This window comes from Crinia signifera, chromosome 4, assembly GCF_055691185.1.
Source record: "Crinia signifera chromosome 4, ASM5569118v1, whole genome shotgun sequence".
In the NCBI taxonomy this organism is placed as follows: Eukaryota; Metazoa; Chordata; class Amphibia; order Anura; family Myobatrachidae; genus Crinia; species Crinia signifera.
Window position 1 is genome coordinate 297,740,430 of NC_139220.1, and position 72,089 is coordinate 297,812,518.

The 72,089-nt window shown below is 47.6% G+C and overlaps 1 protein-coding gene across 2 annotated transcripts; it reads right to left on the bottom strand.

Annotated features, from left to right (window-relative positions):
- Positions 1 to 10,532: 10,532 nt before the first annotated feature.
- Positions 10,533 to 53,045, bottom strand: LOC146075670 (beta-1,3-galactosyltransferase 2-like). 2 transcript variants are annotated; one of them, XM_083185133.1, is made up of 3 exons: positions 52,158 to 53,045; positions 16,744 to 16,851; positions 10,533 to 12,451 (listed from the first exon to the last, which is right to left on the bottom strand). In XM_083185133.1, exons 2-3 carry the CDS (start codon positions 16,745 to 16,747, stop codon positions 11,445 to 11,447), a joined length of 1,011 nt encoding a protein of 336 aa, XP_083041259.1. In that variant the 5' UTR covers positions 16,748 to 16,851; positions 52,158 to 53,045; the 3' UTR covers positions 10,533 to 11,444. The 2 variants fall into 2 exon arrangements, with proteins under 2 accessions (XP_083041259.1, XP_083041260.1); XM_083185134.1 differs by lacking the exon at positions 52,158 to 53,045 and adding an exon at positions 29,690 to 29,731.
- Positions 53,046 to 72,089: the final 19,044 nt, after the last annotated feature.

Genomic DNA, 72,089 nt, shown 5'->3' on the forward strand with positions numbered 1-72,089 from the left:
GGAAATAAAAATCCGTCTCAGGGAGTTGGAATTGAAATATTCGATGCTCTATCCGTCAAAGCTGAGAGTGGTGGCGGATGGGGAAACAAAATTTTTTTTCACTCCCGGGGAGGCGGCAAGGTGGCTTGATGGCACATATCCCGGAAGGAAACAAGTTCTGGCAAAATAATAATGTGATTCTTGTACTGATAGATGTTTTGTGATCCCACTCGCAGTTTGTTGTGGGGTTTCATGCCAGACTGTTTAAAGCCTTGAGTATAGGTAGTAATTTTTTTTTTTTTTGTATTGCATGACAACTTGCTTCTATCAGTTACAGTATGGGAGACCCTGGGGTTTTCCTAATGGGAAACTGGCGGGGGGAAGTGAGCTATTTATTTGTTTTTTGTATTCTACCTTTTTTTTTTCTTCTTTTTTTTTTTCTCCTTTTCTTTTGGGGCTCTCTTTCTCCACTGGTAGTGGATCCTGAAAAGCGTGGTGTATAATGTGCTATAGTACAGATAGATGATTCGTGATTCTACTCGCAGTCTGTGGTTGGGTCACATGTTAGAATGTATAAGGCCTTGAGTATAGGCAGTCTTTTTGTTTTTTCTTTGTTTTTCCCTTATCTCTGCAAGATAATTTGCTTATATCAGTTACCGTGGGGGAGCCTTGGGGGTTTAATGAAAGGGAATTTGGTGGGGGGAAGCGAGCTATCCATTTGTTCTTGGAGTTTCTTTTTCGTTTGTTTATCTTGGGGCGATACAGATCCTGAGAAGGGTGGTGTGGTGGTGCAGGAGGGAGGGATGGGGGCAGGCTTCTTTGGTGGTCATTAGTAAATTGCCCCAGGGGTGTATGAGTTAGCGTAAGGGGAGGGATTTTATGTGAATGGGTGGAAGGGATATAGGTATACCATGGGGTTTGGTTATACAGGGTGGGGGCGGGGGGAGGGGGTGTATGTGTATATCCGTATGTATGTTTTTGTGTGTGTTTTTGTACTATCACAGCTACAATGAGTTAAAATCTATCTCCAGTCTATCCCCAAGGGGTCAGGAATACCTGTTTGGGCCAAGAGGGCGATTGTGTACTAGTCAAAGAGGATGGGATAATTGTAAAAATTCGATTTGTTTTCCATTTGGTATCCTGTAGTATAAATGGTTAGATTCTTGACCTGGAACGTTAGAGGCCTGAATTGTAGGGTTAAAAGAGCTTTGGTCTTGAAACAGTGCAGGTGTCTGGACTCAGACATTATCTGTCTACAAGAGACCCACTTGACGAAGGAACGAGAGGGCTCATTAAGACGCCCCTGGATTGGTCATAGTTTCCAAGCGCCCTTTTCTTCCTCTTCTCGTGGGGTTGCAATCCTTATAAAGAAAACGGTGGTGTTTGAGGTGGGAACTGTAAAGATAGATCAAGGCAGAAGATATATATTCTTGGAATGTGCTATTGACCATGTTCGGTTTTGTATACTTTCAGTGTACATTCCACCCCCGTTCTCCTATGATGTGGTAAGAATGGCCGTGGAATTTGCAGCTTCTTTCCCGGATAATTTGGTAATATGTCTGGGGGATTTTAATAAGGTCCTCCAGCCGCGTCTTGATAGATGGAACAGGTCAGAAAAGGAAATCCGAAGTGAAGGCAATAGGTTCTCCGAGCTCATAGAAGGGATAGGGTGGAAGGATCCCTGGCGAATGAGAAATCCCGATGTACAGCAGTTCTCCTGCTACTCATCCTCCCATAAAGCATTTTCCAGGATCGACTTGATTCTTGTCTCTGACAATGCCCTTACAATAATTAAACATGTAGACTATAAAGCCCGAGGGATCTCGGACCATTCTCCGGTTGTAATGGAGGTGGATCTTGGGACCCCGATGGGGTATAGGTACTGGAAACTACAGGCCTATTGGCTGGCGCAAATGGGAGAACAGGAGGGGATGGAGGTTATGATTGAGGAGTTCTTCGAGGGAAATATAGGGTCCTCCCCCAATATATTCGTATGGGACGCCTTCAAGGCATATTTGAGAGGGGTCTTTATCAAAAGGATAGCCTATTTAAAGATCTCGAATCGTAAAAGGGCTATGGAACTGAAGACAAGATCGGTTTATCTGGAGAATGCTTTTTTATTAAACAAGACTGACCAAGCTAGGTCTCTTTGGCAGTCTGCCCAAAAAGAGTGGGTGGAGCACCTTCAGGAGGTGACTTGCCGGAGGTTGGGAGCAGGGTCTAATAAGTGGTATGCCAACTCGGACCAAACAGGGAAGTTTTTGGCCCACCTAATGAAACAGGAGAGCCCCCCTAACATTATTCCTATGATCCAGTTAGAAACAGGGGAAGTGGTGATAAAGACCCCCGAGATCACGGAGCTTTTCTCTACGCATCTGGCAGAAGTTTATAAATCCAAACTAGATCGTAGTAATGATGAGATTGACGACTACCTGGCACAGTTAGATCTCCCAAAATTGCGGCCTTCCTCAAGAGAATTATTGGAGGCCCCCCTGTCAATTGAGGAAGTGAATGTGGCAGTCAACTCCTTTCCAGGGGGTAAAGCCCCTGGTTTGGATGGTCTGCCCGGGGAGGTTTATCAGAAATATTTAAACAAACTCGGCCCGTGGTTGTTGAAGGTCTTTCAGCACATGGAGGCTGAGGAGTGTATTCCTCAGTCAATGACCGAGGCTGCAATAATAATGATCCCCAAAAGTGGGAAAAATCCGACCCGAGTCGACTCTTATAGGCCTATATCACTCATAACGGCCGATGCAAAGATATATGCCAAAATATTAGCAACTAGGCTTCAGACAGTAATACATCAAGTTGTTCATCCAGATCAAACTGGATTTATGGTTGGGAAATCCACCATAATCAATCTTAGAAGAGCGTATACCTATCTTCAGGGCGTTGAGCTGGGGGGGTCGGATGCATTGTTTGCATCTTTCGATGCGAACAAGGCATTCGACTCGGTTGAATGGCCATTCTTGTGGAGGGTCCTGCGGGCATTCGGGTTTGGGGAAGGTTATATTAATCGGATTTCTATGCTCTACCAAAACCCCAAGGCTAGAGTGACTATAAATGGGTTTACGTCTCCCCCCTTCTCTCTCTCCAGAGGAACGCGCCAGGGATGTCCTTTATCCCCCCTGCTGTTTGCGGTGGTGGTGGAGCCACTGGCGTGCGTCCTGAGGGCGGCTCTGGGGGGAGTGAACGGGGGAGGCGGGTCCAGTAGAAACTTAGTCTCATTGTATGCGGACGATCTTCTGGTTGGACTGGCAGTGCCCGGAGATTTACCCAGGGTGATAAATTATATTCAGGAGTATGGGGGGTATTCTGGGCTAACAATGAACTGGGGCAAATCCAATTATATGCAGATAGGAAAAAAAGGGGGGACAAGTTTAGCGATAGATGTGCAGCTAAAAAAGGTGGAAAAGTTTCGGTATTTGGGAATTGTGGTAGCTAGGAACTCAGTCGATTACATCTCTGATAATCTCATTCCGTTTATTAATGACCTCAAGTCGAAGTGTAGAACCTGGGCAAGGTTTCAGATATCACAAATTGGCCGGGTTAACCTGGTCAAGATGGCAATATTGCCCAAGTTCTTGTACATTGCCCAACACTCCCCTGTTTTTTTTAAGGATGAACACTTCAGGAAGATAAAGAGCTTAGTCTCATCATTTATATGGAGGAACAAAATGTCCAGAGTTAGAATGGATATTATCTGCCGGGATAGGGAAAAAGGGGGCTTGGCCCTTCCAGATTTTAAACTATATTATATGGCCGCACAGATGGTACAAATCTGTGCGTGGGTTAAGCCAGAGGAGAGCTCTGATGAATTACGCAGCCTTGTCGAGTGTGTGGATCCAGACCTCTCACCGCTCCAAAGACTCTTTGTGAGGGGGCTCGCTCGAGATATCCCTCCCCTGATTAGTCAAGCTGTGAGGGTTTGGAGATGGTCCTGTAAATTAACAAAAGCAGAGGGTCTGGACCCAGACACCCCCATCTTCTCACTTCCAGGAATGCTGGAACTTAAAAAACAACAGGGAGGGTTAATCTGGAGTTCTTATGGTATCACGAATATTGGACAATGGTGCCAAGATGGGATGGTGAAATCCTTCACCCAGCTACAAGCAGAATTTAGCTTACCTAAGGAAGTATTCTTTAGATACCTGCAAGTAAGAAGTGCCATGACCCAAGGGGGCACGGCAGTACTATGGGAGGTGGTGGAGGCCCCATGTAAAACTTTTATAAAGCAACTAGCTAAAGGGAAGCGTATGTCTAAAATGTATCAGTTCCTTCATTCGTTCTCTCAAGCCGACGAGCTGGGGGCCCTACGGGTCAAATGGACCGATGATATCCCCCAGATTGATGAGAACGGATGGAGGGGGGCTCTGGCAAGTCCTCGGCAGTCAACTAATTTAATGCGGACACAACAGGTCCAATTTAATATTCTCCATAGGATATACATCACTCCGGTCAAATTGAAGAAATTTTCGGGGTCAGCGTCAGACGGTTGCCCTAAGTGTGGGGCGGGGCCGGCCACATTTGACCACTTATTGTGGAGCTGTCGGGAGGTTGCCAGGTTCTGGGGTGAGATAATGGAAATCTTAGTTCAGATAGGGGTTCAGAGAGCAGCTTTAACTAAAATGAACCTGGTCTTAGGTATATGGAAGGAAGCAGCTATTAGCTGTGAGATGAGGCAGCTGGTAAGAAGTATTGTGGCTCTAGCTAAGGTGATAATAGCTCGACGGTGGATGTCCCCCCTGGCTCCGCATCATGGAGAATGGGTCAACTTGGTAAACCAGACTAGTGAGCATGAAAAATATGTATATGCTTCTAGAGGATCGTATATTAAGTACCAGGCAATTTGGAGCCCCTGGAACAGGTCAGGCTACTTTAAAGTTCGCAGCAGTGAGAGGGATAATATGTAAGTAAGAGGGGAAAAGTAACTATTTTAATTTTTTTTTTTTTTTTTTTTTTCTTCACTCAAAGCGACACATTAGCTTAAAAGAGCACAGAAGGACACGATAGAGTACATGACCATTTGGTAATCAGGTCATGGACACTTATGTAGGCTCAGCATTGAGCCATCGATAAGGAAGGCACTGGTACACTTAGGGTTTGAAGGGTAACCAGGAGGATAAATTCCGATGGATAGGGTAGAGGGGTTCCCTTTCGGATCGTATGGAAAGGGGTAGGATGTCACGTATTTTAATTTAAATTTGAACTGCACGCCATCCCATACTAGAAGGAGTGGGAATAGGTATGGCTACACAAGCGACACTTTGTTTAAAGAGAGCTCAGATGGTTTAGAATAGATTGCTCTCGGTGAGGATATTGAATACACGACCACACAGGGTTTGGTAGTACAGGCCGACTCAAATTTGCGTCTGGCTTAGACACACACAATTATTATTGAGCTTTTTTTTTTTTTTTTTTTTTGTTGTTGTCCCCTTCTCTCTTCTGTTTTTTCGGGGGAGATTAATCATCTTGTCTGCTGGGAAATTAAAAAACAGGGTTCCATAGGGCATATGGTATTAAAAGGAGTGATTGGGGCGTCACATGGAACTAGAAGAACAAGGTGGTCCTATGACAGGGGGTTATAATGGAAGAAGGAGGAAACTAGCAAAGAGTCGGGAAGGTAAAGAGTAAGGGGCAGGAGAGTAAATGAGGAGTAAGAGGGGGTAAGGCGGACTCCATCCGGGCAGAGGGGCAATGAATAGAGAACCGGACACTAGAACAAGGCCAAGCAAATGGGGCGAGGGTGAAAGGGGGGTAGTCATGTCAGTTCAATTAGTGCTGTGATTGTATAAACAGCCGGTGTGAATATTTTATGCTGTGATGTGTTGTATATGTATGTATTGGGATGTATGCACTGTACTCGTTTTTTGTTGGAAAAAAAAGTAAATAAAAACGTAATTTAAAAAAAAAAAAAGTTCTTCAATGTAATACTTGTCTCATGTAAATGGGTCAGTTGGTACCAGAGATATAGCCGGTTAAATGAGATAACTGGTTAAAGGGGGGGAAGGGGTGGTTTTCTCTCCCCCTCACACCAGAAAATGCAGGGACTAGGCTGGTGTAAAAGGGGCCAACCTGGGAATGCATTTTCTGGTGTGAAAGGGGTAATTTTTCAAATAGCCGGGACCTGTAGTGTTCTGAATACAGCCAGGCTCTGCCACTGTCAGTGGCTATCACTTCTGCCTGGCGGCAGCTGTCCCCGTTTACCGCGAGCATGTATTCCCCCTTGGCAATGAGCATGTAATCCCACATGGCAACAAGCATGGAACCTCTGGCAATGAGCATGGAACCCTTGGCAATGAGCATGTAGATTAGCAGCACTTATGTAGCATAATTTTTAATAGGCATTATGGTGTTTGGCATAATACATAATGGACATAATGGTGTGTAACTTAACGTGTAATGGACATTATGTTGTAAATGTTTAATGCGCGCCTTTGGCGCACAATGTCCCTGTTTATGAAGCGTATTGTGAATTTTGGCTTAATCTGCGTGGCATTATGTGAATTTTGTCTCAATCCATTTGGCATTATGTGAATTTTGTCTCAATCCATGTGGCATTATGTAAATTCTGGCACAGTCCGTGTGGCATTATGTAAATTTTGGCTCATTCCATTTGGCATCATGTGTAAGGGGCAAGTATAATGGGGTGTAGTATTTTGTTGCATAATGTGTAGAAGTTGTATATGGTGTTGTACACTACACTCAAGGACACGCCCCCTGTTGAGTGGCCACACCCCCTTTTATGGAGCACGCCTTCGGCGCGCGCACAATTACATCCTTCACATTTGTCGCCATGGTGGGCCTGCATACTTTAACTGCCAGGGCCTATTTTTAGTCCCATTCCCACCCTCTCTCTGCCGCTCTCTTAGCATGTACACTGGCACCACTAACACTGCCCCTCCCCCACCTAAACCCTCTTTTATCATGGTGCCCCCCCTGTTATTTTATCCTGGATCCGCCCCTGTAGCCATGTGCTGTCCTGTGGTCAGGGGGGCACAGCAGTGGTGTAACTTGCGGCCCCTGTCCAAAAAATTTGTGGCGCCCCCTCCCCTCCTATATGTCAGCAGGCACCGGGGATCGAGCGGGGTAGGCTGGACGCTGATACGTGTGACACACACGGTAGCTTGTCGGGGGATAATAGCCAGCGGAGGTGAGCGCTGGGGCTTGGAGATCTCTCTCCTCCACTCTTCTCCTCTCCCCCGTCTCCCTGCTTACTGCTTACCGCGTCCGTGCTGACAGCTCAGTTTTCCACCAGCCGCGCTGTTCCTGGCCACAGTGATCAGACAGCCTATCTGATCACTGTGGCCAGGAGCGGCGAGGCAGGCAGAAAACTGTCTCAGCTGTACCGCGAACTGCCATCCCCGTCCGCCTAGTACATTCTCCGGGGGGGGCGGCGGGGGGGGTAAGCGGTGCGAGGTGCCTGTTTGTGTGTAGGAAGGGGGCACCACCATCAATACTGTGTCTGTTCCCTGTTCTGAGTATGTGCTGAAGGGCAACTCTCTCCTAGTACAGGGCATTGTAAGGGGAAGGTGTCCCATCCCCAGCCCAGCACATGCACAGCTTTCTCTGCAGACACATAATGACAGGCAATCGTCACACTCTGCCTTGAAACGTGTTCTGGATGAAACGTTTCAACTGCTATGTGTGAATGACACTTAACCGGTATTTAAAACGGTAATCTGGGTCACTATTAAGGCTCTGACCCGTTTTAATTACCGTTTTAAAATACCGGTTTTTAAAACGTGTCTGCGATGTGAAAGTGGTATAAGAAATGTACAAAAGAGTTTTGCTCTAAACGGGGGTTTGTTTACCTTGAGGGGGGTGGGGGGAGTTTGTTTACCCTATGGGGGTGTGTGTGCAGAATTAATAGTTACGCCACTGCCATGAAGACATACTGAATGTCATCATGGTCACTGTCGACAAATCATACCACACCCATATGCTATGCAAAAATTTGACACCTCAACTTTAAAGCCAGAATTCTAAAAGCATTCTAAAGAATTCTAAAAGCAGATGTATTGTGTGTATTGAAAATAAGAACAAAGTCTACTGGATATGCTATTGAGAGTTATTCATTCTATCAGTGGTGTCCAGCAGTACATACAGTATACACCAATCACTGTGTTAATTACCAGGCAGTAAAAATACTTTATTTACTTTTTATGTGCTTACTGACCCAATTTAACAGTCTAATAATAGTGGACATCAGTCACAAGTGGTTTGTATAAAACTGAACTCAAAACACAACATAAAAAAACAATAAAGGTGCCCATACACAGTGCTTTTAGTACTAGATTACATAGTATCTACTACAAAAAACATACAGGGGGAAATTTACCAATATGAAAAACCTAGTTTTTCGTATTGGTATTTCCCCTACGACTGCATACGACTGTTTCAGTCGTATGCAAAGTCGTGTTCCGGAGGGGAATGTACAAAGCAGTCATATACGACTGCTTTGTAACCCTCCGATGGTGTAATGATTCGTATTAGCTGGCCGTATATACGGCCGCTAATACGAATTCGTACAGGCAGTCTGCACGGATCAGTCAGATCCGTGCAGGCTGCAAGGTGTAAAAAAAAATAGAAAAATTAAATAAAAAAAAAAAAAACCAGCGTGGGGTCCCCCCCACAGCTGTAACCAGCACCAGGCTGAAAGAGTCGGGGCCGGTAATTAAAAATCAGGGAACCCGACAAATAGGGGTTCCCCGATTTTTAACAACCAGCTCCAGGTCCGGGGCTGGTTCCCAAAATACGGGGGACAAAATGACTAGGGGTCCCCCGTATTTTAAGAACCAGCCCCAGGCCAAACCAGCCAGCAGGGTAATGTCACAGTCGGGGGACACTTATGATATAAGGTCCCGCGGCCAAAACATTAACCCTACCGACCAGTCAGCCTGGCCAGGGGCCCTGGGGGAGTGGGAACCCCCCCAATGAAGGGGTCCCCCCCCCTCCAGGACTTACCTGACCAGGCTAAAGCCTGGTGCTGTCCCCGGTGACCCTGGGCTGTGGTCACCGTGCTGATTAAAGTGTAAAAAAAGGAATAAACTATTGTTTAATACTGGTGAACTATGAGTCCCAGCAAGCCTCCCCCGCAAGCTGGGACTTGGAGAACCACAAGTCCCAGCCTGCGGGGTATTAAAGGGCTGACACACAATTAAAATAAAACTTTAATACATCCAAAGCCCTTACATACTAATACTTACCTATCTTCATCCCGTAGGTAGTCCTGATCCTGTGTCGTCTTCTGGCTCCATGTCGACGTCGCTGTCCATGTCGTCGTCGCTGTCGGTGTACGGGTCCGACGAAATCCATGGAGGAAGCTGTGGAAGGAAACTATACTCACCTGTCCCAGGGCGACGTAGTCCAGGTAAGGGGTCTTTGCAAAAAAACAAACCGAGAACGTGAACCAGACCAAACAGCTGAGCCGCACGGTGTTTGTGTACATCGTGCGGCTCCGCCCCCGAATGCCGCTATTGGCTGCCTTGCGGCCTAGCGGCCAATCAGGAGCCGCTAGGCCGCAAGGCGGCCAATAGCGGAATTCGGGGGCGGAGCCGCACGATGTACACAGAATACGGTGCGGCTCAGCTGTTCGGTCTGGTTCGCATTCTCAGTTTGTTTTTTTGCAAAGACCCCCTTACCTGGACTACGTCCCATGGATTTCGTCGGACCCGGACACCGACAGCGACGACGACATGGACAGCGACGTCGACATGGAGCCAGAAGACGACACAGGACCAGGACATCAGGACCAGGGCTACCTACGAGATGAAGATAGGTAAGTATTAGTATGTAAGGGCTTTGGATGTATTAAAGTTTTATTTTAAGTGTGTGTCAGTGTGTTTTATTTTACTATTTTTTTTACTGTGGAACTACAAGACCCAGCGGGCCCTTTAATGCCCCACAGGCTGGGACTTGTGGTTCTCCAAGTCCCAGCTTGCGGGGGAGGCTTGCTGGGACTCATAGTTTACCAGTATTAAACAATAGTTAAATCTTTTTTTTACACTTTAATCAGCCCAGTGACCACAGCCCAGGGTCACCGGGGACAGCACCAGGCTTCAGCCTGGTCAGGTAAGTCCTGGAGGGGGGGGGGACCCCTTCATTGGGGGGTCCCCACTCCCCCAGGGCCCCTGGCCAGGCTGACTGGTTGGTAGGGTTAATGTTTTAGCCGCGGGACCTTATATCATGTGTCCCCCGGCTGTGACATTACCCTGCTGGCTGGTTTGGCCTGGGGCTAGTTCTTAAAATACGGGGGACCCCTAGTCATTTTGTCCCCCGTATTTTAAGAACCAGCCCCGGACCTGGAGCCTGGGGCTGGTTGTTAAAAATCGGGGAACCCCTATTTGTCGGGTTCCCTGATTTTTAATTACCGGCCCCGGCTCCTTCAGCCTGGTGCTGGTTACAGCTGTGGGGGGGACCCCACGCTGTTTTTTTTTTATTTATTTAATTTTTCTATTTTTTTTACACCTTGCAGCCTGCACGGATCTGACTGATCCGTGCAGGCTAAAGCCAAATACGACAGGGAAAGCAAGGTGTATTTTCCTGTCGTATTTTGGTGCCTGTTTTACACCAATTAGCAGTCGTATTATCAATACGGCTGCTTAGTAAATCAGGAACCACCATTCTTTTGAATGGTGATTTCTGTCGTATCCTATCGATGGTGTAGACCAGGGGTGTCAAACTCAAATTCATCGGGGGCTGCATCAGCAGTTTGGTCACCCTCAAAGGGCCGGTTGTATCTGTAGGTCCCCCTGTATAATTATAATGCCATGACACCACAGGCTGCTCCCCCTGTATAATATAAAATAAATGCCATGACACCACAGGCTGCTCCCCCTGTATAATAATAATGCCATGACACCACAGACTGCTCCCCCTGTATAATATAATAAAAGTAATGCCATGACACATAAATGATTATACAGGAGGAGCAGCCTGTGGTGTCATGGCATTATTATTATTATACATGGGGACACCTCAGGAAACAGCAGATATATATTGTTTTTATTGTGAGTGTGATCCTCATCCTCACTTACTGTTTCTCCGTCTGTCCTGCAGCTGCTGCGGCTTCCAGCTTTTCTTCACTGCTTGCTGCGGCCACACTGTCCCCGACTCCCGGTCCAGCTTCCCTGCCTGCTCCTACTTCTCTAAAGAATCAATGTTCTTGATTTTATTTTCATAACATGAGATTTACTTGTTTATTACAGAATAATGCACTTTAACATATTTAACTGTTAATATATTGACTTATCTTTTGCATAATTATATGCTGCAATGCAGCCCAATCATGTTCCCAGCATAGGGGATGCAAAACTGTTTTTCAGACCAAGTCATGTTTAAAATAAACTAATTTCTTGCATAACAATTTCTTGCGGGGTCTACTACAGTCTTTTCTGGCTGTTAAGGTTATTTGCACGCCACCAATATAAATCAGTCACAGTAAGAGTGAAACCAGCTCTCTGCTAGATACAGGTCTTCACAGCCTGAGTAAAGTCTGGCCAGAGCTTCAGGAGCTCTTCTGGTGTAAATCGGTGGACTGTTACAAGCTTTGTAAACTGGCACCTGCTATAATCAATCTTTTCTCCTATAAACCAGTTTCCTGCTGGCTTGCTGATTGGAATCCCTATTCTCTCCAAGCAAATTCCCACAAAAACATCTTCGAAAGGGAATAGGGTTGAGCCCTTTACTTGCATGTAAATCTTTTCCGCCAGGTCTCCAGAGAAGACGTAACCTGTGCCAGAGCAGTAGGGTGGGTAGATATTTTTGGAGTAATCCTCAAATGACATATACCACTTGCTGCCTTTGTCTCTGTGAGGTGGACCTCCGATCACCACTAGCCCTGTAAAGTAATTCACCTTGGGAGGACTCTTTGGCTGCAAGATTTTCTCCACAAGAAACCAAGGGTTGAAGAACATGTCTGTGTCAATTTTCATAATGTAACTAACACCAGGACATAAGCGGCTGATCCACTCAATACCCATCATAGTCTTGAGGGTGAGATTTTTGTAGGAGTCTATAAAGTCTTGCTGTATGATATCATGAAACATGGAGCTCTCCTGCATCACATTCTGCTGAGTTTCATTTTCATTGCTAGCTGGCCTCCCCAATAGAAAAAGCCTTGTGATATGGACACCCTCCATCAAAGTCTCATTGGCCCAAGTCTTTCTCAAAACATTTCTGGTCTGAGTCTCTTCAGGTCTTGAAGGAATGAGCAGAAGCAAAAATGGTGGACCACTTGTACATTTACCGTCCTCTTCTATGAGGTATGGAAACATGGATTTAGACCGCCTCCAGGGAACCGAAGTGGCACTGGAGAGTGAAACAATATCTCTGCGTGTCTTAAACTTATTGTGATACATGTAGGAAACCAGCATAATAATGATGATAAAAATGGCCATTTTTAATCTCTTTTTCCAGTGACCACAACATAGATGAGAAGGAGCAGATGGAGGATTCTCTGATGGGCTTCCTGCAAAGAGGGTAATGGATAAGACCTGTTATTGGCTGTTCAACAACACGTTCTTAAGTCTACGTGAATCAATGGAGTCAATGCTTTTGGGGAGACAATGTGGTACTTTCTCTGTTTTTATTTTTAGAGCAATTTTAGACAATGAGATAATCAAAGGCAGTTGTTGAGTCAGGCTATGGGTTAAATTGCTTAACCACACACATTATCTTTTTTTTTAATTACACAATTATATCCAATAAATGTCCAAATCCACATCGTGCCCTCACACTCCCCGAACATTCAGTCGGCACCATAGGCGAATCTAGAATTTTGGTAATGGGTGGTCCCAGATCCAGACATAACAGCAGGGGGACCTTTGCGCGGCTACGCCGCGCAGGAAAAAGGGACGTGGCCTCATGGGAAGGGGGCGGGACATAACAAAAAGGGTGTGGTATTACACTTTAGACCATACATAGTAATGCCCATTACACAATTTAGCAAACTCCATAATATCCATTACACATAAAGCCACACGCAGTAATGCCAATTACACATAAGGCCACACACCATAATGCCCATTACACATTGTGCCACACATCATGATGCCCATTACATACTATATAACAAACCGTAATGCCCATTACATATTTGCCACATAAGTGCAGCTTACCTACGTGCTCATTGCTAGGGGGTTCTTGCTTGATGGCACCATAGTACGCATTACACATGATGCCGCACACCATAGTACCCATTACACATGATGCTGCACACATAATGTCCCTTACACATGATGCTGCACACATAATGCCCCTTACACATGATGCTGCACACTGTAATGCCCCTTACACATTAGGCCACACATTATGCGTAATGCCCCCACTTGTAGCGTCCCTTAAGCAATGCCCCCAAAAGTGCCACTTACTGTAAATTTTTATATGAGCCTTCGCTGCTGCTACAGGGAGAGATGGAGAGTGGTGCAGCTGCTTCTATGGGGAGAGGAGCAGAGCGCAGCGCAGAGCACGATCCCACTCCCCTCCTGGTGTCCCATCTAGCTGAGTGGACATTTGAAATATTGTGTGCGCTGTTGTTGTGTGTGACGTCGCAGGAGCACATTGGGCGCCCGCACCACATGATTAAAGGGGGGGCGGGCTGAGGTGAAAGCGGGGAGAAGAATTAGAGCGGAAGCTGCAGGGGTGACAGTCATTGACAGCTGGGCAGAGAGCAGGGGGCTGCCCGGCTGTATTCAGAGCACTGCAGGTCACGGCTGTTAGAAATAATACCCATTTCACAACAGAATATGGTCCCAGGATCATGCAGGGACATTCCCAGGCTGACCCCTTATACACCAGCCTAGTCCCTGCATTTTCTGGTGTGAGGGGGAGAGACTCCCCTCTCCCTACCCCCCTTTAACCAACCAGCTATTTCTTCGGAACTAATGCTGCTTTCACACCGCAAAACCTGCTTAGACCAGGTATTTAAAACGGTTATTAAAACTGGTCAGAGCAAGTTTAACCCCTTTCACACCGCATTTAAATACCTGGTCTAAAGCAGGTTTGCGGTGTGAAAGCACTACGGAAAAACGGTACCACGGGCAAAAGTTCATTGCAGCCCCCCCCCCCGACAGCCACCTTTCCCACTACCTGCCCTTACAGCCCCAATACCCTACCCACAGCTGGACCTGGAAGCACAACAGCGTGCCGTTAATGCTGCTGTGTGCGGGTCACGGTGCCGGAGATGGGGGACCAGCAGGACGTGTACTCCGCCTGCAGCGAGGATGTACAGGACGGAGTGAGGAGAATGGCAGCGGTCGCGCTACAGCTGGAGCCCGTGTCTGAGTGCTGTGACCGCAGTGCCGGACTCGCAGAGAGTGAGCCCCTCTGCCTGCGGCCTGAACATTCCCGTGTCCCCCCCTCCTGTCCCGGCTCCTGCCAGCACCTCGGTCCATGAGCGGGATCGGGGCCACCGCCGGCTCCCTCCTCACCTGAGCAGCGGGAGGATGCCAACCCCTCACCCGGAACCACAGGTCTCCTGCAGCAGCAACTCCCACCAGCAGTCCCTGCAGACAGGAGCCTGACCACCGGAGGAAGGGTCTGGCGTTCCTGGATGAGCTGCGGCAGTTCCATGGGAGAACTGGGTGAGTGCGGCAGGGGAAGATGGACCTCACCGTCCTGTGTATGTGTGGAAGGAGATCCCGCACATGCACGGGGGATAGCCGGGGTAGGGGTCCGTGTATATCTAATGACAGCAGTGCTCATTAAATATTCACTGCACTGCTGTCATTAGATGTGCACAGAGTGGACCACTATTGGCTGGGTCTTAAATACCGTTTCAGACCCGATTTTTGTGCAAAAATACCGGGTCTGAAACGGGTAGGACCCTGCATTTTAACCGGTTAGAAAAAACGGCATTTTCTAACCGGTTAAGTGGGACTGGACCTTTCAGACCGCACACATTACCGTTTTAAAACGGTAAAAAAACGGCAATATACCGTTTTAAAAGTGCGGTCTGAAAGGGGCATTAATGACCCATTTACATGAGACCAGTATCATATTGAAGAACTTTTGAGTTGGCTTCGAATGATTTTGGTCCCGTGAAACTGGGCTGCTTGGTTCCAGAGAAATCTGCCCTCAAAGAACATAAACAGTCATGAAATTACATTTAAGAAATGAAAAATAAATAAAAAGGTTTAACCTCAATATCCCTGGAACCAATTAACCCATATGGATCCAGCCTAGTATCAGATTGATGGCCCAGCGATTTGGGTTCGACTGAGATCAACCTCGAGCTTCAGTGATGCTGAAGGGGGAACTGGCAGCCGTTGAACTGGGTGGGGGTCGGAATCAGCGGGTCCCATGTTATCCTATAGGGAAAACGTTCCAGCTTTGCCTGGCAGTATCTCCGGTTCCCAGGGGGCTAGAGACACAGGGCTGGGCTCGTTTGAAAACCCCATCCCTCAGCTACAAATGGGTGGTCCGGTGCACCCCCGGACCACCCCCTAGATTCGCCTATGGTCGGCACCATAGTGCACATACCAACTGGTTAACAGTAAATTTGTGAGCCTTTCACAGCTCTTCTAAACATGACTTGGGCAATGAACAGAGGTCTATCTCAGAGAATCTTCCTAGTTGCTCATGATGGTCTTTGATTTGTAAAGCCCTGCAGAGCTCTACAGTGCAACAGAGAGATTTGATATGTGTGAAAGGACTTAAATATATGTGGAAGGAGCTTCAGGAACGGAAGATCAACCTTGAAGCAAATATTTAAGACAGACTAAAGCAGCAATGGATGAATGGTGGAAATGCAGGTTAGGAAGACCTTGCAGTAGAGGTGGGAGAAGAGTGGCCAAGCAGATTTAGTGCATATTAGGAATATTTTGAAGATGTCTGTGACATGACTGGGAGAGACCTCATGTAACTTGTAAAGTAGAGATTGGAGATGAGAATGTCACCAAAGCAGTAGACCTAGGAGACAGAATAATTGGTGAGGGATATGTTGTAACTAACCAATGCAAGGATATGGCAGCAATGATTCAATTTGAATGTATTTAGATCTGATTTATTTTATCTTAACTGCTATGTACTGTGAGTAAGATGCAATCAGGGAAATTGTCAGACTCTTTAGGGAGTCAGGGAGATTGCAGCTATTCCGGGGACCCTGGGTAACTGTGAGAGGAGGGACTGATAATCTGTCTTGGACATGTTCAGGGATGCATACCTCCCAACTGTCACGATTTTAGAGGGACAGTCCCGATTTTCGGGTCCTGTCCCTCTGTCCCACCCGCGGCAGGCATTGTCCCGCTGCGGGGGGTGGCAGTTGGGAGACCCCCCAATCTAGTAGAATAGACGCTGTGCGCATGCGCACAGCGTCTATTCTCGTATGAAAATGAGGTCGCGGCTAATTAGCATAAGCCGCGCCCTCATTTGCATACGCCCCCGCCCCCTTTTCGGACGCTCGCGCGGCTTCGCCGCGCGAGTGTCCCTATTTCTTCAAGCCAAAAGTTGGGAGGTATGGGGATGTTCCAGCTTTGGAGTCAAAGAATATAATGGAACAATGACAGAGAGCAGTGGCGGCTCAAGGAGTGGGGCTGCAGCAGTTAGAAATTTAAGTAGGGAGCCACACCCACTGCCCACCTCCCCAAAATGTGGCCAATCATCACCGGCTGAGACTCACTGGCTGTTGGTGTGGAGCCGCCACTGCCAGAGAGTGAGAATTAGACTGACTGTGGTGGTCTTTGGAACGTACCCCATGACTTGGCTTGTTGAAGGGAATGTAAAGGATTTTTTGATGGAGGCTCAAGTTCTCTTTGTACTTACCCATTATTCTATGATGCTCCAGAATAGCGAAGCCCTGGGGCTGGTCCTTTAATGACCATTAAATCAAGTCTGAGTGGTCATCTTAGTTCATGGAGCAGCACTGGAGCACTGGAAAACAAATATATTTTTATTTTTAAATGGAAGGGTCACTTAACAAATGAGAAATGATCATGCCAAGAAGCATAGTAATAAATGGGTACATGTTGCTGATCCTTTGGTTCATGTCTGTCATTTGCTCTGTCAGTGAGAAAGTAAACATTGCATTGGAATAGAAGAGTGAAATCTGCACCTTGAGCTAGCTGACAGAATTGCAGGAACAGTGCTGAGGAAAATCCTCTGTCCAGTGTAACCTACGTCCGATACCTCCAACAGTGAACTATGCTCACATCAAAACTTGCAGAGAGATAAATTACCAATCAGCTTCTGTCATTTTTAAACACAGGGCCAGATGCACTAGGCTTCAAAAGTGATTAACCCCTTACCGACGCAGCCTGTTTTTGCCTTCCTGACAGATTTCTCGTGACACATTGTACTTTAAGTTAGTGGTAAATTTTGGTCGATACAGTTTTTTTTTTGTGTGAAAAATACCAAAATGTCGTAAAAAAATTGAACATTTTGCAATTTGCAAAATGTAAAATTTTCTGCTTGTGAGACAAATAATCATACCACTCAAAATAGTTAATAACTAACATAGACCATATGTATACTTTATTATTACATCATTATTTCAACCTCCTTTAATTTTTTTGGACACTAGGGGGCAGCAGAGTCAAAATTTTACACATAACACAGTAAACGCTGCTTTTGGCTGTTCACGTTTGAACAGCCAATCGCAGCGATCGCCGATTGCGGGGGGCATCGCTGCCCCCCCTGGGCAATATGGGAAGATGTCTGCTGTCAGGGACAGCAGACATCGTCCCTCTGTCACCGCGTCTATAGACGCGGTGACAGTTTAAAAACATGACGTACATTTATGCCATGTGTCGGGAAGTACATCCCGACCATGACGTAAATGTACGTCAAATGTCGGGAAGGGGTTAAATGAACAGTGATAAAAAAACAAACAATCAATCAGCTCCTGCCTGACATTTTTCAAATACAGCATGTGACATGTCAGGTAGGAGCTGATTGGCTGGCTCTTTATGGCTCTCCTTTTTATCAATTTTGAAGATTAGTGCATCTGGCCCACAGCCTGTAACATGGCAGTTAGGATCTGATTGGTTTAGTGACAGAACTTGTGGTTGGTGAGCCCAGGTGCAAAAATATAATTTGGGCTCCCCCTTCTCCTCCCCAACCCATGTTAACAATATGCAACACGTCAGTGGGTGACAGAGAGAGGCGGAGACAGTGGGAGGCAGAGTGTGACAGGGAAAAACAGTGGGTGACAGGAAGAGGGTGTCAAAGGCAGCAGTGGGCCCTAATCCTTAGGAGCCTCGGTGCTCTGCTCCTGATGCACCAATGGTAGTTCTGCCTTTGGATTGGTTAACTCTCTCCAAAGCTTAGTACATAGATCCCACAACTTGTAAAATGAAAGAACTGATTATTATTTTATCTCTCCAAGCTTTCATACATCTCCCCCTGTGTGGGCATACTTACCCACTTTTTTGGTTAGCTCCTCTTCGGGAGAAGCAGGAGACTTGCCCACCTTTCCCAGTGGCTGGGAGAGTGGGCAAGAGTACCCCCTGTAAGCATGTATGTGTATATTGATAGGAATGGCAGTGTGCGTTACCAGTCTAATGCACTGAAAATTACATTTTTACATTATGGCCATCCGATACAGATGTTATTTTCTGCAGGACGGATAAGACTGGAGAAAGGCCTCTTATCTGCTTTCTGCATGTGGCTGTGGGAATAGGACAGCTGCCAGGATCAAACACATTAGTCAGGGTATATTCTGCTATCGCTGTTATTTGGAGAATACAAGACCGTGACATAGTAAGCCTCTACAAGCACAAAAGCTGTTTGCCTGTCACTGTTATAAAAGGGTTTCCCATTGTCCCTAAAATCCTACTTCAATGAATAATCCAGCAGTAGTCATGGCACCATATCAGCTGCCACTGAGCGTGAATGTAATGTAAGTGATAAGCTGCCCGGTCGGGTATATAATATAAAGGCCAGCAGGACCAGTTCTAGTAACGCTGCAGACTACTGTAAAGGCCCCCATACACTAGGGCGACTTGTCCTTACTTCCCCTTGAGCTTCCCCGGCTGCTCCCCGGGGGAGCTTGATTAGATTGGCACTTGATGTGCCATTTTTTACATGTGATAAATCGTCTCGATTTATCACATGTAAAAAACCCGGGGAGCAGGGGGGGGGGCTACAGAGCAGGGCTGCTGGTGGGAGCAGGGGACGCTGCGGACGACACAGGCGGCATAGAGTCGGGCAGAGGGAGCCGGGAGCTGTCAGCGCTAGAAAAAAAAGCCTATACAATGAATGGGCAGCCTGTGATTGGCTGAGCGCTCTCTCAGCCAATTGCTGACTGGCTGAGAGAGAGCGCTCAGCCAATCACAGGCCGCCCATTCATTGTATGGGCTTTTTTTTTTAAATTCAGTACTGACAGCTCCCGCTGGCTCCCCCTGCCCGGCTCTATGCCGCCTGTGTCCCCCGCAGCGTCCCCAGCCCCCCCTGCTCCCTTCTACTGCCGCGCCGCCCCACTAGGTCCCAAATCGGGTGGTCGGACGTGCAGCAGGTCCGACCACCCGATGCAGATCCGATGCGCACGGGACCGCGCATCGGATCTGAGGGGACATCAAAACTAGCCGATTTTGGTCCGATTTCGGCCAGATCCGACTGATCTGGCTGAAATCTGACCAAAATCGGCTAGTGTATGGGGGCCTTAACAGAACCTCTTCCCAAGTTTATTTCTGGTTTTGCCAATTCCGTCAGCTGACCCCTGGCATAGCCACACAAACATTTAAGTTTAGCCCTTATGGGAGGGATGCAGTGAGCATCCCAGCGTTCAATATACCCTTACCTATGGCCGGATCCAAGGAGGGGCGACAGGAGCGGTCATCCCGAAGCCCCCCACATGCTCCCCCTAAATTGCACACGTGCTGATACTAAATTGGAGCACAGCATGATTTAGCGGTGTCTCCAATTTCCCCACCACACACACACAGCCGCTGCCAGCACTGACCGGCCGCCAAAGTGTTACTGAGGGATAAGGTCACTAGGCCTACAAGCATTAGGTCCACACCACTAGGTCAACATGAATGAAGGTCGACGTGACTGAAGGTCGACATGCAGGAAGGTCGACGTGACTGGATGTTGACATGGGTTAGGTCAACAGGGTCATTAGGTCGAAACAAGCGTTAGGTCCACATGGGGAGGGTCGACAATCAAAAGGTCGAAATGTTTTTTTTTTTTTTGGAACCGACATGTGCTGACAGGCGGTATTTCATGCCCTACCATCCATTAAGGTGTGGTGGGAGAATAAAATAGTGTGCCAAGTGTAGCGAGGCACCGTGCCCGAAGTATGGCGAGCGCAGCGAGCCATGCGAGGGGACATGGTGGTACGTTCCAGTGTCCATGTCCACCTTTTGACTGTCGACCTTCCCCATGTCGACCTAATGCTTGTGTTGACCCAATGACCCTGTCGATCTATATATGTATATATATATATATTCGAAAGTCCTGATTTGTAAACCAGAGAGGGCACTCACCAATTTGCAGATAAAATAGATGCTTTTATTAGGATCGTAGAGTCATGGTCGACGTTTCGACCCCCGAAGGGTCGTTGTCAAGACAGGATATGCTTTTCAAAGTTTCTCCCAGGTAAGCCAAGCATACACTGAGTCTGCCAAGGTGCCCCATATATACCATAGCCAATCAGGGAAAGGAACTCCCACTAGTTAATTATTCATCAGGTGCATACAGCGACTCTAATAGGCCACAGTCATCAGACTGCGCCTGTGACGTGAATCAGCAACCAACCACCTTCTAGCCATAAGATAATAATAGCAACCAGTCATCTCACATACAACAAAACACAAGAGAAGCTTAATATAAGTGTATACTACCATGACCTCCGAGATCGTGTAGATACGCACTCTGCCGCAGCACCATCAGCGTCCAGGGCCGCACGCAGTCACACACGGCACCCGGACCCGGAAGTGTGCGTGTCAGCTGCGTTCCACCCGTCCCGGACGGCGGATTGGGTAGTGAGGTCAGCTGGGTTCAGTCACATGATGTCCGTCCACCCAGTGTTAGAGCTTGCGGTCCATTTGCGTGTCAGCGGCGTCAGCCTCAATGGACATCAGCAAGTTTGTTATTATTTCAAAAACTGGACGTACTTATAAAGAAAAAACACACAACATGTAACATATATCCAGACATATTATAGTCAAACAATATATGTTACATGTTGTGTGTTTTTTCTTTATAAGTACGTCCAGTTTTTGAAATAATAACAAACTTGCTGATGTCCATTGAGGCTGACGCCGCTGACACGCAAATGGACCGCAAGCTCTAACACTGGGTGGACGGACATCATGTGACTGAACCCAGCTGACCTCACTACCCAATCCGCCGTCCGGGACGGGTGGAACGCAGCTGACACGCACACTTCCGGGTCCGGGTGCCGTGTGTGACTGCGTGCGGCCCTGGACGCTGATGGTGCTGCGGCAGAGTGCGTATCTACACGATCTCAGAGGTCATGGTAGTATACACTTATATTAAGCTTCTCTTGTGTTTTGTTGTATGTGAGATGACTGGTTGCTATTATTATCTTATGGCTAGAAGGTGGTTGGTTGCTGATTCACGTCACAGGCGCAGTCTGATGACTGTGGCCTATTAGAGTCGCTGTATGCACCTGATGAATAATTAACTAGTGGGAGTTCCTTTCCCTGATTGGCTATGGTATATATGGGGCACCTTGGCAGACTCAGTGTATGCTTGGCTTACCTGGGTGAAACTTTGAAAAGCATATCCTGTCTTGACAACGACCCTTCGGGGGTCGAAACGTCGACCATGACTCTACGATCCTAATAAAAGCACCTATTTTATCTGCAAATTGGTGAGTGCCCTCTCTGGTTTACAAATCAGGACTTTCGAATATTTATGGAATTTTGCTTCCTTGGGGAGCACCCCGCTGTTGTCTATTAGGACCTGGATGTGTGTGCGGATTCCTGGACTATATATCTAAGTATACCATACCAACGTGGTGTGCTTATATCCTGCACCCATTGGAATTACCACAATATTGGAGTTCTCAAAAGTTCCTTATGTGTTTTTCACCTCATTTAGTCTTGCTTATACTGAGTTTTCTTACTGAGTGATTGTTTTTACTCCCGTGTCTACAGACAGTTGCTGCATATTGGTGCTATTGCCACATAGCTGAGGTGTTGTTGTATAATCATATATTTGTTGATGAACTGACCCTCTGTGTCTATTCTCTGCGTTTTGTGCTATTTCTTCAAATTGTCACCTGGTGCCTGACCAGTTTAGATTATGTCACAGACTGGTATCAATGTTATTGACGAAGAATTGCTGGCGGCAGCCCAAAATCATCTGCTTTCACTTACTGATGATGATGCAGATAAAATCTATTTCGACCAAATAGAATTTAAAGACTTACCCACAGAAACATCAGCTGATCTATTCTATAAATACCTTAAACTAAAGAAGCGTGAGACTGACCTTCTATTACATGGCCAGTTTCTGAGCGACTACCACCGAAACAAACGAATCCCCAGGGGATTCCGTGTATCAAATGTCCCCACAATAGGTCGCACTAATCCAACATTTTGCGCCAAGTGGTGTGGTGTATTAAACAAGTGCTCCGCCGACTTGATACTCCTTGTCATCGAGGAAGTCGGCGTTGAGCTTAAAAAAGTAAGATCAGATATTGACACCTTTAAGACACAGTCTCTAAAAAAACTAGCAGCAGACAAAAGTGAAGGCTGGCTAGACAAACTTAAAAACCAAGTAGAATCATATCACCAAGAACTGGTTTTATTCAAGCGTAAAAAACTTGAAACAGTCAACAACGATTACAAAAATCATCAAGTATATCGTTGGCTCCTGGGTGATTCGTTTGATCGACATGGTAGTCGACGGCCCCCTAGATATAGGGCAGTATTCAATGAGAAAAGTTCTCCGTGTTTTGTGGAGAACTTGTGCTTTGTTCGCCTTGGACGGAGCATTTTGCTCTCCAAAAGCGAGCAACCCTATTCAATGTGAAATGTTCTCCGTCTTTCTAAGTGACTTTCTCCGTGTCTCTCCGTGTAGCAATTCTCCATCTTTTGATGGAGAGCTGGAATGTGAACTTTTAAACTAAAAGGTTTTTTTTTAAATTTTGGTGTCAAAAAATCAGGGTTTTTTTCCTGTGAAGGGGCATGTTATTTTTATTCATGTGCTTATAGCACATGAATATATATTTAATTTAAAAAAAAATATTTTTTTACATTTTTTTTTTTTTTTTTTACACAGTGCAGCCAGCAGGGGGCCCGAGCGCTCGAGCCGCTCATTAGATATTCATATATTCACTGCAGCCGAACGTAGCTATGCACGAACGGTGCAGTGAATACTGGGTCCCCCGCTGGCTATAGGGGGGTGCAGCCTGGGTCCTGTAGAGCCCCCCTCCCCTCCACAGTCCTCTGGAGCAGCCAGGGAGACTTTAATCTCTCTGGCTGCTTCTGGCTCCCTGAAAGCTCCCTGCTCCCTGCAGGGGTTAAGACTCGCCGCGAGTGGCGGCGAGTCTTAACCACATTGAATAGAGGGAGCAGGAGTGGCAGCGAGCCCTCCGGAACACGGAGAGTGCATGGAGAGCTAAATAAAACGCTCTCCATGCACGGAGAACTTTTTCATTGAATACTGCCCATAGACAGCAGAGAGATCACAAGTACACCGATTACTCCTCTGTTGCATCATCCTCAGAAAGTGAAAATTCTGATCACCGAAGTAATAGGAGTGATTTTTTAGATCCTGGCCTTCCTCCTACCCACAGAGGAAGAGGCAGAGGAAACATACGCGACGGGGGAGGGGGAAGAAAGGTAGGCAGACCGCGGAAATATCAAATATGATATTTAACCTATCATCACACACCCTCTCGGAAGCTGAGTCATCTGTCCTGTCACTTGGATTGTCATTTGTCCCTACATGTCGACATGATACATTTGACTGGACGGTTGATAACTATAAATTCTGTAGAAAACTTAGATTACGTGAGCATTTTCCTCCAGAGACCTCAGCTGAGGTTACTGCACAGAGTAAATGTGTCAAAAAGAGCACTTTTGACCCAGGCTCTCGAAATGAGAGCATAAAAACATTCTCTCGGATGCTTAATGCCGACATGAATCGACTGACTGAGTCTAGACCACAATTTTACAACCTTACCAACCCACAAAGGGAGGCCCTAACCGAACTTAGAAACAATCGGCAGATTGTAATACGCCCTGCTGATAAGGGCGGAGCCGTAGTAGTCCAAGACTGGTCAGATTACAACGCAGAAATCATTAAACAACTTTCTGACACCAGTACATATGTTAAGTTGACATGTAACCCCACAGTGACCATCAAGAAGACCATAGATCTGATAGTCCAGACTGCCAAGACATGTAACATGATTGATGAAAAAACCGCGGATTTCTTGACAGTGGATCATCCCTCCACACCCATCATTTACACCTTACCCAAAATACACAAGCGACTGGAGAGCCCACCAGGTCGACCGATTATATCGGCACGTGGGTCGGTTCTCCAGCCGCTTGCGGTATATGTTGACCAATTTTTGCAACCGTTGGTGTGTAAGATCCCTAGTTACATACAGGACACTGGGGACTTTTTGTCAAAAATTAAAGATATACAAGCCATCCACCCTGATACCTGGTTGGCAACCATGGACGTCCAGTCCTTATATACTATCATCCCCCATACAGCTGGGATGGACGAAATTCGTAGAAGTTTAGTGGCGTCCTCGCATACTCAGCCACCCATAGACTTTTTATTATCCCTGATCAACATTATCTTGACAAAAAATTATTTTGTTTACAGTAACCATTATTATGGTCAATGCAACGGGACCGCGATGGGTAGCAATATCGCGCCGGCATACGCCAATATTTATATGGCGGCATTTGAGAACAAATTTATCTATACCACCTATGGTGACAAAATACAAAAATTCTTCAGGTATATAGACGACATATTTATTGTGTGGTCAGGCACCAAGGCAGAGTTTGAGTCTATGATAGGATGTCTTAATTCCTTAAATGAACCAGTCAAATTCACGTTTAATATTGACAGAACAAGGATTAACTTTCTTGATGTGACCTTATACCGTGATGGCGACAGACTGGGGACAACTCTATATAAAAAAGAGACTGATCGCAACACCCTTCTTAGAGCGACTAGCCAGCATCCCACGACCCTCAAGGAGAGCCTCCCTGTGTCCCAATTCCTAAGGGTCCTCAGGATTAACTCCTCTCCAGAACAAGCTACAGTACAAATAAGTGAAATGAGGGACCGATTCCTCCAGAGAGGGTACACCACCACAACAGTCGACAGATGTATCAACAAGGCATACACTCGACATGCAGAGAGTCACCGACCCGAACAACACCAGCGAAAGAAGGAAAGGATGACCTATGTGAGCACGTATGACCACACTTCCAACACTGCCAATAAAGTCATCAAGAAATATTGGCCTTTATTGACCACAGATCCAGCACTTAAATTGGAGCGGACACCACCACCGATGAGTGCATATAGGAGGGGACCCAATCTGCGACAACTACTGATGCGCCCTCTTGTACAACCATCTCCTACCACCGATACTTGGCTCCGAAGCAATAAAGTTGGGTGCTTTAAATGTACATCATGCATCACATGCAGAGCGATGCTTACTGGATCATTCTTTGCCCACCCACATTCGGGCAAAAAAATCAAAATCAAACATAAACTCACATGTACGATGGACCATGTGATCTATATGCTCACATGTCCCTGTGGACTTTATTACATTGGACTTACGACCCGTAACTTTCGAGATCGGATGGCGAACCACAGATTGTCTATAAGATCTGCCATCGAAACTGGTAACTCTGATAAACCTGTCGCCCGCCATTTCCTCAAACTTAAGCACCAGACGTCATCTCTTCGGTGCATGTTAATTGATCATGTGCCTAAATTACCTAGAGGTGGCAACAGAGAATTAATCCTCAAAAAGAAGGAAGCACGATGGATCTTTACACTCAACACCATCGACCCTAATGGGTTGAATGAGAATAACCCCCTTAATGTGTTTTTGCAATAGTTAGTCTAATTGGTAGGCAACTGGTCTGTAGACATATCACACATGACCCCCTATAATTTGCCACGGCTCTTCCAGTGGCATGTGGGGGGCCATGAGGGATTTTTAATATATACATGTGATGCATTATCTTGTATAACACTTTTGTTATTGGTGTGATATCTGTATATACTGCCATAGTGCACCTATCATTACCTGGCGTAGTTGAATGATTATAGCTGCCCCTATACTATATGCCCCATCCTAAACCCCGTGGGTGAATCTATGCAACCCCTCCTGTGCCATTTTTTCTTATTATGCGTGTTGTCTATGTCCTATAATATCCAGTGCTGATCTGTTTTGTTCAAGTGAGCGATGCACTCACCTCTGGCCATATATATGTTATATGTTGTATGTTTTTACTTTATAAGTATGTCTTGATCTGAACACCCCTGGATGACTATTGGCCTCAATTATGCCTTTATTGACTCTGTAGTATTGACACGGTGATTCAACATATTAACCGTTCGTGGTCCGAATCCAGGCATATTATAGTCAAACAATATATGTTACATGTTGTGTGTTTTTTCTTTATAAGTACGTCCAGTTTTTTAAATAATAACAAACTTGCTGATGTCCATTGAGGCTGACGCCGCTGACACGCAAATGGACCGCAAGCTCTAACACTGGGTGGACGGACATCATGTGACTGAACCCAGCTGACCTCACTACCCAATCCGCCATCTGGGACGGGTGGAACGCAGCTGACACGCACACTTCCGGGTCCGGGTGCCGTGTGTGACTGCGTGCGGCCCTGGACGCTGATGGTGCTGCGGCAGAGTGCGTATCTACACGATCTCGGAGGTCATGGTAGTATACACTTATATTAAGCTTCTCTTGTGTTTTGTTGTATGTGAGATGACTGGTTGCTATTATTATCTTATGGCTAGAAGGTGGTTGGTTGCTGATTCACGTCACAGGCGCAGTCTGATGACTGTGGCCTATTAGAGTCGCTGTATGCACCTGATGAATAATTAACTAGTGGGAGTTCCTTTCCCTGATTGGCTATGGTATATATGGGGCACCTTGGCAGACTCAGTGTATGCTTGGCTTACCTGGGTGAAACTTTGAAAAGCATATCCTGTCTTGACAACGACCCTTCGGGGGTCGAAACGTCGACCATGACTCTACGATCCTAATAAAAGCATCTATTTTATCTGCAAATTGGTGAGTGCCCTCTCTGGTTTACAAATCAGGACTTTCGAATATTTATGGAATTTTGCTTCCTTGGGGAGCACCCCGCTGTTGTCTATTAGGACCTGGATGTGTGTGCGGATTCCTGGACTATATATATATATATATATATATATATATACATACCAGGGACAAGCAGTCAGGGGAGGCAGTGCCTCCCCTGTCATTAATGATTAATATAATAATACAATTAAAAGAAAATACTTATGACACATATTATGTGTCATAAGTATATGCTTTGTATTATTATAATCATTTTTACCATTTTTTTTATTCGTTTATGCGGCATCAAGAGCGGTGCCTCTCGCTGTCTGTTTTACAGCAACAGACACAGGGGCGGGCAGTGGGCAGGGCTGAGCTCCGGGGCTGTATAAGCTCATTTAGAAAGCACATATAGGCGGCACCTATAGCAGTGCCTCGGTGACAGGGACGTGCTTTCTGCCTATATGAAAGCAAGCCCATGTCACTGAGGCAGAAGTGATTGGGCACAGTGATGCTGTCTCCGTGACAAGGGCGTGCTTTCATACAGGCAGAAAGCACGTCCCCGACCATCATCGTGGCTCTTCTATAGGTGAGGTACCCACCGTGTATAGCATAGAGCCATTTTTATAAGTGAGCGGGACTTCTATTGCGGGGGGGGGGGGGGGGAGTGGGACTTCTATTGCGGGGGGGACTTCTATTGAGGGGGGGGGGGAGTGGGACTTCTATTGCCGGGGGGAGCTCAGCGGGACTTCTATTGCGGGGGGGGGGGGGGGGGGGGAGCGGGACTTCTATTACCAAGGGGGAGCGGGACTTTATTGCCGGGGGGGCGCTGACCTGTATTGCCGGGGGGAGCGGGCGGAGCTTGGCTGAGCTCCCAGCTCCTGCTGTTATCTGGACACCGGGCACCAGCGCACGCTGCGCTCCCCTTTCCTGTCCGGTGTCACTCTTCTGCCTCCCGCCGGCACTCTTGTTTTGTGTCCTGGAGCCTGTCAGAGGACGCTCTGGATCTCTGCTGGAGGTCTGTCTGGGCGACTTGCAAGCAGTGCCTCGACCAGCGGTAATGTGTGTCTGGGGGCTGTTTTTTTTTTTATGGCACAGGTGTTTGTGTTAAGGGACAGACTTGTTTGTGTGTATCTGTGTATTTGTATTGTATCAGAGGTGTGTGTCTGTGTGTTTGTGTAAAATGGCAGAGGTGAAGGTGTGAACTGTTTCTGTGTGTTTTTAAATTAAGTATATTTGCCTAATGTACGAGCCTCAGAGGTTATTTTAAAGAGTATTGAGCCAATATACTTCATTTAAAATCACACTTATTTTACACAATCACACAGAAACAGTACACACCTCCACCTCTATCACTTTACACAAACACACACCTCTGTCACTTTACACAAATACACAGATACACAACACTGTCACAACACATACACAAACAAGTCTGCCCCTTAAAAGGCTATTACATTTGGCCGCATTTTTTTTTTATTGAAAAATGTATGTAGGCCAGTGGTTCCCAAACTGTGTGCCGTGGCACCCTGGGGTGCCTTGGAAGACTTGCAGGGGTGCCCTGGGTTGGTGGTCCAGGACCAATTCATGTTATTTATGTCCAATATAATAGTCAAACTGTGCACAAACAGAAGTAAAACCTGTCCATTACCACATCACTGATCCTAAGGATGGGATTTAAACACAATTTATTTAACTTAATATTTGTTTCTAACTTTCTTAATGATAAACCTTTAGCCATGGGGTGCCGTGAAATAATTCTGATGCTTCAGGGTGCCGTGACTAAAAAAAGTTTGGGAACCTCTGATGTAGGCAGACGCCATAGCGGCTTGGTGGAGCCAGCAATGGAGAACGCTGGGTCCAGGTTGCTTTTTTCAGTGCTGACAGGCAGGAGCTGTTCTTTCTGGTCACTGCTGCTTATGCAGGGGGCAGCTACCGCACCTGCCTGTCAGCGCATGAGCAACCTGGTCCCAACGCTCCCCACAGAGCCTGTCGGCGCTGGCTCCACCAAGCCAGTGCCTCACCAACCACAAACCATACCTCCCAACATGACCCTCTCCAGGAGGGACACATTGCTCTGTTTCTGCACTTCCCTCTTCATTTATGATTGCCATCACCTGTTTCACACAGGTTAATTGATTAGAAAGGTGCTTCAACACAGGTAATGGCAATCATTAACTAAGTAAGAAGTCCAGAAATAGAGCAATGTGTCCCTCCTGGAGAGGGTCATGTTGGGAGGTATGCACAAACCTCACCGCACGTCCCTTATACATACATATATATATATACTACATTTAATTTGTGTAGTTTAAGATAACCATATTTAATTCCTTTTAAAATAAGCAGCTTATCTATTGTAACTCTGATTTACCTGGTGGTCTAGGGTGAAAGCACTCAGCAAGTGTTTATTACCACACAACCTACCCCTCCCCCCTTTTCCAGCAGTTTTTGGGTTGGTGGCAGCCAGCCCAGTACACCTACCCCAGGCAGTGAAGAGAAAGCAGGGCTGGTACATGCTGTAGCAGCAGCTCCAGGTGTGTCCTGCTCATGGCACACAGGCAGCACAAAGCACAGCAACCTTGCAGCTGACCCAACAGTGTCCAGACTATTGCTGAAAATACTGGTAACTAGGACACTCGCAGTGGGGAAGACACAATTAAGCGATAGCCGATGCGGTAGTCAGCTCTGCATTGTTGCTGTGCTTCTGGCACAGATAGGGTTGCCACCTTACTCATTGTCGATTCCTGGAGATTTCCGCCCCTCTCACCCTAATGCGCGCGCTCCTGGGACAGTGGGCGTGGTCTCATAAATGGGTGTGGCCTGTTCAGCAAAATGGGCGAAGCCCCTGTTATACCTAAAATTTAAGGATTTTGGGCCTTATTCTAGTTCACTCTTTCTGACAAAATCCTTCTTAGATGGACAACACAAGTTGCACTGCAGGGGGGCAGATGTTACTTGTGCAGAGAGAATTAGATTTGGATGGGGTTTTACTTCAAAGTGAGATCTATATTGCATTGTAGAAATAAAGCAGCCAGTATTTACCCTGAACAGCAACAAAATAACTCACCCAAATCTAATTCTCTCTGCACATGTTACATCTGCCCAACTGCAGTGCACATGGTTTTGTCCATCTAAGAAGGAATTTGTCAGAAAGAGTGAACTAGAATAAGGGCCTTTGTCCTTTACGCACACACAATTTTCTGTATAATATATATATATATATATAGGGGTCTTGAGGACCGGCACTTAGAACATCCAGTAAAAATAAATGGTAACCGGCGACTGTTACCGGCGACTCCGGCATCTCCCCGCAGCGGACTGAGAGGCGCAGAGATGTTTCATCTTCCGCGCCTCTCATCAGAATGATTTTATTGGCTGCTCAGCGGTGCTCCTGATTGGCCGCTGAGCAGCCAAGAACCTGGAAGAAGAACTGGACTACGGCGGATCAAGACTGAAGAACTTCCATGGAGGACCTGGGTGAGTAGGATTTCCTTCCACCGGTGGAGGTGGGGGGTCCCCACTCCCCCAGGGCCCCTGGCCAGGCTGACTGGTCAGAGGGTTAATGCTTTGGCCAGGGGGACTTGTATAAAAAGTCTCTCCCCGGCTGTGGCATTACCCTGCTGGCTGGTTTGGCCTGGGGCTGGTTCTTAAAATATGGGGGACCCCTAGTCATTTTGTCCCCCGTATTTTGGGAACAAGCCCCGGACCTGGAGCCTGGGGATGGTTGTTAAAAATCAGGGAACCCCTATTTGTCGGGTTCCCTGATTTTTAATTACCGGCCCCGGCTCCTTCAGCCTGGTGCTGGTTACAGCTGTAGGGGGGGGACCCCACGCCGTTTTTTTTTTTTTTGATTTATTTTTCTTTTCTTTTTTTACATCTTGCAGCCTGCACGGATCTGACTGATCCGTGCAGACTGCCTACACTAATTCGTATTAGCGGCCGTATATACGGCCAGCTAATACGAATTAATACGCCATCGGAGGGTTACAAAGCTGTCGTATTTGACTGCTTTGGAAATCCCCCTCCGGAACACGACAAAGCATACAAGGTATGCTGTCGTATTAATTCGTATTAAGAATACGAATGCAACTTTTTGCATTCGTATTCTTAGTAAATTTCCCCCATAATGTACTAGTAAGCTCGCTTGAAGCAAAAGCTTTGAAAGCTAGTCTGCTACCTTCTGTGTTTGTGCATGTATGAGAAACAGATGTAGTTTCACTCTCTGAAAGCAGATGGCAGTGTTTCAGAGAGTCACGGACATTAGACATATATATAGATGATAATTCAGGTGCATAAGCCATACTTGCCTACCTGACCCTGTCTTAGAGGGAGAAAATGCTCTGTTCCTGGACTTTCCTGGTAATGTATGATTACCATCACCTGTGGTGAAACACCTTTCTTATCCATTACCTAGCTCACCACAGCCTGGTGATGGCAATCATACATTACTAGGGAAGTCCAGGAACATACTTGCCTACCTGACACCCCTGGAACGGGTCAGGTAGGCAAGTATGGGCACAAGCTATAACCTGATCTCCCAGGCAGTTTACTCCATTAAAGGTTTCCCCTGTAAACCTGTGGGCCAGTCCAGCACTGGATGTAAGCATATGCTGCCTTATGCAGACTTCTCACTATGGGTTCTGTGGACACAACGTAGATGGGAACAAGTCAGGTGCAAGTTGGAACAATTGCTGCAAATGGATTAAAAAATATATACACTTTCAATTATTTCATTAATCACCACACCCGCTCCAGCTCTACACTAGGATTCCCAGGGGTTCTCCAGCTGAGCGGCAACTACAAGTCCCAGCACAACCATGGCACTTTTAGTCTACCTGGGCAGACACAGGCATCCTTGTAGCCCAGTGCTTCCAAAACTCAGTTACTTAGCAGTTTTAAAGAATTCCCTGCTTGAACACAGATGCTCAAAACAAGTAAAATGTACTAGTAAAAGCACCTGTGCTCAAGCACAGATATACTTCAATCATAGATTGTTGAGAAAAAAATGTTCTAGGCATGCAGGGAAATGTCAGTATAGGTATCTAATAGGCCAGACCCTCCAGACAAATGTGTGGAAGTCCTCACTTGCTAAGTCTACACCCAATCTGCCCCTGGATACAATACAAACCTTTTTTCTGGCAGAGAATATACTAGTCCAAAGAAATCTCGTCAATTAAGTTATATACATCTTCGCAGGCATGTTTAGGCCAGTTCCAGCCACATGGTCAATATGACATCAGCATGGTGCATGCAACCAAGACAGTATGGAAGATCCAAGTGGTTTGCTCCTCCTAGTGGCACACATAATTCAATGTAGTAAAGTTCAACATTGGATCCAAGAAATTGTCAGGGTGGGAAAAATGTCAATAAGACATCACATCGCTTGGATACACCTGACAATTATTTAAAGCAGGTAGAGAGACGTAGCAAGCAGGAGAAGGTCTCTCTCCTGGAACAATACTGACCACAGGGATACATGTGGGTACCAGATGTTGTAGAGATCCCAAGAAATTGGTAAGACACATGGTATTCCATATTGTAAGAATATATATGAGAAAATGGACCTTCCGTGGTAGTTTCCGAGATGACCAGCCAAGGGGGCTTGTACCCGGCTTCAGGAGAACTTCAGATCTAGTCTATCCAGTTGGCTGTTGACTTGTAAAAAAACAAGAAAACCATAGCTTCTAATATTCAAAAAGAAAACCATAGCTTCTAATATTCAAAAAGAAAACCATAGCTTGAAGCTAAGATAAAAAGACAAGCCCAAGGTTCTGAGGCAGGAAGGAGAGAAGAGCAGTCCATAGGCCAAGCGCACGGTGATCCCACAGCTAGCCGCACTTAGACAGAGGTCCGGATCCTGAGAGCAGCAAGGAAATATTTCTGAACACGGCACAACCAGATAACGTGTTGCCCAGGATATCGGGAGACTGAGGTGTTACGAGCCAGGGAGCATTCTTAATTGGCCACATGGGTAACACAGGTGCAAACAATGAATACATTAGGATTACACAAAGGAGTCCCAGCAGGGAAACAGAAGTGATTCAGAGAACAACTGGCTCATTTACATGAAAAGCATCTACAGGTCCTGAAGGAGAAGCAAGAGGCCTCAGATTAACATGGGTCCTCAAACTGCGGCCCTCCAGATATTGTGAAACTACAAATCCCAGCATGCCTTGCCACAGTTTTGCTATAAGGGAGTGTTAAAACTGTGGCAAGGCATGCTGGGATTTGTAGTTTCACAACATCTGGAGGGCCGCAGTTTGAGGACCCATTGATTAGTATAATAAGGACGGAGGCTGGGTTTAAATGCTACACCATCTATTGTGAGACAGAATGCCACACACATTCAGATCTACACTTAGGCCCTCATTCAGGTTGGCTTGTTAAGCTGCAAACATCGAGAACACATTCCCTCGCATGAGCTGCTGGCGGTAGAAATCATTTGATGGTTGCTGATGAATCCAATAACTTGTCCTGCCTTTGCAAATAAAAGTCTGTCTCAACTGCGAGCACCGGGATGAAGACAGGTCCGGCAGCTGATGTTATGTGATGTCATCGACCTGCCCCTGGCAGTCATCGGCCCGCCCGCGTGCTCATAAAACGCTGGGCGTTCCCATGGTCCAGAACCGTCAATACCCAAGCCCTTTCTCCCCGCTGCGAACAGCCTGGCAAGTGTGTAACTCGCCGCGGCCATCTACTTTCGCATGCACAAACCCTGACCGTCGGGCCGGGGCTGAATTCGGATCAATGCGAGTGATCCTGAATTGGCCTCTTATGTGGGCGTGTCTCCAAGGAAGACTTACAGGAGACAGGCGCAAATAAGTGTAGCTCTATTAGCAATGTATGTACAATGTATGTAAAGTATGTAGCAACTGTACTATAATATCATACCTCTTAACTGTCCCGTTTACCACGGGAACGTCTTGGTTTTTGGGGACATTCCCACGGCCCGTGCAGAGCCAGCAGTGTCCCGCGGCGGAGGGGGGCATTTGGGAGTCCCCGCTGCCACCCGCTTGTCAGTGGGGAATAGACGCAGAGGGGCAGCACCCTCACTGCGAGGCCATGCCCCCAAAATTTTGGGCATGCAGCTGCACAGCGCGCGAAGGTCCCGTTGGACCTGGGAAGTATGTAATATGCATGTCAGCGGCTGATCTAACTAGAAGAAAGAATAAACCTTTCCTGTAATGCAGATGCCAGGGTGTAACTATAGTGGGTGGGGTGCTATGGGTCCTAGAGGTTTTGAGGTTTCACTTCCCCTGCATCCAGTTCACATAGGCATCCATGCCGGGCTTATACAGTGATACACCCAGTCCTCCCGTTCTCCAGGCAGGAACTGAGACAAGCTTAACAGACCGGAGTCCAGAACGTAGTTTGTGTATGGAACGACAGTTGATGCTTCCTTTGAAGTGTCACAAGACATGGGGGTACAGTGTTTACAGAGGGGCACTTTTTCGGGGGGGGGGGGGGGGGGGGCGTGTGGATTATTAGGTTGACATTCATTCGGTCAACCATAAATGGTCGACACTGAAAAGATTAACACAAGCGATATGTTGACATGGAAATGGTCGATGCAGGAAAAGTTTGCCATGAGTATTTCAGTTTTTGGGGGTGTATATGTCGACATCTGTATACACAGACCCCCAATTAGTGTAGTGGGTACCCTCGCATGGTGCATTTGTGTGGCACACTTTACCATTCTCAATTGTAGTCCACGTGGATCGTAAAATACAAACAAGATATTTATCAAAGCTTGGAGAGAGATAAAGTGGAGAAAGATAAATGGGCAGATGTATTAAGCCTGGCGAAGAGATAAACTGGAGTTAAAGTGAAAGGAGATAATGCACCAGCCAATCAGCTGTGTTTGAAATATGTCAGTTAGGAGGTGATTGGCTGGTGCATTATCTCCTTCCACTTTATCTCCAGTTTATCTCTTCGCCAGGCTTAATACATCTGCCCCAAAGTACCAACCAATAATTTCTTAACTTCCATGTTACAGACATTGCTGGAGATTTATCAAAGCGCGGAAAGAGATAAGTGTTGAGAAATTAAGTACCAGCCAATGAGGCTCTAACTGTCATTTTACAGGCTGATATGGCAGTGTATGTTTCTAGACTTTATCACTCTCCAAGCTTTGATAAATCTCTCCCATAGGCCTAATATAAGTGATAGGAAAAAGCTTTAGCTGAAGATACATACATATTATCTGTAATAAGATATTAGGGTAGATGTATGAAGCAGCGATAAGGGAGAAGTGATAAAGTGCCTGGTACTCTATCACCGGCCACTCAGCTAATGATTGATAAGTTACAGGCTAGGTGCAAAAATGGACAGGATCTGATTGGCCTGTGATTAAGTAGCAGGCACTTTGTCACTTCTCCTCCCTTATCACTGCTTCATACATCTACCCCTCAGTAACATGTCTGGCATCAGGCTAATAGTTTTGATAGGATTGTGTGGCACCCCACTGTAGTGGTGTCCCCCCTTCTTAAATTCAACCCAGCGTTATTTAAACAGACCCTTTTTGGCCATGGACTGGGGCATGAAGCATGGTGTTAGGACCCAGGGAGTGCCCCAGCTCCCCTCCATTTGAAAGGAGCCTAGTCCCAGGGGATTGGCTGGCTGAGGGAGCATGAAGAGGAGGGGGTCAAAGGTGACGCGTAAGGAGTGAGCAGCCGGACGGGCAAGACTGAGAGAACACGTACCGAGTGGAGTGAGTAAGCCCCGGTGCAGGAGAGTGCTGGCACGTGAGAGCCTGCCCATGGCCTGGAGAGCCTGCCCGTGGCCTGGAGAGCCGTGCTGACCAGAGCGCAGGAGAGGGAGGCGAGACAGTGGGCGCGTACTGACAGCTCAGGAGACTCTAGCCGGTGGTGACTGACAGCCACACTTAGATGCTGCCAGGTGACCTCACAGGGTGTGCCAGGCAGAGGATGGACCCGGGCGCAGGAGAGACGGGGGGGGCGGCGCTGTGCATGTGGGGGCGCCCCCCATCCCCCGCAGGCTTACCTGTCTGCGCGTCCCGGCTCCCCTCCTGGCTTCAATCAATTGTATGGAGACGGACCACGATAAAATGGCCGCCCCATAAAGCAGACAGTTCTCTGAAACTGTCTGCGGTATGGGGGCGGACATTTTATCGTGGTCCGTCTGCATATAATTATTAATTGAAGCCAGGAGGGGAGCTGGGACACGCAGACAGGTAAGCCTGCGGCGATGGGGGGGGGGGCGCCGGGGGAGGAGGCCGGTGGGGAGGGGGGGTAGGCGCCCCCCCCCTGAGGTGCGTGGAGCGCCTCTGACCCCATCGCAGAGGCCATTGTGTAATAAGACTACCCTTATAGCCTGTTTGCTGCATTTCCAACAGGGAGCTACCCTAGAGAACGGGAGCCCGCCTGTCCCTCTTGAGAGGACCGTTAAACTTTTTCTGTTCTACTTAAAGTAGTGTGCACACTCAGCTAGGGCCTAATGCTGTACTTGTGAGGATTTTCCTTCGAGGGACAATTTCTGAGTACTTTTGCTTAAGGCAGAGACTGTAGTTCAGCATACACAGGGTGTGTAGCGCCATCTGGCGGACATTTTAAGTAACGGTCATTTTGCATTTACTGGTATAGTGTCTTTGTGATGTATTATCCTTCCGGTACTTATGTAGTATCTGGGCGTCCGATTTAGAAATCGGATCGGATCGCATCGCATGCGACCAAATCGTATGCGATGCGATGGTCAAGATTTTTCCATAGGATTCAAAGTTAAAATGGTCTGAGTCCATTTTAACATAGAATTCAATGGGAAAAAGGGGTCCTTTTCCTTTCCCCACTATCCAAGTGGGCATGGAGTTGGATATAAACCTGTGGCGAGCGTAGCGAGCCACCGAGCCCGAAGCGTGGCGAGCGTAGCGAGCCCCGCGAGGGGACACAGAATACTTTTTAAGAAATATGCGTTCGCTCGCCACGCTTCGGGCTCGGTGGCTCGCTGCGCTCGCCACGCTATATAAAATCAACTCTATGCCCACTTGGATAGTGGGGAAATGAACAGGACCTTCTTAACATTGAATCCTATGCAAAATCGCATCGAATCGCATCGCATCGCATCGAATCTGATTGTATGCCTTAAGGTAAGGCATACAATCACAAAATCGGCAGCCCAGATACTACATAAGTACCATCCTTCCTCTTTGCAAATGTCTTTCGTATTATTATTATTATTATGATGTTGTTATATTTGCCACCGTCCTCTCTTTAACGTCAGTTGGTAAAGTCTGCTATTACCGCTGCAGTTTAGCCATTCTACATACTGAAGTGGTCATTGATTATTGAAATGTTTTAAAATGATTGTTTATACAATGAAACTTTTGCGATATTTGCACCCTTGTGTATATGCATTGCAACGACTGGTCCAAGTATCCTGTTTAAATAAATATTTATCACTGCTAGATGGTGTTACTCTTTTGTGGGCCTCTCCCGGGGTGTTTCATCTCCTGCCATAGGATCTCCTCAATCGGAAGGGCCGTGAAGACCGCAGAAGCTGTTGCTGTCCCAGATTCAGACCTCTTTTACTGGTTCGCACCAGGGGCATTGTCACAATTGTGTTTTTTTTCTTCAGTGCAACAATAATTCTGCTCCCCTCACATAAGCTATGGCCGACCACAGGGGGCCCCCAGATAGAGGGGGGCCAGGGGTACTGATCCCCCTGAGCCCCCCTAAATCCATCCATGGCTATGGCCCCTGCGAATGCACCACTTCCGCTGATCACATGCAACCAGTTTGTAATATCTGGAAGTACATTATACTGAGCACAAGACTGGATGGCTGAGGTGCAGGCGTCTCTGTACAAGTTCTGTTAAGAGGATGAGGTAGACCGCAGAATATACAAACCAGTAAGAAATGCAGCGTAGAAAACAAAAAGAGGAAGGAAATACACATTTTACAAGATCATTAATATTACAAGAAGTCAGAACATGACGCAAATGTGATAAATGTGGATAGAAAATTCAGTTCCAGCTAAGAGGTCTATGCATGTAGTCCTTACTTTCCTATAATAATACCAAAGCTGCACTGCTGATGTTTGTCATGCACAGAGGGTTCTGTTATTAGCTTAAAAAGTCCTTAGTTCAAGACGACAGAAATAATTATTGTGTTGATTCACAACAAATGCCATATTCAGTATAGATGAACAGACACACCACACTACAGGGTACTGGATATGTATGTATGAATTGCCCAATACAGATTCCTCTATTGTCCACAGAGAGGTAAAACGGCACAGTATTTTTACTCACAGAAATGATGGGTATGGGCAAGGTCGACATGCCTATGATCGACAGGTTCAAAAGGTTGACACAAGCATTAGGTTGACATTGCTTCCCAGGTCTTTCACTTTTTTTGTCCCAAATGTTGTCACAGTCGACAAGGACACGGAAAAAGTGTACCATGCTCCCTTCGCATGGCTTGCTGCGTTCCCCATGCTTCTTTATACTAATGATAAGTGTCTGAGGAAGCACTTGTGCCAGCTGCAGCATGCTGCGCTCAGAGGCTGTTATTGGCTTTTACACCAAGTATACTGGCTGATTGGGTTCTAACATTTTGCAAGTGCCACACTTTGTATTAGATCCCATGACCTGTCCTAATGGAGACAGACACCTTACTGATTGAGCTGTTTGGGGGGCACCAATATTTGTCTGGCCTCCGGGCAACTCGGATGAACTTACGCCACTGGCCCCAATGCTGCAGCTCCCCAGACAGTCACCTTTCCAGCTCGCCCCTTGAGCAGCTCCTGCTTGCACCTATTATAGTGCAACATGAGACCTGTAACCGTACCATAACACAGCAGGATTGCCTATTGTACTATGTGACTCCAACAGACTTGTTATTTATGGAAAAATCTATTTTTCCACATCTGCCTTTATACAAATCCCTGATAGTATTGTTACCAATGTCAATATATTACACTCAAGAAGTCTACAAAGAATCATTATAATAATAATAACAAATGAAATGACCAATAAAATGTAAAAGACCGTTTATTGTCCCTTCTGAGTAATTCTTTAAATATTAACTATATTATATGAGCCTGCGGGCTGTTCCATGTCTCTACCTTCAAAGAGTCCCGGTCACCTACACTGTAAGTCATACCTCTATCAGTGTAAGCATCATGTAACTAAGCCCCGTGTCTACATGTGTTCTTTGTTACAGCTCTATGGTTCATATATTCATATTTACCCTTTACATTCCATGCTGCAGATAGCAAGCTTTGGTACTCTAGGTTATCTAAATGACAGGTCCTGCGAATGAATGTTACACAGTAACATCCATTTGCAGCTTAGTGGGATCCACCCACATCATTCAATGGTCGGCGTATAAAAGTAACTCTAAAGTCACTTACATGTGTGTGGACGCTCGGGAGGAAGTGGGCGGGCAGCTGACCTCCGGTGATATCAGTTGGCTGCCCCCCCGCACCTGCGTCATTAGAGCATTGAGGGCATGAAAGGCTGGGCGTTCCCATATGCAAATGTGCATACACCAGATGCGTACGGCAAATGCAGGACTTTTAGAGAGGGGTTTCCAAACAGTACCCCACAGCGGACCAAACTCTGGAGACTGCTGTGGTTTCCAGGTGCTGCTGACCTTGGTCCATTGCAGGGCGCTGTGGGAGCTAGTTACAGTGCTGCCTAAGACTTAACATCTGATCACCAGACTAAACATTGGATAGCTTGGGTGTCGCAGAGGCCCGGAAATCTCTGTCCTATGAAGAAGATCCCTGACCTCTTCCTCACTCCCCCTAAGTGGTAACAAAATGACTCTGTTTTCAAAAACGGAGGCTGTCCAATCCCCTTGAACGGCAACAGACTGTCAAACACTTAGAATCTGCGGCTTTTCTGCATCCTGTCATCTCCCAGCGCCGGCTCAGGCCCCATCTCAGGTGACATCACCCACCTGGAATTATGTCGGGTGGGGACGCTGTGTGAAAGAGGTCAAAAGCCGGTTCGCACTTGGGCTGGAGCAGGGTCTAAAAACCCAGGAGCAACCAGGCTATTAGGTGTAAAAGGGGTATTATGGTGAGGTGGAACTAGTTCATCCTCCATCTTGGCCCTGCACTTTAATTTAACAGAAAAGCATTATAGTGTGCAGGATGTGCAAAAAACCCAACCAGTGGCCCTGGCTCGGCTTAATTGGGTGAGGGAAGAGGGGGCAATTAGGTGACAAAGGGAAAGGCGTTCCCCCACCTCTCCAAGACCACTTTAAGCACTGAGGGCACCTATATACCCACGACTATTACATGTGGAAAATTTACTAAGATGGAGTTCTATTGAAGATGGGATGTTGCCCATAGCAACCAATCAGATTCTGTCTATTATCTTCTAGAAGGTGCTAAATAAACAAGAAGTAGAATCAGATTGGTTGCTATGCAACATCCCATCATAAATAGAACTCCCTGTCACGACCACCATCTCAGCTACCCTGGCTCCTCTGATGTGTTACCCTCTGTCGTGGCGCTCACCTCCGCTGCTGATACCCATGCCGGCTGTCTCCTGCTGTGTGGGCTCAGGGTGGCGTGAGGCACGAGCCACCATGGTGGTGTCCGTATCATGTTAGACCTCAGGCTGGGAAGCGTAGGCTACAGCGCCTCCGTGTATGTTCTCCGCCGGATGGTTTCTGTTGCCGCAGCTGACGGCGGCCATCTTCCTGGTTTCCACAGCCTATGCTGCGCAGCTCCAAGGGTGATGTCACACGCGCAGCCAATCACCGCTTAGCTCAACCCGTAAATACTGACTAGCTGGGCCAGACCAGCAGTCAGTACAATGATGTCCACCCGTTAGCATCATTGGACATTCCTGGTTATCCCTGTAGTATCCACTACAGGCATCTATCGTCTTTTGGTAAAAGTCTATCCTGATCTCCTGCTGATCGTCTACTGCTCCACCATATCGTCCACGGGAATCCTCTGCTGCCTAGGACAAGGACAAGGTTAACCCCCCAAAGGGTGTCATCTTCATCCTCACCTCCTGAAGGTTATTATCCGTGGTTCGCATCCCTCGTTCTGCAGCAACGATCTCATTCAGCACAGATTTCAACTGGACTTCATCTTGTTCTCATTCCCTTCTTCATCCAATCATCCAATTCTTCATTCAATCATCCAATTCTTCATCCAATCTTTCATTCAATCATGCAACCTTCCAAGCATCCAATCATTCAACTTCTCAATCATCTTCAAGCTCTTCCAATAAGTATTGTTTATTATTGTCTTCCAATTTATCAAGATCTACAGTAATTCACTGTGCCATCATTCATATCTTGTACCGCAGTATCTACATTAAAAAAGGTTTAATTTTATTCAATTGCTTCACTCCAGTCTGTCGTTCATGCAACAGCCCTACATTAAAGCACCCAGCCTCCGTTACACTCCGGCTGGTGCTTCACGAAATGTGACACTCCCATTGTAGTAAATGTACCTGGATGAGTACACAATCTGACCTTTTCCCTACATGCAGTATAGAGACAATACACGTTGCATGGTAAATGGATCAATACATTATCTGATCTTCCGGCTTTAGTTCTATCATTCAACCTGTGTTGTTACATATAGTTACATAGTAGGTGAGGCTGAATAAAGACTTGCGTCCATCTAGTTCAACCTATGTTTATAGTAGCTAACCCCTTGTTGTATAGTATGTTCTGATATTTTAAAGGCAGATTGTTACTTATTCATACCCGTGGATGTTTTTAACCAATAAATGTTTATCCAACCTTATTTTAAACGTATGTATAGTGTCTGCCGACACCACTTCTTCAGGAAGAGAGTTCCAAAGTTTGACTGTTCTGATTGTAAAGAAATTTTTTCTTCTAGATGAACAAAATCTTTTTTCTTCTAATCTAAACTCGTGCCCTCACGTCCTAGATTCCTGTCTAGCAGAAAAAAGGGTGCTTGACAGTTTATTATATTGGCCCCTGATATATATGTACATGTTGAAAATGTCCCTCCTTAAACGTCTCTTCTCTAGTGTAAATATTCCCAGCTTGCTTAATCTCTCCTCGTAGTTTAAAGTCTCCATTCCCCTAATACAGGGCTTGACAAATTTCTTTAAAATCTAGGAGCCAGGATGAAAAAGTAGGAGCCAGACAAACTAAAAATAGCCGCACACCCAAAATTTACACTGTAATGCCTATTACACATGTCACACACCCATTACGTCTTATACCACATGCCTTAATACCTATGACATATTACGCCACACACCGTAATACCTATGACATATTACACCACACGCCATAATGCCCATTAAATATATCACACGCCATAATGCCCATTACATATACCAAACACTGTAATGCACCACATGCTGTAATGCCCATCACATATAATACCAAACGGTGTAATGCCTATTACATATTATGCCACATAAGTTCAACTTACTACTTACATGCTCGTTGCCAGGAGTTACATGTGGTGCCATGGGGTTAACATGCTCGTTGCTATGGGGAATTATCCCTCCTCTTCCCTGCCGTTACCATCCGTGGTAACGGTAACAGCCAGGCAGAGAAGTCCTCAATCCACCCAGCTGTATTAGAGCAGGTACACTGCGCAGTGGAGTAACTATACATTTTGCTCCCCCTGCCAAAAAGCTTGGCAACAGTGAAATGTAATTAATTATATATATCCTTTACCCCTGACACATCTCTTCCATTGAGGCTATCCCCCTGGCACCATACCCCTGATGCAGCTATCCCCCTAGCACCATACCCCTGACGCAGCTATCCCCCTGGCAAAATACGCCTGTTGCAGTTCTCTCTATGATACCATACTAGCACAGCTCTCCCTATGATGCCATACTAGCACAGCTCTCCCACTGCTGCTACCACTCAGCAGTGGGGAAACCTCTGTCCGCGGCAGTGGGGAATCCCCGGTACGCGGCAGCCCCCCCACCCTGTGGACACGTCTCCTGTGTGCACGGAGCACAGGGGCCACTGTCGGCTACATCCAAGCGGGGAGCAGACAGGAGGGGGGTGCTGGTGTGTTGGTGCTGACCTCTGCGCCGTGGGAGGTGCCTGCCCCGCCGGAGCTGTCACTCTGAGCAGCCTTCTCCCAGTGTGGTAAGGAATACTGAGGTCTGCACGGAGCACAGGGAGGGCTGTCGGCTACATCCAGCCGGAGCTTGAGGGACGCGATCCAAGTGGCTGCCCCAGTGCAGGGACCGGACAGACAGTAGGAAGCCGAAGAGGGGGGGGAGCAGGTGTCGGGGCGCCGCTTTTCTAGGAGTTGAATCCTGGCTCACGCTGAGCGAGAGCCGGGGGAGCAGACAGGAGGGGGTGCTGGTGCTGATTGCTGCGCCGCGGCAGTGGGGAGGCTCGGTTCGACGCAGGGCTACCCCACGTTCTGCCATGGCTATTTTGATCTTGCGCCAGACCAGAGCTCACGGCGGTCTGATTGCCTGCTGAACCGCAAACTGTGATTGGCCCCCAATGCCGCGGCGGACCTGCTCCTTAGGGATGGACTCTGTGCCTCTGTCTCATACCGCCAGGTAGATTAATGACTACTTGACCTGTTACCGCAAGTGCACCCGGCGATGACCAGATTCTGCTTCCTCCCCAACAAAATCTGGTCGCCAGGAAGCAGAATCTGGTCGCAGTGGCGACCTGGCCCCCGGGGTTTGTCGAGCTCTGCCCTAATAAGCTTAGTTGCTCTTCTTTGGATTTTTTCTAATTCTATGATGTCCTTTTTAAAGTGTGGGGCCCAGAATTGTACTCCGTATTCGAGGTGCGGTCTAACCAATGATTTGTACAGAGGCATAATTACTTTTGAATCCCTAGTTTCCATGCCCCTTTTAATACATGCTAGAGTTTTATTGGCCTTTTTATTTGCTATATTACATTCAGCACTACACCCTAGTTTGTTGTCTATTTGGACTCCTAGATCCTTTTTAAGTACTGAATAATCCAATTCATCCCCGCTTAGGTTATAACTACCACACTGGTTATGTCTCCCAAGGTGCATGACCTTACATTTGTCCACATTGAATCTCATCTTACACTTTTTTGCCCACTCGTTAGGTTCTAGATTGCATGCCAATTAAGTAATATATATCAACTAGGTGATTCATCGCGCCTTACGGGCGCTCTTCACACCGGCGTAAGGGGCTGCGCCCCCTTAATTTGTGAGCTTTTGTATTGTGAGAAATATGGTTAGAATTGTATGAAAGATGGCCTTTATTGCAACTTGAGTTACAGGTGAAATGTGTTAAATAGAGAGCATATGATTTGGAAGGTGGTGTGTATTGTTTTGTTTAATTAAAAAGCGTTTTCAGAGTAAGATGTACATTGATAGTGTGGATGGTACAGTGACATTTCTGGGTGGGGGGTGTGCGTGTTGTTTAGGTGTGTGTGTGTGTGTACAATAGTATAGTAGGGTGTTTTTGAGTCAGCGGCTCCCCACTGGCGGAGGTCACGATCCAGGAAAACAGGAGGCTGGGTAGTGATAGGGGTGTGTGGGCATAAGGGGGACTAAAGAGGAGGGTGGGGGACACTGTGCAGCTTCTGCCAGTGAGTGAGGGTCCAGCGTGGCAGCACAGGAGTACAGGACGGTGGCCCTGAGTCAGTGTCTCCTCCTACTGGGTGGGCGTTAGGGTGCATGAGAGCAGGAGGCTGGGTGATAAAGCATGATAGGGAAATGTGGGCAACACAGGGTGAGTGGGTCCCCACTGACGGAAGTTACCGGGCAAGAGAACAGGAGGCAGGGCAGTGATAGGGGTGTGTGGGCATAAGGGGGACTAAAGAGGAGGGTGGGGGACACTGTGCAGCTTCTGCCAGTGAGTGAAGGACCAGCGTGGCAGCACAGGAGTACAGGACGGTAGCCCTGAGTCAGTGTCTCCTCCTACTGGGTGGGCGTTAGGGTGCATGAGAGCAGGAGGCTGGGTGATAAAGCATGATAGGGAAATGTGGGCAACACAGGGTGAGTGGGTCCCCACTGACGGAAGTTACAGGGCAAGAGAACAGGAGGCAGGGCAGTGATAGGGGTGTGTGGGCATGAGGGGTAGTAAAGGTTTTTGGCTGTTGCAGAGTAGGGATGGCCATCGATAGTAGTAAAATATTACTTGGATAACCATCGATTGTTGTAGCTATCAATGATCATCCATTATATCTGACTGAATAGGCCATGTGTCAATCAGAACTCGGTGGCGGGACTTCCTGGTGTGGGGGGATGGAGCTATGCTCCGTGTCCCGGCACCTTAAAAAAATTTGAAACCTAATCGGTTCTCCTTTGCCATCGATGTAGGGAAACTATCTGGTCCTCCCACATCAATGGCAAAAGTATTCAACATCGGCCATAAACCATCGATGATTTGAAATCATTGATGGTCATCCCTAGAACTGGAGGAGGGTGGGGGACAGTATGCAGCTCCCGGCAGTGGGTGAGCGTCTCCTCCCACTGGAAGGGAGTGAGGGTGCATGAGAGCAGAAGGCTGTATAATAGTGGTATGTGGGCAAGACATTAATAAAAGTTGTGGCAGGGGGCGCGTGAATCGCGGGAAGGGGGGGTTCTGGAAATTGCGGGAGGGGGGTTGTGGGGGTCCGTGAATCGTGGGAGAGGGGGTCGGGGGGGCGTGCCGCGAATCACATGATGGGGGGCGCGGGGGGTGCTATGAATCGCGGGAGGGGGGCGTGAATCGCGGGGGTATGCGAATCGCGAAAGGGGCGTGGGTGGGGGGCCCGAGAATCACGGGAGGGGGGTCACAGGGGTCCGGGGGTGGGGGGGTATGTGCCGCTCACCTACACCATGGTGGATGGTGAGCGTGTACTGTAGCCCTGGCTGGGAAAGAAAAGGTGATGTCAAGGGGGTGGTGGTGGTGTGTATAACACTGGTCTTTTCCCTAGGGGGGGCGGGTTAGTGTATAACGCTGGGCGGGAACGTTATACACACAGGGGATGAGTGACAGATCTGGCTAAATATATAAGCGATATCCAAAGTCAGGACTCACTAGTCGCTGCGATGGCCGTGGGGAGAAGGAGGCTGCTGATGGAGTCAGCTGCCCCCTTACCCAACGGCCAAGGGATGGCTGCGGTTTCTGAGGGACGTCCACAACACGCTGGTGTCACACCCCCAAATGCCTGAAGGGTGTGAGCAGGGAGCGAAGGCTAGCCTGCGCAAGTTGCCTTTTCATTTTATCACTTATGAAGCTTAGTACATCTGGCCCTATTATTTGTCAGATTTCAATTTAAGCAATGTAGAGGTAGAGTAGTATGGCTTTGGTTGAGGACATCGGAGGTCTTACCAGGCATGCTAGGGTTCAAAATGGGGGGCTGGGCGTGCCTGTTTTGTAAGTCCTAGGCCCCACAATTTCTGATGTCAGTCCTGGGAGGCTACATTATTTATATTTTTTTATTATTTCATTCAGGTTGATGACTGCCCTAGAGTAATAGGCTTAAGGCTGTGGGCCAGATGCACTTAGTTTCAAAAGTAATAAAATGGAGAGTGATGAACAACCAACCAACCAGCTCCTGTCTGTCATGTTTCAAACACAGTCTGTAACATGGCAGGTAGGAGCTGATTGGCTGGCTGTTTCTCACTCTCCTTTTTATCACTGTTGAAGCTTAGTGCATCTGGCTCAGTATCTTATGTCGATGTAACTTTATATACATCATATGACAGGCAATATATTATGTTACACTCCCGCATTAATAGTTGATATGACACCTGTATTATATTCTCAGGGTTAATAGGTGAGCGTCATCTATATATATACATTTCACACTGTGCACTAAGGGCCTGATTCAGACCTAATCGCTAGACTGCGTATATTCGCATGCCAGCGATCAGGTTCACGTCGCCTGCACGCTGACACATCCCCTCGCATGTGGCCCCAAGGAGGAGAATTCATTCGATGGTCGCTCATCATCGAATGATTTCTCCGGCTGTCGCTAAGAAAAGTCAGCCTGGACTGACTTTTTTCTAGCGCCCACTATACTCTGAATTTGGTGCAGGCGCCAATGGCAGCCGCCCGCCCTAAGCAGGCATCACCATGCCTGTGTCTGCAGGGGAACGCCCGGTGTTTTTATGCGGAGGCCCATAATACCCTGGGAGTTTCCCTGCCCCAGAACCCTTACCTCCCACTAATGCCTGCGTAAACCCAGACCATCAGGGACGGGGCTGAATTCGGCCCGTAGTGCATGGCTCTGAATCAGTCCCTAAGTTCTTAGTATTTTTTTCTCTCTGTCTAATGTTTTTTTTCCCACTGAGATATAGAGAGAGATCATGTGACATGCCGGGAAGAGAACTATATCTTACGGTATATGTTGCACAGTCATAGCTGAGGGTGACTCTTAAGGTGCCCACACACGCACCGATCCCGGCGGTGCGATGCTATACGATGGGGTGCGCGCTCCCGCTGCACCCCATCGTACAGTACAAAAAGTATGTGCTGCACATACTTTTTGTACTAGCTTTTTCTAGCATAGTATCGCATCGCATGCACATCGTATGCACAAGGCACACGATGCGATGCTATGTGTGCTAGTTAAGCCCACAACGCACGCCGGGATCGATGCGTCTGTGGGCACCTTTACACTGAAGCACTGGTGCACTCATTAATTATCACTGCAGTACACACACACACAGAGGAGTAGCGTGGGCACAATCACCGGAGAACGTGCTTAATAGGCCTCTCTCTCTGGCAAATAATTAACCTAGGTTAATTTTTAGAGCGCCTTAATATGGGTTGGTTTCCAATAAGCGGCTGCTACCGGGGGTGGTCAGATCCCCAACAAAAACATATAGAAGAAAGAAAAAAGAGGAGCAGCGCTATACCAAATTAAAAGGTGTATGTATCAATTTAAAAATAATACCAATTTATTCACATTTAGACATACATAACACAGTTTTAAAATGAAGGACCTAATTTAGGTAGAAAGGGGACCTGTGGAGTGTCAATAATCACCAATGGGGGATTGATATAACCTGCGTGGATCGGGATTGACGTCCAATTGCACAGTGAGTCCGTTGGGTGGTAATCCTGAGTGTCCTATGGTCTCCTGGTTCCAAACCCGTTGGCAAAAGATGTTGTGTAGCCAGCCCGGGGGGACCTATAAACGGCAGTCCAATAGGTCAGGTGTAGGGTGGCCAATCCCGGGATCGGGATTGGCGGGATCCCGGGATTTGGCCCCCAAAACGCCGGGATTTCAATCCCGGGATTAGAGTTTCCAATCCCGAGATTTCGGGATTAGATTGCGCATGCGCGCAGTCTAATGCCGGGTAGCGTCTGAGCATCTTCTCCCGGCAGCACTGCGCAGCGTGACGAGATCAGAGGTCACGCTGCGCAGGCAGAGGTCGCGCCCGGCAATGTGATGCCGCGCCGCCCGCCCGCCCAGCCAGCTATGAACCCGCCCAGCAAGCCCACTCGCCCGCCCGCCCAGCCAGCTATGAACCCGCCCAGCCAGCTATGAACCTGCCCAGCCAGCTATGAACCCGCCCAGCCAGCTATGAACCCGCCCAGCCAGCAAGCCTACCCGCCCGCCCAGCCAGCTATGAACCCTCCCAGCAAGCCCACTCGCCCGCCAAGCCAGCAAGCCTACCCGCCCAGCCAGCACGAAGCCAGCATGCCAGCACGCCAGCCCGCACCATGGACAACCCGTCCCCCCACCCAGCAACCGGGCTGCACCCTCAAATGAAGGTAAATGTGGGGCAGCTAGGGTGTCTTTTTATTAGGAAAGCCAATCCCGGGATCCTGGGAATCCCGGGATTGAGCATTTTTCAATCCCGAATCCCGGGATTGAAAAAATGCCCCGGGATTGGCTTCCCTAGTCAGGTGTTTGAGAACGGTACAATGCCTTTAAGTTTGAAGGACAGGATCCGATAAGCAGGTGGTCAACCTCTTCTCCACTTCTCCGCTGTGTTTACTCACAGCTTTGACTTTGGAGAATTAACATCTACTACCATTTGAAGAAGAGGTTGACCACCTGCTTATTATCGGATCCTGTCATTCAAACTTAAAGGCATTGTACCGTTCTCAAACACCTGACCTATTGGACTGCCGTTTATAGGTCCCCCCGGGCTGGCTACACAACATCTTTTGCCAACGGGTTTGGAACCAGGAGGCATGGGTGGGCGAGGGTTGGGTGCAAAGGAGCTGTGGGTAGGGGAGGGTGCTTGGGGGAGGTGTGGGTAGGGCAGTGTCAGGTGCAGAGATACTGTGGGTGGTGGAGTTAACCATTCGGGGGGCACCCTGTGTGGGTGGTGTGGGTTGGTCAGGTGCGGGGGTGCACCAGTTAAGTGACAGGCAGTTGCGGGGGTGCTGTGGGTGCAGGAGGTGCAGTGGGGGAGGGATGGGTGCATGGGTACTGCGTGTGGGGGGTGGCTGGGTGCGGTGTTTGGTCAGCTGGGTGCAGGGATACTGCGGGTTTAGGAGGTGGGGGTGCCGAGGGGGAGGGATGGGTGCATTAGTACCGTGGGTGGGGGAGTGGCGGATGGGGGGGGTGGCCACAGGTGGGGGGAGGGTGTCTGGTGGTGCTGTTGGTGTGGGTGTGCTGCGGGTGGTGCTTACTTACACTGCTTTATCACTTGCAAGTCTCTGAGTGATGCTTTTCCTGATGAGAGATTGGGGAGGGGCAATCTCAGCAAGTGCTGCGCTGATAGGCTATTTGCCTGGATCTGTCACTCTATGACTCCGCCCAGCATTATGCACAGTCACAGAGTGACAGATCTGGGCTATTACATAGGAGATTATGCAGTGTGCATCAGCACTGTATTTTCTTTTTCATTGTAGAACTAAAAGTCTCAGCATGTAAGCATCCCTTAATATGGTTTTAATTAGGGAGTGCAGTCCAAGATTCCCTTCTCCTATGTACTCAGTATTGTGTATATAGTACACCTGAAGGCTGGGATCCTTTCATCTTGAAGTAGCACTCAGCTAACCTGTTCCGAATGGTTTTAACCAGTTTGGTCTCAAGTATTCCCAGACTGCATATTGAAACTAAAGGGACAATGAAGGTTCCCAGCTGCCGCTTGTCGCCCGCCGGAATCAGCAAGTGTGTATGCAGTTGTCGGGTCCCCGCGGCAGCATTGGGGATCGCCATGTCTGTATGCACCTACAAATGTGTACAAATTGTCAGTTTTACAGATGAACCCCCTGGGTTGGTGTGGCACACCGTATTATGTATTTAGCACTTTTTAACATTTATTTTCACTAATATATTACATTCTAGCATTTTTCACCTGTTTAACACCTTTTAACCCCCCAGTTTTTGCCTCTTTCTTATTAACTCCATAACAACTTAGTTTGTTACTAGTTTGCTGCCCTGGGGTTACTGCATACTTGCCTACCTGACCCTCTCCATGAGGGAGAAAATGCTCTGTTCCTGGATTTCCCTGGTAATGTAGGATTGCCAGCACCTGTGGGGAAACACCTTTCTTAGCAATTACCTAGCTCCCCACAGGTGATGGCAATCAGACATGACCAGGGAAGCCCAGGAACAGAGCATTTTCTAACTGAAGAAGAGGGTCAGGTAGGCAAGAATGGGTTACTATCTTTCGCCAGCTTTTTTGGGGTCCCACACCCCGGATTCAAACTTAAAATCAGGGACCCACCAGAGAGACAAGGTCACCCAGATCAGTGGTTCTCAAGCTTGGTCCTCAGGACCCCCCAACAGTGCACATTTTCGAGGTCACCCGGCAGCTGCACAGGTGCACTCATTATTCACTGACACATTTTAAAAGATCACAGGTGGAGCTAATTATTTTAATTGTGATTATGTGAGGAGACCTGGAAACCGCGCACTGTGTGGGGTCCTGTGGACCGAGGTTGAGAACGACTAACCTAGATGATGGTTGGTAGGATAATATTTCTTGTAAGTATCCCAAGCACCTCCATATTGCTCAATAAGAGCAGAACTTATTATAACATTTATTTATATGTTTATAATTTATTGGCACAAGGTGTCACGAATATAATAATACAAATCACCTATTGACGTGAGTACATTGCTAAATGGGAAACAAAGCATGCAATTCTCTCATTATATACATTGTCGTGATCTTGTTCATAGATTAATTACAGTAGAAGAATGTGTATGTTGCCCATATTAAGATTGTTAAAAAAAAAAAAACCCTGTGTATTACTATTTTCCCTTCATGTCATTTACAATGAATAACTAGATTTAGACATATCAGCAATATAATTTGTAGGTTATTATTATTCACAATCTGCTTACTAGAAGTAATATTTATTTCTCCATACTGAGATCACGCTGACAGTTCCATAGAACGTAACCCATTTACTGTAACAGGATCAGGCTGTACCATGCATTAGTCTGGCCGCACAACAATGCTAGAAACATGAAATATCCACTCTAAGCTCACCCATGGTCTCCCACCAGGGCCGGATTTGTGCCTAGGCCCGTGAGGCACCGGCCTCAGGGCGCCACCTATCAAGGGCGGCACAGCAGGCTGACTTCTTTTAAATAACAGCATGGCAGAGCGGGTGGGCAGCGGCAAGTGACAAGCGGCGCCGCCACCGACATGATTCATCATATGTCAGCGGCAGTGCCGCTCGTCACCCACCGCTGTCTACCCGCTCTGCCATGCAGAGTACATCACCGGCTATCTCCGACGTTCCCCCTGCGCGTCAGGCTCCGCCGCTAGGTGAGCTGAGCTGAATTGCTCTGGCTCACTGCCGCAGGCGGGGAAAGCAGCTAGGCTGAGCAGCGCGAACCTCCCTGCAGTCAGTCAGTGTGAGAGAGACTGAAACTGCAAATAAAGTTAATTCACCCTCCCTCCGTCCGGGTCCTCCATACAGTTAGCAGTCCAAACTGATAGATAGACTTATACCTTAATAATGATTATATTAAAATAGGGGGGGGCGGCCAAAAATGTTGTGCCTAGGGGCGGCCTGACCTCTAAATTCGCCCCTGTCTCCCACCTTACCTTACTTTACCTAAGGTGAGTAACATCCAGAACTAACCAGTTACTTATTTCTTACCACACTCTGTACCCTGCCACAATCGGATGGGGACACAGATGTGACTTCTTACTCACTGCGAGGTCTAATACATCCAGAATGTATAGAAACTAATAGCCAATATGCCTACCAGCAGAGGCTGTGTCATGCTGCAAGTAAAGAGTCAGACTGGGACTGTACAGCAATAAGGCGGGAGAGGGCGACTTACCGGCACCCCGCTCTGGTCAACGAAATAATGGAAACATGATGACATAGTTTGTGGCAATTAAAATGGTCACAGCTTTATTTCACAAATCCATAATCATAACCAAACACTTTTGCAGGGCAAGGGATAGAAAGGGGAGCGGTGCGCTCTGTTCCTGCTAATGTGGTACCCCTGGGACGTGTCCGTTCCACCGCCGTGGGTACGCGACCACGCCCCCTACCAAATTGGTACCGCCTGGGCCGTGCCAGTCACCACCATGTGACTCACATGAACACGCCCCTTACACGCTATGGGCCGTGCCAGTCACCACCATGTGACTCACGTGAACACGCCCCTTACACGCTATGGGCCGTGCCAGCCACCATCATGTGACTCACGTGAACACGCCCCTTACCATTATGGGATCAGCTACCATCTGCACCTCACCCTACCTGGCACGCAACCCGTATGGCCCCTGCCGTATTAATGCTGGAACCAGGCGTGCGGCCGCCTAATGGTGAGTATGCGAGGCATTCTGTAACTCCCCTACATTTCCTGCCTTGTGCACCGCTCCCTTCCGGCAATACTGTGACAACATTCTTATTCAAGCATCTTATACACCGTAATGACAATGACAACCAAAGCCAATGTTACAATTACACTCATAGCCAATATAGCCTTCCTATACAACATAATACAACAAGTATGCAAATAGTATATATATATCTCCCTTTGTTTTTTTTTGTTTTTTTTTTATCAATAATTTTTTTTTTTTTTTATCAATAATTTTTTTTTTTATTAATAATTTTTTTTTATAATTTTTTTTATATTATTATTTTTTTTTTGTTTTGAATTTTTAAATATTCTAATTTTTTTTTTTTTTTTTAAACACAACATTTTGACGTGACAACTACAACATTTTTAAACATGTCCAATACAAGATTTACAACCTGACACCTGTCAAGTGCCTTTCCCCGGCTTTTACCAAAACAACTGGGCTGGGTGGGTGGGTGTCTCTGTCCTAGCTGGGTGATGAGTGAGCTCAGCCCCCTTGCTCTCTGCTTTTGTTCCTGCTGCTGCTCACTCCCCCTTCAATTAAACCTGTCCCTTCTCACTGGCCCTCTTTGTGGCTAGGTGACAAGAAGGGGACCGGCTACCCTGGCTGCTGCCTCCCCCCCATCCCCCCGAACCCAGGTTTTCCCGCCGTTGACCTGCAGGGTGCCTAGCGCCCCACCCCCTTATCCTGCTCCGGGGGCCATTTTGGCCCCCTGCGCTCCCTTAAGGCGGGAGAGGGCGACTTACCGGCACCCCGCTCTGGTCAACGAAATAATGGAAACATGACGACATAGTTTGTGGCAATTAAAATGGTCACAGCTTTATTTCACAAATCCATAATCATAACCAAACACTTTTGCAGGGCAAGGGATAGAAAGGGGAGCGGTGCGCTCTGTTCCTGCTAATGTGGTACCCCTGGGACGTGTCCGTTCCACCGCCGTGGGTACGCGACCACGCCCCCTACCAAATTGGTACCGCCTGGGCCGTGCCAGTCACCACCATGTGACTCACATGAACACGCCCCTTACACGCTATGGGCCGTGCCAGTCACCACCATGTGACTCACGTGAACACGCCCCTTACGCGCTATGGGCCGTGCCAGCCACCATCATGTGACTCACGTGAACACGCCCCTTACCATTATGGGATCAGCTACCATCCGCACCTCACCCTACCTGGCACGCAACCCGTATGGCCCCTGCCGTATTAATGCTGGAACCAGGCGTGCGGCCGCCTAATGGTGAGTATGCGAGGCATTCTGTAACTCCCCTACATTTCCTGCCTTGTGCACCGCTCCCTTCCCGCAATACTGTGACAACATTCTTATTCAAGCATCTTATACACCGTAATGACAATGACAACCAAAGCCAATGTTACAATTACACTCATAGCCAATATAGCCTTCCTATACAACATAATACAACAAGTATGCAAATAGTATATATATATCTCCCTTTGTTTTTTTTTGTTTTTTTTTATCAATAATTTTTTATTTTTTTTATTAATAATTTTTTTTATAATTTTTTTTATAATTTTTTTTTTATTATTATTTTTTTTTTGTTTTGAATTTTTAAATATTCTAATTTGTTTTTTTTTTTTAAACACAACATTTTGACGTGACAACTACAACATTTTTAAACATGTCCAATACAAGATTTACAACCTGACACCTGTCAAGTGCCTTTCCCCGGCTTTTACCAAAACAACTGGGCTGGGTGGGTGGGTGTCTCTGTCCTAGCTGGGTGATGAGTGAGCTCAGCCCCCTTGCTCTCTGCTTTTGTTCCTGCTGCTGCTCACTCCCCCTTCAATTAAACCTGTCCCTTCTCACTGGCCCTCTTTGTGGCTAGGTGACAAGAAGGGGACCGGCTACCCTGGCTGCTGCCTCCCCCCCATCCCCCCGAACCCAGGTTTTCCCGCCGTTGACCTGCAGGGTGCCTAGCGCCCCACCCCCTTATCCTGCTCCGGGGGCCATTTTGGCCCCCTGCGCTCCCTTAAGGCGGGAGAGGGCGACTTACCGGCACCCCGCTCTGGTCAACGAAATAATGGAAACATGACGACATAGTTTGTGGCAATTAAAATGGTCACAGCTTTATTTCACAAATCCATAATCATAACCAAACACTTTTGCAGGGCAAGGGATAGAAAGGGGAGCGGTGCGCTCTGTTCCTGCTAATGTGGTACCCCTGGGACGTGTCCGTTCCACCGCCGTGGGTACGCGACCACGCCCCCTACCAAATTGGTACCGCCTGGGCCGTGCCAGTCACCACCATGTGACTCACATGAACACGCCCCTTACACGCTATGGGCCGTGCCAGTCACCACCATGTGACTCACGTGAACACGCCCCTTACGCGCTATGGGCCGTGCCAGCCACCATCATGTGACTCACGTGAACACGCCCCTTACCATTATGGGATCAGCTACCATCCGCACCTCACCCTACCTGGCACGCAACCCGTATGGCCCCTGCCGTATTAATGCTGGAACCAGGCGTGCGGCCGCCTAATGGTGAGTATGCGAGGCATTCTGTAACTCCCCTACATTTCCTGCCTTGTGCACCGCTCCCTTCCCGCAATACTGTGACAACATTCTTATTCAAGCATCTTATACACCGTAATGACAATGACAACCAAAGCCAATGTTACAATTACACTCATAGCCAATATAGCCTTCCTATACAACATAATACAACAAGTATGCAAATAGTATATATATATCTCCCTTTGTTTTTTTTTTGTTTTTTTTTATCAATAATTTTTTATTTTTTTTATTAATAATTTTTTTTATAATTTTTTTTATAATTTTTTTTTTATTATTATTTTTTTTTGTTTTGAATTTTTAAATATTCTAATTTGTTGTTTTTTTTTAAACACAACATTTTGACGTGACAACTACAACATTTTTAAACATGTCCAATACAAGATTTACAACCTGACACCTGTCAAGTGCCTTTCCCCGGCTTTTACCAAAACAACTGGGCTGGGTGGGTGGGTGTCTCTGTCCTAGCTGGGTGATGAGTGAGCTCAGCCCCCTTGCTCTCTGCTTTTGTTCCTGCTGCTGCTCACTCCCCCTTCAATTAAACCTGTCCCTTCTCACTGGCCCTCCTCGTGGCTAGGTGACAAGAAGGGGACCGGCTACCCTGGCTGCTGCCTCCCCCCCATCCCCCCGAACCCAGGTTTTCCCGCCGTTGACCTGCAGGGTGCCTAGCGCCCCACCCCCTTATCCTGCTCCGGGGGCCATTTTGGCCCCCTGCGCTCCCTTAAGGCGGGAGAGGGCGACTTACCGGCACCCCGCTCTGGTCAACGAAATAATGGAAACATGACGACATAGTTTGTGGCAATTAAAATGGTCACAGCTTTATTTCACAAATCCATAATCATAACCAAACACTTTTGCAGGGCAAGGGATAGAAAGGGGAGCGGTGCGCTCTGTTCCTGCTAATGTGGTACCCCTGGGACGTGTCCGTTCCACCGCCGTGGGTACGCGACCACGCCCCCTACCAAATTGGTACCGCCTGGGCCGTGCCAGTCCCCACCATGTGACTCACATGAACACGCCCCTTACACGCTATGGGCCGTGCCAGTCACCACCATGTGACTCACGTGAACACGCCCCTTACGCGCTATGGGCCGTGCCAGCCACCATCATGTGACTCACGTGAACACGCCCCTTACCATTATGGGATCAGCTACCATCCGCACCTCACCCTACCTGGCACGCAACCCGTATGGCCCCTGCCGTATTAATGCTGGAACCAGGCGTGCGGCCGCCTAATGGTGAGTATGCGAGGCATTCTGTAACTCCCCTACATTTCCTGCCTTGTGCACCGCTCCCTTCCCGCAATACTGTGACAACATTCTTATTCAATCATCTTATACACCGTAATGACAATGACAACCAAAGCCAATGTTACAATTACACTCATAGCCAATATAGCCTTCCTATACAACATAATACAACAAGTATGCAAATAGTATATATATATCTCCCTTTGTTTTTTTTTTTTTGTTTTTTATCAATAATTTTTTTTTTTTTTTATTAATAATTTTTTTTATAATTTTTTTTATAATTTTTTTTATTATTATTTTTTTTTTGTTTTGAATTTTTAAATATTCTAATTTTTTTTTTTGAAACACAACATTTTGACGTGACAACTACAACATTTTTAAACATGTCCAATACAAGATTTACAACCTGACACCTGTCAAGTGCCTTTCCCCGGCTTTTACCAAAACAACTGGGCTGGGTGGGTGGGTGTCTCTGTCCTAGCTGGGTGATGAGTGAGCTCAGCCCCCTTGCTCTCTGCTTTTGTTCCTGCTGCTGCTCACTCCCCCTTCAATTAAACCTGTCCCTTCTCACTGGCCCTCCTCGTGGCTAGGTGACAAGAAGGGGACCGGCTACCCTGGCTGCTGCCTCCCCCCCATCCCCCCGAACCCAGGTTTTCCCGCCGTTGACCTGCAGGATGCCTAGCGCCCCACCCCCTTATCCTGCTCCGGGGGCCATTTTTGCCCCCTGCGCTCCCTTAAGGCGGGAGAGGGCGACTTACCGGCACCCCGCTCTGGTCAACGAAATAATGGAAACATGACGACATAGTTTGTGGCAATTAAAATGGTCACAGCTTTATTTCACAAATCCATAATCATAACCAAACACTTTTGCAGGGCAAGGGATAGAAAGGGGAGCGGTGCGCTCTGTTCCTGCTAATGTGGTACCCCTGGGACGTGTCCGTTCCACCGCCGTGGGTACGCGACCACGCCCCCTACCAAATTGGTACCGCCTGGGCCGTGCCAGTCACCACCATGTGACTCACATGAACACGCCCCTTACACGCTATGGGCCGTGCCAGTCACCACCATGTGACTCACGTGAACACGCCCCTTACGCGCTATGGGCCGTGCCAGCCACCATCATGTGACTCACGTGAACACGCCCCTTACCATTATGGGATCAGCTACCATCCGCACCTCACCCTACCTGGCACGCAACCCGTATGGCCCCTGCCGTATTAATGCTGGAACCAGGCGTGCGGCCGCCTAATGGTGAGTATGCGAGGCATTCTGTAACTCCCCTACATTTCCTGCCTTGTGCACCGCTCCCTTCCCGCCACACGAGGTTCCCGGCGCGCCGGGTACCGAAGCCCCCACCCTGCCCTAGCAACGCCACCTTCCTCCGCAACTTATGCACTTTGTCTCTGTCCTAGCTGGGTGATGAGTGAGCTCAGCCCCCTTGCTCTCTGCTTTTGTTCCTGCTGCTGCTCACTCCCCCTTCAATTAAACCTGTCCCTTCTCACTGGCCCTCCTCGTGGCTAGGTGACAAGAAGGGGACCGGCTACCCTGGCTGCTGCCTCCCCCCATCCCCCCGAACCCAGGTTTTCCCGCCGTTGACCTGCAGGGTGCCTAGCGCCCCACCCCCTTATCCTGCTCCGGGGGCCATTTTGGCCCCCTGCGCTCCCTTGAGCATGATACAGATAGATACTGAGAGACGGGAGAGGTGGGAGTTGGCTCTGTATAGCAAATAGCTCGCAGAGTCTGCAACTCCTCACACCATATAATCTTGTATAAACTGTTTAAATAAGTTTTCGAAACATAATGAACAGGAGAAGTTGCATCTAAGGTCACAATGGGATGACCATAATAAGAATGGATTGTTGCAACATCCAGCATAATATGATTGGCTGGTGCATTATCTCCTTCCACTTTATCTCCAGTTTATCTCTTTACCAGGCTTAATACATCTGCCCCTATGGCTTTGGTTGAGGACATCGGAGGTCTTACCAGGCACGCTAGGGTTCAAAATGGGGGGCTGGGCGTGCCTGTTTTGTAAGTCCTAGGCCCCACAATTTCTGATGGCAGTCCTGGGAGGCTACATTATTTATATTTTTTTTATTATTTCATTCAGGTTGATGACTGCCCTAGCGTAATAGGCTTAAGGCTGTGGGCCAGATGCACTTAGTTTCAAAAGTAATAAAATGGAGAGTGATGAACAACCAACCAACCAGCTCCTGTCTGTCATGTTTCAAACACAGCCTGTAACATAGCAGGTAGGAGCTGATTGGCTGGCTGTTTCTCACTCTCCTTTTTATCACTGTTGAAGCTTAGTGCATCTGGCTCAGTATCTTATGTCGATGTAACTTTATATACATCATATGACAGGCAATATATTATGTTACACTCCCGCATTAATAGTTGATATGACACCTGTATTATATTCTCAGGGTTAATAGGTGAGCGTCATCTATATATATACATTTCATGCTGTGCACTAAGGGCCTGATTCAGACCTAATCGCTAGACTGCGTATATTCGCATGCCAGCGATCCGGTTCACGTCGCCTGACACATCCCCTCGCATGTGGCCCCAAGGAGGAGAATTCATTCGATGGTCGCTCATCATTGAATGATTTCTCCGGCTGTCGCTAAGAAAAGTCAGCCTGGACTGACTTTTCTAGCGCCCACTATCCTCTGAATTTGGTGCAGGCGCCAATGGCAGCCGCCCGCCCTAAGCAAGCATCACCATGCCTGTGTCTGCAGGGGAACGCCCGGTGTTTTTATGCGGAGGCCCATAAAACCCTGGGAGTTTCCCTGCCCCAGAACCCTTACCTCCCACTAATGCCTGCCTAAACCCAGACCATCAGGGACGGGGCCGAATTCGGCCCGTAGGGAATGGCTCTGAATCAGTCCCTAAGTTCTTAGAATTTTTTTCTCTCTGTCTAATGTTTTTTTTTTCCCAGTGAGATATAGAGAGAGATCATGTGACATGCCGGGAAGAGAACTATATCTTACGGTATATGTTGCACAGTCATAGCTGAGGGTGACTCTTAAGGTGCCCACACACGCACCGATCCCGGCGGTGCGATGCTATACGATGGGGTGCGCGCTCCCGCTGCACCCCATCGTACAGTACAAAAAGTATGTGCTGCACATACTTTTTGTACTAGCTTTTTCTAGCATATTATCGCATCGCATCGCATGCACAAGGCATACGATACGATGCTATGTGTGCTAGTTAAGCCCACAACGCACGCCGGGATCGATGCGTCTGTGGGCACCTTTACACTGAAGCACTGGTGCACTCATTAATTATCACTGCAGTACACACACACACAGAGGAGTAGCGTGGGCACAATCACCGGAGAACGTGCTTAATAGGCCTCTCTCTCTCTGGCAAATAATTAACCTAGGTTAATTTTTAGAGCGCCTTAATATGGGTTGGTTTCCAATAAGCGGCTGCTACCGGGGGTGGTCAGTTCCCCAACAAAAACATATAGAAGAAAGAAAAAAGAGGAGCAGCGCTATACCAAATTAAAAGGTGTATGTATCAATTTAAAAATAATACCAATTTATTCACATTTAGACATACATAACACAGTTTTAAAATGAAGGACCTAATTTAGGTAGAAAGGGGACCTGTGGAGTGTCAATAATCACCAATGGGGGATTGATATAACCTGCGTGGATCGGGATTGACGTCCAATTGCACAGTGAGTCCGTTGGGTGGTAATCCTGAGTGTCCTATGGTCACCTGGTTCCAAACCCGTTGGCAAAAGATGTTGTGTAGCCAGCCCGGGGGGACCTATAAACGGCAGTCCAATAGGACTGCACCCTCAAATGAGCTGAATTGCTCTGGCTCACTGCCGCAGGCGGGGAAAGCAGCTAGGCTGAGCAGCGCGAACCTCCCTGCAGTCAGTCAGTGTGAGAGAGACTGAAACTGCAAATAAAGTTAATTCACCCTCCCTCCGTCCGGGTCCTCCATACAGTTAGCAGTCCAAACTGATAGATAGACTTATACCTTAATAATGATTATATTAAAATAGGGGGGGGGCGGCCAAAAATGTTGTGCCTAGGGGCGGCCTGACCTCTAAATTCGCCCCTGTCTCCCACCTTACCTTACTTTACCTAAGGTGAGTAACATCCAGAACTAACCAGTTACTTATTTCTTACCACACTCTGTACCCTGCCACAATCGGATGGGGACACAGATGTGACTTCTTACTCACTGCGAGGTCTAATACATCCAGAATGTATAGAAACTAATAGCCAATATGCCTACCAGCAGAGGCTGTGTCATGCTGCAAGTAAAGAGTCAGACTGGGACTGTACAGCAATAAGGCGGGAGAGGGCGACTTACCGGCACCCCGCTCTGGTCAACGAAATAATGGAAACATGACGACATAGTTTGTGGCAATTAAAATGGTCACAGCTTTATTTCACAAATCCATAATCATAACCAAACACTTTTGCAGGGCAAGGGATAGGAAGGGGAGCGGTGCGCTCTGTTCCTGCTAATGTGGTACCCCTGGGACGTGTCCGTTCCACCGCCATGGGTACGCGACCACGCCCCCTACCAAATTGGTACCGCCTGGGCCGTGCCAGTCACCACCATGTGACTCACATGAACACGCCCCTTACACGCTATGGGCCGTGCCAGTCACCACCATGTGACTCACGTGAACACGCCCCTTACCATTATGGGATCAGCTACCATCCGCACCTCACCCTACCTGGCACGCAACCCGTATGGCCCCTGCCGTATTAATGCTGGAACCAGGCGTGCGGCCGCCTAATGGTGAGTATGCGAGGCATTCTGTAACTCCCCTACATTTCCTGCCTTGTGCACCGCTCCCTTCCCGCCACACGAGGTTCCCGGCGCGCCGGGTACCGAAGCCCCCACCCTGCCCTAGCAACGCCACCTTCCTCCGCAACTTATGCACTTTGTCTCTGTCCTAGCTGGGTGATGAGTGAGCTCAGCCCCCTTGCTCTCTACTTTTGTTCCTGCTGCTGCTCACTCCCCCTTCAATTAAACCTGCCCCTTCTCACTGGCCCTCCTCGTGGCTAGGTGACAAGAAGGGGACCGGCTACCCTGGCTGCTGCCTCCCCCCCATCCCCCGGAACCCAGGTTTTCCCGCCGTTGACCTGCAGGGTGCCTAGCGCCCCACCCCCTTATCCTGCTCCGGGGGCCATTTTGGCCCCCTGCGCTCCCTTGAGCATGATACAGATAGATACTGAGAGACGGGAGAGGTGGGAGTTGGCTCTGTATAGCAAATAGCTCGCAGAGTCTGCAACTCCTCACACCATATAATCTTGTATAAACTGTTTAAATAAGTTTTCAAAACATAATGAACAGGAGAAGTTGCATCTAAGGTCACAATGGGATGACCATAATAAGAATGGATTGTTGCAACATCCAGCATAATATGATTGGCTGGTGCATTATCTCCTTCCACTTTATCTCCAGTTTATCTCTTTACCAGGCTTAATACATCTGCCCCTATGGCTTTGGTTGAGGACATCGGAGGTCTTACCAGGCACTCTAGGGTTCAAAATGGGGGGCTGGGCGTGCCTGTTTTGTAAGTCCTAGGCCCCACAATTTCTGATGGCAGTCCTGGGAGGCTACATTATTTATATTTTTTTTTTATTATTTCATTCAGGTTGATGACTGCCCTAGCGTAATAGGCTTAAGGCTGTGGGCCAGATGCACTTAGTTTCAAAAGTGATAAAATGGAGAGTGATAAACAACCAACCAACCAGCTCCTGTCTGTCATGTTTCAAACACAGCCTGTAACATAGCAGGTAGGAGCTGATTGGCTGGCTGTTTCTCACTCTCCTTTTTATCACTGTTGAAGCTTAGTGCATCTGGCTCAGTATCTTATGTCGATGTAACTTTATATACATCATATGACAGGCAATATATTATGTTACACTCCCGCATTAATAGTTGATATGACACCTGTATTATATTCTCAGGGTTAATAGGTGAGCGTCATCTATATATATACATGTCACACTGTGCACTAAGGGCCTGATTCAGACCTAATCGCTAGACTGCGTATATTCGCATGCCAGCGATCTGGTTCACGTCGCCTGCACGCTGACACATCCCCTCGCATGTGGCCCCAAGGAGGAGAATTCATTCGATGGTCGCTCATCATCGAATGATTTCTCCGGCTGTCGCTAAGAAAAGTCAGCCTGGACTGACTTTTTTCTAGCGCCCACTATACTCTGAATTTGGTGCAGGCGCCAATGGCAGCCGCCCGCCCTAAGCAGGCATCACCATGCCTGTGTCTGCAGGGGAACGCCCGGTGTTTTTATGCGGAGGCCCATAATACCCTGGGAGTTTCCCTGCCCCAGAACCCTTACCTCCCACTAATGCCTGCGTAAACCCAGACCATCAGGGACGGGGCCGAATTCGGCCCGTAGGGAATGGCTCTGAATCAGTCCCTAAGTTCTTAGTATTTTTTTCTCTCTGTCTAATGTTTTTTTTCCCACTGAGATATAGAGAGAGATCATGTGACATGCCGGGAAGAGAACTATATCTTACGGTATATGTTGCACAGTCATAGCTGAGGGTGACTCTTACACTGAAGCACTGGTGCACTCATTAATTATCACTGCAGTACACACACACACAGAGGAGTAGCGTGGGCACAATCACCGGAGAACGTGCTTAATAGGCCTCTCTCTCTGGCTGTTAGAGCCTCCATATTGCTCAATATTAGATAGCAGAGCTTATTATAATTACTAGGTGATTCATCGCGATTCGCGCCATACGCCGCTCTTCCCACCATCATAAGGGGCTCCACCCCCTAAACCTGTGAACGCCTTAATTGCATGAACTTTGATTTGTATTATATGGAGGATTCCCTGCTGTGGGTATGGGAGTTTGAGTGGGGCGGGTGGGAGAGTTGCAGGTGTGGGGGTGCCATTTGTGAGTGGTGTGGGTGGGGCCGGTGCTGCAGTTGGATAGGGTATGGTCGGGGGCAAGGGTGCCGCCAGTGGGGGTAGGGTTGGCGTGGGTGAAGGACGGGGTCTGGCTGTGCTATGGATGGGGGAGGGGTGGGTGTGCGTGTACTGCAGGTGGGGGAGGGGTGATTGTGGTGTTTCCACAAGTGGTTGCGGTGGTGTTGCAGATGGGTGTGGCGGTGGCATGGGTGGGCGAGGGTTGGATGCGAAGGAGCTGTGGGTAGGGGAGGGTGCTTGGGGGTGGTGTGGGTAGGGCAGTGTCAGGTGCAGAGATACTGTGGGTGGTGGAGTTAACCATGCGGGGGCACCCTGTGTGGGTTGGTCAGGTGCGGGGGTGCACCAGTTAAGTGACAGGCAGTTGCGGGGGTGCTGTGGGTGCAGGAGGTGCAGTGGGGGAGGGATGGGTGCATGGGTACTGCGTGTGGGGGGTGGCTGGGTGCGGTGTTTGGTCAGCTGGGTGCAGGGGTACTGCGGGTTTAGGAGGTGGGGGTGCCGAGGGGGAGGGATGGGTGCATTAGTACCGTGGGTGGGGGAGTGGCGGATGGGGGGGTGGCCACAGGTGGGGGGAGGGTGTCTGGTGGTGCTGTTGGTGTGGGTGTGCTGCGGGTGGTGCTTACTTACACTGCTTTATCACTTGCAAGTCTCTGAGTGATGCTTTTTCTGATGAGAGATTGGGGAGGGACAATCTCAGCTATTTGCCTGGATCTGTCACTCTAGAGTGACAGATCTGGGCTATTATATAGGAGATTACGCAGTGTGCATCAGCACTGTATTTTCTTTTTCATTGTAGAACTAAAAGTCTCAGCATGTAAGCATCCCTTAATATGGTTTTAATTAGGGAGTGCAGTCCAAGATTCCCTGCTCCCATGTACTCAGTATTGTGTATATAGTACACCTGAAGGCTGGGATCCTTTCATCTTGAAGTAGCACTCAGCTCACCTGTTCCGAATGGTTTTAACCAGTTTGGTCTCAAGTATTCCCAGACTGCATATTGAAACTAAAGGGACAATGAAGGTTCCCAGCTGCCGCTTGTCGCCCGCCGGCATCAGCAAGTGTGTATGCAGTTGTCGGGTCCCAGCAGCCGCCGATATCGGCAGCATTGGGGATCGCCATGTCTGTATGCACCTACAAATGTGTACAAATTGTCAGTTTTACAGATGAACCCCCTGGGTTGGTGTGGCACACCGTATTATGTATTTAACACTTTTTAACATTTATTTTCACTAATATATTACATTCTATTGACGTGAGTACATTGCTAAATGGGAAACAAAGCATGCAATTCTCTCATTATATACATTGTCGTGATCTTGTTCATAGATTAATTACAGTAGAAGAATGTGTATGTTGACCATATTAAGATTGTTAAAAAAAAAAACCTGTGTATTACTGTGTATTATTTTCCCTTCATGTCATTTACAATGAATAACTAGATTTAGACATATCAGCAATATAATTTGTAGGTTATTATTCATATTATTATTATTATTATTATTATTATTATTCACATTCTACTTACTAGCAGTAATATTTATTTCTCCATACTGAGATCACGCTGACAGTTCCATAGAACGTAACCCATTTGCTGTAACAGGATCAGGCTGTACCATGCATTAGTCTGGCCGCACAACAATGCTAGAAACATGAAAGATCCACTCTAAGCTCACCCATGGTCTCCCACCTTACCTTACTTTACCTAAGGTGAGTAACATCCAGAACTAACCAGTTACTTATTACTTACCACACTCTGTACCCTGCCACAATCGGATGGGGACACAGATGTGACTTCTTACTCACTGCGAGGTCTAATACATCCAGAATGTATAGAAACTAATAGCCAATATGCCTACCAGCAGAGGCTGTGTCATGCTGCACATACAGAGTCAGACTGGGACTGTACAGCATGATACAGATAGATACTGAGAGACGGGAGAGGTGGGGGTTGGCTCTGTATAGCAGTCTGCACCTCCTCACACCATATAATCTTGTATAAACCGTTTAAATAAGTTTTCGAAACATAATGAACAGGAGAAGTTGCATCTAAGGTCACAATGGGATGACCATTATAAGAATGGATTGTTGCAACATCCAGCATAATACATGTTGATCTGTATTCCGTATAACTCTATATATTTCACTAGCACTTATACCGCTGAATTATACTGCTTTCTGCTTTCAGACCCATGTCCCGGGATAAGGACATGGGGCCTTATTCTAGTTCACTCTTTATGACAAAATCCTTCTTAGATGGACAAAACCATGTGCAGCTTTAACAGATACTGTTAAGGGAATTAAACCCCTCAACTAGGGCACATTGGACTAGCCCAACTGGAAAAACCAGGGCAGAAGGGCTCCAGACTGCACCAATTCCCCTGCACGGCGGGGGAAAACCTCAAAGGGACATTATGGTGACATCTGAGTGTTAATAAAGTTGGGGTGCTCGAGCCCCAGAAATGCGTGCCCATGGTCTGACAGTGGGGGTCGCGTGGATAAGCCTATAAGAGTAGCGGCCGTTAACAGTTAAAACAGTTCAATCCCCGGAGAGAGGGTTAAGGAGTAGCAGAGCTGCGCAGCCGGAAGTAGTAGACAGCGGTGCTGAAAAAGAAGCAGCATACTCACTGGAGAGCTCCGTGACTCCTGACAGGCAGCGGAGATCAGGTCCCAACAGCCGCATCACAGTCTGTGCCCGGAGGAGAGGTTGGAGACTGACTGCGCAAGAGGAAGACGCAGTTCTGCAGCAGAGAAGCAGCGGGTGGTGCCGCATATGTGAGGCTATTTTCCGGTGACCGGGGTAGGAGATATTGGCACCCTGGTCCGCCAGGAGGCGTGACCCCGCTAGTCGGGCGGTCCCGGGCTTGGCTTAGTGACACCATCAGAGGCGGCGCTGGGGTGAGGAGGCACGGCCTTGATAAATGCAGCCAACGGTAAGCGCCTGATGGAGAGAGGAGGTGTGACACACTTAGGCCCTCCCGACAGAAACTGAGGGAGCTGGAGACGGAGGTGCTCTTATGTTCCGTATCACCGTACGTTTCCCGGTGAGCGAAAGTCCACCCACAAAACATCCGCATACGGACGGTCACAAACACCGACAAAGGGGAGTGGCGTACACTTGAGCGTACGCCACCGTACACGGACGGATCTCCTCTTAGACACCGACAACTGGCGTACAACAGAGCGTACGCCACCGCATACGGACGGGTCTCGTCCGTTTTCACACCGACATCTTCCGGCTATCTGAGCGTTCGCCACCTTGCACGAACGGGTCTCGCCTGTTTTCAATGGAAAACTCAGCGTATGTCATTGTGAGAGTGAGCGTACGTCCGTGCACGCTGGCATACCCTTCACATATATGGCCCTGCTAATCTAGCCTTTCAACTATGATTAAGCCAATTAAATGAATTATTCTAATTGTTCATCAATTATTGTTTTCTATTACCTCAATTGTCTACCTTAATGAACAGCCTAATAAAAATACATTTTACCCCTCCTTACATGTATATTTATTATGTTCTAATGTTGCATTTTAATCACTATCTATGTGTCCCCACATTGCTGTTACTTTTAAATCAACTTATGTTGGTGTTTCTGTGTATGTACTAAATTATGTCCATAATTCGTTTAATCCGAATTTTTAACATGTATACCTACCCTGATGTTATGTGTGATGTTTTAATCGAACAACATTAAACATTCATGCATTTTCACTATGTGTTCTTTAACTCAAAAACACACACATTCACACATCAATCGTTACCCCTCACCTCAAATTACAAATATAACTGACATTACACATCTGTATGTACCTGCCCTTACAAACCCTCAAACATATTTATGATTAACAACACAGGCAACTTCTAACTGTACATGAACTTTTATTTTTTTTAACGAAAATATAAAACTTAAAAAAAAAATTAAACAAGGGCCTCCAGTTGGCCAAAGAGAATGGACAAATATATGAGGGTCAGGTAGATTTCCTTTAGTATCCGGGCCACCTCATCCTGGTGCTGTTCAGTGTCTGTAGTGAGGGGGAAAAAAAACAGTATACCGTATATACTCGAGTATAAGTCGACCCGAATATAAGCCGAGGCACCTAATTTTACAACAAAAAACTGGAAAAACGTATTGAGTCAAGTGGGACCCTCACTCGAGTATAAGCCGAGGGGAGCTTTTTCAGCATAAAAAATGTTCTGAAAAAGTAGGCTTATACTCGAGTATATATGGTAATTAATATATAATATACCCAAATCTTTGCTGTATTTTAACATAATAAGAAGTTGTGAGTTAAGTGTGAAGGCCACTTACATTTTTCTACTACATTGAAGATGGGTCTGCTGTAAACACGGTACAAAAGACTATTATGTTTTCACACACATACTGTACATATTACATAAAATGAAATCAATTCATCCTTATCGGATGAATGTATGCTCTATCACAATTGGGAGGTTTGTGGTGGGGGAATCACCTCTAACCTCACAATTAACCTGTGCTAGTTAAGGGTACTGACATTGTTGTGGCTTAACCACTCCTTACTTAGTAAAATGTTGGCCATTGCTGTACAAATTATAGGCCTGCATCTAAGTTAGAAAAGCATGCATCCGCATGGCCTCACACACTATTAACAAACCAATCTATAAATTAATGTGGCACATCATGCTGGGAAGTGTAGTTACACAACACAGTAGCGCACACAGGGGGGGTTTCTGAGTACCCAGAAACCCCCCAGGAGTCTAAGGACTCTAGGCTGAAAGCTGAGGGTCCCCTCTTTTCATGGATACAAGAATTTTCATAATCGGCCCTTGGGAACCGGAGATATCTGACTTCAAAGCAGTGGTCCCCATCCAAGCCTGTTAATTGCTCTTCCCAGTCAGATATTTCAGGTTCTGTCTGACTTAGAGTATTGTTGAGGGTATATTCCAAAAGCTGGGACTCTCCCCCTTTAATGGACACTAGTAGCTTGTCTCTACTGTTCCCAGAACCAGAGATATCAGCCTTCCAGCAGCTGGTTACTGCTCCAGCTACACACACCTGGTATGTAGTTTTATATTCTCATTGGCAGATTGCTCTGCCTACTGAACTATAGTCCCCCTCCATAATACCATTTGGTAGGTGGGATTATCTAGTTTTTAATTCCATTAAAATCTAAGAAATCTGTTTCCGGGAACTGGAGATATCTGCAGTCAAGCAAGCTGTCCTCCCACCAGAAATTTATGAATAATAAGCCCACTCCACTATACACCCCTCCTCTGCATATTAACCCCTTGAGTGGTGGGTTTTGCTGGGGCAGGACAAACCTACCAGGGCAGGTTTATCCTGCCCCAGCAAAACCCACCACAGAAAGCTAGAAGCTGCCCCCCCCCCCTCGCCTCCACTCCGGCGTTAGTACGCAGGAGCTTCCTTGCTGCCTCTCTCCCCCCTGCCTAAGCCGTCTGTCACATTAAGCAGTGACGTCGGCGGCAGGCTGGGGGATGTTCACGGCTCGGGAGGACTCGGGTGCCTGAGTGCTTCCGAGTCCCCACGAGCCGCGCCGACCATACCCGAGCCTGCCGCCGACGTCACTGTAAAATGAGTGACGGGCTGGCTGGCGGGTGGGTCATGGCAGGGGAGCTCTGGCGCACCGATCGCCGGAGCAAAGGTGATGGGGGGACGGACTGGGGGGAGGGTCTGTGTGCTCCAGAGGTGCTACGCCAGTGGTGCACACCTGGACACCACTGGCGCACACCTATTCTATATTAGTGGTATGCCCAGAAATTTTCCGGGACAGCCCGCTGCGGCAGTGCAGCTGAGCCCGGAAAATTTCTGGGCATACCACTCAAGGGGTTAAACATCCTCTACCACCCTGGAAGTTATGTATCAGGTACCCCCTACCACCCGTGGGATATCAAAGCTTTCCCCACCCCTACGGCTGGAGGATCGGTAGGGGCCCCAATACATTGCTATGCCCAGGGGTCTACACTGCTGTTGCTGCCCGTGTATGGGTGTGTGTATGTATGTATATATATGTATGTATGAATGCAGAGCGAGGAGGTTACTACAGAGAGAACGTCCTGATATTGTTCCTAGCAAGAACCCACACTAAAACTTTCAACTCAGTACAGAAAAATCCATTTAATCGAGTCCTATTAAGAATTACTTGGTGATATTTATTTTATTGAATCAGCTGTGATCAGCAGAAATTTCCAATAGGACCAGCTATACAAAATCTATTCGCCTATTGGTTCTTACCCCTGATTATTATTATTATTATTATAATTTTATTTATAAGGCGCCACAAGTGTTTCGCAGTGCCGTACAAAGGAACAATACAGGGAGACAAAACTTGGCATAACATTGAATAAATAACAAAAATACAGTACAAATAAATAGCACCACAGTTTCAATACACATTACAGCTTAAATGTAAGTAGTGAGGACCCAATCAACATACAACTAGAGGCTTGAGGCCAATGATGGAGATGAGTATGAAGATGGTCACTGAGTGTTGGAGTAAAGGAGAGCTGTGAGTGAAATGTGAAGAGAAGTGGGCTTTGACAACAGGAGGGAAGAGGGCCCTACTCGGAGGAGCTTACAATCTAGTAGGAAGGGGAGACAGACAGATTACAAGAGGTGCAAGCGAGGGGGTGGTGGTTAGATAGCAGGATGTAAGCAGGCAAGGGGTCGGAGAACCAGCTGGTTTATGCAGTGGAAGGGTACGCTTTGATGAATAGGTGAGTTTTCAGTGCACGTTTGAAGCTTTGCAAGGTCGGGGAGAGTCTAATGGAGCGAGGGAGTGCGTTCCACTGAAGGGGTGCAGCACGGGCAAAGTCCTGGACTCTAGCATGGGAAGCAGTGATCAGGGTGGAGGAGAGACGACAGTCGTCAGCTGACCGTAGAGGGCGGGAGGGTGTGTGAATGGAGATGAGGTTAGAGATATATGGAGCAATGGAATTAGATATGGCCCTGTATGTGAGTGTGAGGTGTTTGAAGAGGATTCTGTAGGGGAATGGAAGCCAGTGCAGATTTTGTTGAAGGGGAGTAGCAGAGTAAGAGCGGCGGGAGAGGAAGATAAGCCTGGCTGCAGCATTGAGGACAGATTGGAGAGGAGCTAGTTGGGATTGAGCGAGGCCAGTGAGAAGAGCATTACAGTAGTCAAGTCGTGAGATGACTAATGAGTGGATGATCAGCTTAGTTGCACTCTGTGAGAGAAAGGGCCTGATGCGAGCAATGTTGCGTAACTGGAACCGGCAAGAATGGGCCAGGGCTTGGATGTGGGGTGCAAAGGAGAGAGAGGAGTCAAGAGTGACACCCAGGCAGCGGAGTTGGGGAACAGGGGAGATGATGGTGTTGTTAACAGTGATAGAGATATTAGTAGGGGGCATAGCTCTGGGTGGGGGAAAGATAATAAGTTCGGTTTTGTCCATATTCAGCTTCAGAAATCGCTCAGACATCCAGGTAGAGATGGCAGCGAGGCAGTTGGAAACTTGAGAGAAAACAGTGGGGGACAGATCAGGAGAGGAGAGGTAGATTTGGGTGTCATCTGCATAGAGGTGATATTGGAAGCCAAAGGAGTTAATGAGTGCACCCAGAGAGGAGGTGTACAGAGAGAACAGAATGGGGCCAAGGACGGAACCCTGAGGGACCCCGACAGGAAGGATAGAAGGTGGTGAGGTAGAGCCAGAGGCAGAGACTGAGAAGGAACGGTTGAAGAGGTAAGAGGAAAACCAGTTGAAGACTGTGCCAGAGAGGCCAATGTTTTGGAGTGTGTGGAGGAGGAGAGGGTGATCCACAGTGTCAAAGGCAGCAGATAGGTCCAAAAGGATAAGCAGGGAGAAGTGACCCTTGGATTTGGCTGACAGCAGGTCATTGGTGACTTTCACTAGGGCAGTCTCAGTGGAGTGAAGTGGGCGAAAGCCAGATTGAAGGGGATCTAGGATGGAGTGGTCAGACAGGTAGCTGGTGAGACGCCTGTAAACCAGCCGTTCTAGTATTTTAGAGGCAAATGGGAGAAGAGAGATAGGGCGGTAGCTTGTGGGAGATAAAGGGTCCAGGTTAGGTTTTTTAAGAATAGGCGAGACCAGAGCGTGTTTGAAGGGTGAGGGAAAGATGCCAGTAGAAAGAGATAGGTTAAAGAGGTGAGCAAGGTGGGAGCAGCCAGTGGGGGAGAGGGAACTGAGGAGACGGGAGGGGAGAGGGTCCAAGGGACAGGTAGAGGGGGGAGAGGATGAGATGAGGGAGCGGACTTCCTCAGCTGTAGTAGGGCAGAAGGATGACAGAGTGGGGTAGTTGGTAGGGGAGGATGATTGGGGTGGGTGGGCAGCAGAGGGGGTATGGAAGGAGATATCATGTCGGATTACCTCAATTTTAGAGAGGAAGAAGGAGGCAAAGTCAGTTGCAGTAAGGGATGAAGGGAGGAGGGGTGGTGCAGGGCGAAGTAGAGTGTTGAAAGTATCAAAGAGACGTCGGGGATTGGAGGAATGGGAAGAGATGAGAGATTTGA